Source organism: Ruditapes philippinarum, unplaced genomic scaffold (assembly GCF_026571515.1).
Source record: "Ruditapes philippinarum isolate M1 unplaced genomic scaffold, ASM2657151v2 ctg2272_1_1_1_1, whole genome shotgun sequence".
NCBI lineage: Eukaryota > Metazoa > Mollusca > Bivalvia > Venerida > Veneridae > Ruditapes > Ruditapes philippinarum.
Window position 1 is genome coordinate 115,100 of NW_026855679.1, and position 68,632 is coordinate 183,731.

The window sequence follows — 68,632 nt, forward strand, 5'->3', positions numbered from 1 at the left end:
GTTCTAAATTTGTGCACCCTTTTTTACAACAAACAAGGGTCTGAAAATGAAGAGGAAAAATATTAAAAATGATGAAAATTTAACCCATCAAAATCTACACGATCCCAGCTTGGATCTGAATTTCTGTGGAAAGAGCGTTGTTTCATTTGTGGTGGAAAATGTATGATTGATGAAGTGTTAAGCCAGAGATTTTTGTTTCAGTTCTACAGATGGGGGCAGCAGAAATCACAGCTAGTGCCAGTATCACTTTTGCAGAATTTTCAACAACTTGATGTGAAGTCAGCTGATACAAGTCTTCTCCAGGAGACTGTGACAGCACTTTTAGAAACCCACATGGGTTCCTCTCATGGAAGTATTTCGTCACCAAGGTAGGACTGAATCAGAACTCTTCCAATTCTGGGATGACTACTTGATGAAAGTCTCCAAACCTCTGAAAACTGTACCTAGCTGCTTCAAGGCATGGTCTTTGGGATACCTTTCATTACTCAAAGTCACTGCTACTACCATTCATGTTTGCAGCAAACAGAACAGTATATGCAAGATATATGCCTTATATGCTGTTGAAGATGAATCGACTGCCAGATGCCATACTCAAATCCTTCAAGAAAGGTAAATTTGTTGCCAAATTGACAAAAGGAGTATTCAACTCTGTATGGATTGACTATGTCCTGGAAGTGACGGAGAATAAGGCACTGAAGTCTTCAGGTGGCATAATTGGCCTCACACACAATGACAGTGCCCTGTCTCGGTGGTTCCTATCCAGACCAGTTACAGCTAAGTATGCTGTTGAATTTTTGTCTGCTGGAAAGACTCCAACAGTGAAACATCACACAGACACACCTTTCCACATGAGTGCATATAGCGTAACGAATCTGTCAGAAACATGCTGAGTCTGTTTGAAAACCAGGTCTTCGTAGATCCCTTTTGTCTGACTGATCCACCGGACCCTCTGGAAAACTTCGCTAAAGGTGTTGCAGCAGAACCTGAAGCTGCTAGTAGTCTTCTTAGCTGTCACTCTACTGGTATGTCGATGTTAACAGATTTCGTGCAAGACAGGTTTCAGGTTGACCAGCACCGAAGAAGAATTTCTTCGATCCAATCCAACGGGCAAACATAAAAACCATGAGCTCAAGAAAGACAAGGACCATTCGCATGAAAGCCAAAATATAACCATTAATGGCGAAGAAATGTACCTCCGGCTGCTGGCAATCAACGCCTATAAGAGAGTGCCACTAGAACGTGTCATGTCATTTGAGAATGGCTCCTGTCCCTCTTAGTTTATTTCATGATGATGGCTCAATGACTTCCACCAAAAAGTCTGACTTTCTGGAAAAACTTGAACAACTTGCAGAACCTGAAAAAACATTCCTAGAAATATGCAGAAGAGTAGATTGTATTGTTTTCGATGGAATGGCAATTATTCATGCAATTACTTCAGCCACCAACAGTTTCAAAAACCTACATACAAGCAAATGGCAGACAGCTTCTGGAAATATATAATTTCTGGATGTCAGCAAACAGCTCAAGTCCATGTAGTCTTCGATAGATATGAAGAAAAACAGTCTGAAAATGCAGACACGGCAAAAACGTGGAGAGAGTGCTTCAGCCTCAGCCATAACAATCCAACCTAATATGGTGATTGGCGACTGGAAAAAGGGTGCTGACCAGCAGCAAGGTAAAAGCGAGCTAACAAAAATGTATTCAAGGCATTTAACAGAAAATTGCCATACCCTGATTGCTGAGGGCATGCAACTGTTTGTCTCTGGTGGGTTACAGCAGAAGACTCTATTGGTTACAAACAAGGCAGTTTCATATGTTGGTGCCTTGAGTCAAACCAAGAGGAAGCTGATAGCAGAATGTTGTTCCACTTGGCACATGCAATCGGCATCATTAAGGATCAAGAGTGCAACAGTGGTAAGTCCAGACACAGATGTGTTTGTTCTACTGGTCCACCACTATGATAGTCTGGGAATAGAAGTCGTGTATTTCAAGACCGGCAGGAAGGGTTTGTACTGTAATCTTACAAGATACATACCAGTGCATTTGGTGTACAGAGCAGTGAATCCCAACGAAAGAGCCGTTCTACTTCCAGTTTATTGTATCACAGGGTGCGACACATGTTCCTCCTTCCATGGAATTGGAAGAAGAAAGCTTTCCATGTTCTGCGCGCAAACATTCACCACACAACTGACAAGCCTAGCAGACTTGGGTAAGCTGCCAGAAATATCTTCTGAAAACAAAAGCTGCAGCCATTCTCTTTGTTGGTTTGCTCTATGGGCAAACATGTTGCACATCTCTGAATATCCGACGCAAAGAACTTGTCTTGGGTAAGGTTAGAGTCAAGCCGAGAAGATTGCCACCAACAAATGAGAGCATGATGTTAGTTACACTTACTAAGATGTGCATACCAGCTGTTCATTTGGAGAAATGCTTTGAACCCTCAGCCTGAACCAGATCCACTAGAATGTGGGTATGTGACTGACAACAGGGGCTTGTACTCGCCTCAACTCATGTCACAACCGTGCGCACCACCAGAGCTTTGAGTGATATGGTATGTGCTTGTGATGACCATTGTAGTGAGGAATGTATCTGTCAGGAAAATGAACAACCATGTACAACAGCATGCAGCTGCAAGGGTACACTATAAAAGATTCTGATGACATTTGGTCAAAATTTGTTTACAATGCTGGCAAGTGTCCTCTGCAGATGATGAGATCGAAAACGACATCTAGACCTATACTACTATGATTTTTGCCTAAGCACATTGTTAATAGTTAGTAGAATATAGCTATTTGTGCTTTGTTGAAGTCTATAACTGTGAACTTTGCATAATTAAGTTGTGTCTAACAGTAAGGAGAAACATTGTTTTGTACTTATATTGTATGTTCTGCCAATCTGTAGCTTTTATCCTAGTTTTGTTTATATTCAATATGTTGATCAGGATGAAAATAACCACCGCAGCTTTTTAAAATGTCAAATGATGAAATCTCAGACTTGAACAATTGAGTGCAGTTGTTTTGATCACTTCATATACTAAAGTTTGGACATTGATGTGTTTTCTGCAAATATTTGTTTTATTTAAGAATAGCTTTAGCCTGATCTTAGCCAATGGCAAGCTGTGCAGAAAATTCTTGTCAACATGCTAGTTTTGTTATTATATCTCAGTACAATGTATTCATTCGGAAAAGGCCAAAATGCTGGCATTAACAGCCATGTTAAGCATAGTTTTGCTTAACAGTCATGATGATTTTATCATACAACAAGTTATGCTTAAATATGTGCTTATGTAAGCTTAACAGTGTAAAAATGAAATATGTTGCATTTATTTACTTTTTGTTCCGTTTGCGAATTTATATATATAATACTATACATTATAACAGTTTTTTGCAGATAAAATGCCCCAACCACATAAAGATCATAAATATTGTGAATGTTGATATTATTATGAATGTGTTACAAAATGTTTGAAATAGTAAGTATTATATACTACTGAAAGTGTTATAAGTAAAAATAAACTGCATGTATTGTCCACATCTTGAAATATTTACGAAAATATTACCCCTACCCCCTGATTTTCACGCAATTTTGGGTATTATTCACCAAAAAAAATCGCAAAGTATGATGTTAATCTCAGAAAAGCTTAAATATGTCTAGATTTATGTCTGTTCTTATAAAATAATCAATAAAAACAAAGTTAAATGCCATAAAGGCACCCTATAACCAGCATAAGTCTGATTGGGCATTTTTTATTATTTGGCAGCCATCTTGGCGGCCATCTTGGATTCTGGAAAACGCAGTGACTTATGCCAATTTATGCCGGCAGTTTCAAGAACTACAGACTATGCCGAACATTTTGGTATATAACAAGTTTTGTTAGTCTTCATGGTCGGGTCCCTTGTTTTTGAGGGCCAGATTGTCACCCTACTATTTCAAAATTCCATTTTAATTACCCATTGTTTTCTCGTTTAGGGCACAAACATTCTTTTACTTGGGGACCATACGCCGCTTTTCATGGAATGGCACTACTGTGTCACATTGAAGGTTCCATGATAACCGCCGTATGAACACATCTGCGGATGTTTCTAAATTCAAAATTTTACCAATTTTGTGTTTAAATGTTGAATTCTGCTTAAGCCGGTGCTAGGGGGCGTGGACGGTATCTTGCACTTTCCATTACCGTCCATGAACATGCTCAATCAAGCCGAGCCTGCAATATTTTCAGTTTTGTCGTGTTGGGCTTTCTTTAGGGATTCTGTATTTATCTATTTTATGACTAATTGATTTTGTAACAGAATGGCCAACAAAATGATTTTTAATTCAATTTATATAGAGGATATTTGTTTAGTTCAGTGTAAGATCGGAATATATTTCACCGAGTGAGCACCAAAAGGTATATTTCACGAGTGGCGCAGCCACGAGTGAAATATGAACTTTTGGTGTTCACAAGGTGAAATATATTTCAATGCTTACACAAATTAAAAAAATTTTCTTTTTTTTATAGCAAAAAACTTTTTAAAAAAAACTTTAAACCAAATACTGAATGAAAACGCCCCAAATAAAAAACAACTACTCATTAACGACTCATTATTTGGGTACCCAGACGTGCCGCTGGTTTTTCATTTGAAACAACTAAGGCTTAAAATTCAAAAATGAAATTACAAGGGGAAATTTTTCCTGTTTCAAAAAGTGAAATTCCCTTTTTATTCACTGTTATTTTCTAAAAAACCCAAAAAGCATTAATAAATAAGATCTTTTTTTCCCCTTTAAATAAATAAGCACGATTCAAGGGTGAGGACCTTTCAAATCAAAAATGAAGAAAAATTTACATTAATAGAAAAACAAAAAACCCGACAAATCAAAGGGAATAAAACAAAAAGTTCCCACAGGATTTCAAGAAGATAGATGAACAAAACCATTTTATAAAACTTCATTTTGTTAGAAATATATAACTGAATATTTCACAAAGTCTTTTTTGTCGGAAACAATAATTTAGAAAACTACTTAATTTGTGCTTGTTTAGGGCGTATAACAGTACAACTCTCTTATCAGATTTTTTACAAATAAACATAACTTGATTTTGTATTTCGTTAAATATCATGAAACAAATGCAATGCATAACATATTGTTTTATTCAAAAGTTTGTGAAAGTCCGACAGATTTTATCTTAAACTTCTGGTGCTTATGTTTTTTGTGTTACAGAGGTAAATGCGAGTTTCAAAAGAAATTGCATATTTTCTCTTTACATAAAAAACAACATAAGATCACCAACTAAGTTAAAGTATAAAATTTGTTTACTTCGAATCATAAGAAAGAATTAATCAGTTTTGAATAATGTCACATCTTGAAAATATTAACTGTCATGTTCCTTCTACGTATTCTGTAATATTTTGCAGCAAATAAAAAAACAATCTTCCCGTTTAAAATTATAAACAATCAAAACTTTCTTATTTGGATTGTTTTTTTAGTGGGTTTTAGCAGATATCAGTAAAAAAGGACTGATTAATAAATTTAAATTTCCTGACAATAAATTATTCTTTTTTATTTTATTCATTGCGGGCTTGCAACAAAAATATAAATTTTATTAAAAACAGTTTTAATTTTAAGTTTCAAAAATATTTCATTCATTTTGTCCTACCTATTTTAAACAATAAGTACATTTCCAAAAGATACACGGTCGACGAAAAACTGATAAACATGCAAAATCATGTTATTTCTTAGTTTTCAGTACAAACAAGAAATGTTAGCAATGCTTAAATAGCAATGGCAAAATATCTTGTAGTTAAGAAAATACGCATTTTGTAAACATTGAAATAAGATTATAACATATCGATATTGACGACTTCTATTTTAGGTGTCTCTTTTACTTGTTTTATGTTTGACTTTATCTATGAATTTTGTAATCAATTACAAATTAACTTAAACGTTTAAAAACCATCGCAATTCCTAAACATTTTATTTAAGAATTATCCCTTACATTTTATTATAGAGCTATCCTTAAAAGTTTATTTTAGAACAGTAAAAACTATCATTTACATTTTTATTTTTGAAACGTTTGAACTATCCTTTGCATTTTGTTTTAGAATGACCAATAAGATTCACCGATTTCAGTTTGTAATTTTAAAATGACCAACGAAAATTCCTCTTACATTCAGTCCTTCCCTGTTAATTATACAAGAAGGCAAATTGATAACAGACGAACTTCGTCCGAAAAATACCGAAAACCCTCTTTTCCATGACGGTTGAGTTTTTTTTGTTTAGTGTAACAATAGTCAATCTTCATTTGATTCTGTCAGTGAAATACCTATCATAAAATGGGCAAATAAAATAGATAAAATAAGAATCCCCAAAGAAAGCCCAAAACGACAAAATTGAAAATTTGCAGGGTCTTTTATGATCCTTTCATGGACGGGACGAAAGTGAAACACCCTCCCCCCCCCCCTACAAGCTTAAGCGAATGCAACAAAAAGGGAAAATTTTTAATTTAAAACTCCCCAATGTTTTTACCGGTTTTCAAAACCTTTAATGTACACTTCCCCGTTCCTAAAAGCGGGGAAAGGTCCCCCAAATAAAGAAACGTTGGGCCCCCAAAAGAGAAAACAAATTTGGGGGAACTAAAAAAAATGGAATTTAAAATTTTGGGAAAGGGTCAAAAGGGTTAGAAGCCTGCATAATCACAGAAATTTAACCCTCCCAAAAAACAAAGTTAAAAAAACACAACATAAACCCAAAAGGGGATTTTAACAAATTCCCAAGGGAGGAAAAATTTAAACCAACCCCAAAGAAAAAACTTAAATAAAAACTAAAAATACCACAAGCACAACAAGAATTACGTGCTGAACGATCTTTAAGGATCGGAACTATAACATCCCTGATTGATATCAGACATTTTGTTTCATGTAATCATCGCCATTTTCTTAAAAAATATGTCTTAAGAAACTTATATATTTCTGCTTTAGAACTATCATAAAAGTATCATTTTAATTAAACTGATGTTAAAGATCCTGCAACACATTTCTTTTATGGTTTTATATCATAAATATGATGCTCAAATTAAGATTTATCAATTTTGCAAGTTCCAAAAAGCATTATTTATAATGATATTACCGAACTTTACATTTCATGTAAATAAAGGAAGGTAATATTTTTTTTTTCTTTAAAGACTAATTCAATTTTTTTAATAAGAAATGAATGCTTATATTTAAATGATTACATATAATATGTACACATATCTGCAGTTCATATTTTACATATTCTTCGATGTTTGAAAATTGTTTTATAAGCGTAAAATTTATACAATTATATATATATAATATTATTATAATATTATATATATATATATATAATATATATATTAATATATTATATATATATAAATCAGTAAAATAAATTTCACTTAAGTTTGTGTCATGCAACCCAATTACAACATTACAAGATCTTTAAAAAATGTAAATATGATTTAGATTGTAAGATTTAATTCTTCATAAATCAATCATGGACATTTATGCCGGGTGTATGCTTAAGACCTAAAATTAATTTTCTCTGAGCAAGTCGCTGGACGTAGGAATCAAAACAAAAAAAACTTCAATGACTATTTCCAAAGTTAATACTCCTCTGTTTGGCTTCCAGGCGATGCAACTTTTAAAAAACTTACAATTTTTTTTTGTATACATTGACAAACTCGTTATTTTCAAATGTCCATTTTATGTTGAATACATTCAAAAGGGGGAATTTTTTGAAATCCCGATTTAGACGCTTGTTCAAAATTTTATCTTTGTTTCCCAAAATCTTGGGAAAAGGGGAAAATAGACGGTGAGATTTTTTTTTTTTTTTTTTTTTTAAGGGCCCGCAAAAAATTTTAAAAAAATATGCAAGGAAAAGGAAATGAATTTTACTTTCCCGGGTGTTACAAACTTAAAGCAATACAAAGGTCAACAACCCCTCCACCCGCCCGGGAAATAAAAAATTCAAAGACTTTAATCGATGTATTTTATCGCTATCATCAATGTTATGTGATATTTCCCCGAAAAAACCCTTTTGACCAGATGATAATATCCCCGCCCAAAAGTTTTCATAGTTTTAAAAATTAAATTTTTTTTAAAAATGCTATGGGAGGTGCTGACATAAGGGTGATGTAGATAAAAAAAAATAATTTCTCTTTTTTTCATTTGGGGTTAAAAAGGGTTTTTTAAATATTTAATTTTTTTAAACAATTTTTTAAAAGATTTAAAACAAAAAAATAAATACAAAATTTTCCTTTTTTAAAACAAAAATTTCATTAAGAAACTTAAAAAAAAAGTAGACTGACATTTATACTTTGTTAAAAAAATTGAATGTGCACGTCAAAAATTTTTTTTGCCCTTCCCCCAAATTTTAAAAATAATAATTCTTTTTAATTGGGGTTTTAAAGGCATTTTATAAATAAAAAAATCCCCGAAATTTATTTTAATTTTTTCATGGGATTTAAAATTTAAAAAAAGATTGGGGTTTTTTTTAAAAATATAGAAAATTTACATTTTAATATTTTTCAAAATTTTAATTTCGGAAGCCCGGGATAAACATTTTACGGAACCGGGATATAAAATTTTTTATTTTTTAAAAAGAAAATTTATGTATTACATTTTAAAAGTATAACTATTAATACGTATTTATTACTTCATTTTAATATTTAAAGTTTTGTAGTTATTTCACGCATGTGCTAGGTAGGCATTGCTTCTTTGGAACTTTGGGTGCCTTTATTAATACCAAAAGGGGCACTAATAAAATTGAAAAAAAAAAAAAAAAACATTAAAGAATTAATCAATGGCAACTATATTCTTTATTACATATGACCGTGGTATTGAAATATTGTTTAATGATATGAAGCTTTTAAAACATCAATAACTTTTAATTCAGGTAATGAAGTTATTTTTGGTAAAGTTTCACTTACCACGTATGGCGACTGTCCAGTTTTACTATTTGGCAATTTTCAACATTGGTGGTTCCAGTATTCCTACTTGAATAGTGTATAATCACCCTTAGGATATGTTGCCTGCTTTTAAATTTGTCTTTTGACGTTTTATCTGTGATATGCAGACTTCATAACCTCATATCCCTTTCAAAATTCCATTTTATCTAGTTCCGCCCATTGTTTTCTCGTTTAGGGCAAAATCATTCTTTTACTTCGGGACCACACGCCGCTTTTCATGGAATGGCACTCTTGTGTCAGATTGAAGGTCTCGCTGACTATATGCAAGTGTGAAAGCACTAACTTCGTGTGGTCTGAATGTGTTATTCAAAATGGAAGGTTTCTAATCAGGGACAGTACATCAACAACTATTCCATATATATTAAATTCAAGTTTAATCCTTTACATTTTTCATCAGCATAATCATCCTTAAAAATATATGTTGACTTGTTTCGAAAATATGGACAGTTTAACTTTGGTTATTAACTGGCATAGATCAAATCTATGTCCTGTGTACACATAGCCCCTGTCTGAAATAATGGGAAAAAAGATCATAAATAAATCTTTTTCACACAAATGCTTTCTGGGACTATTTTGAATGGCCTATATTGTCACAAATCATGAAATGTTGGTAAATAAGATGATTTCACCATTAACTTGGTCTTAACTTTTCACACTGCTTTAAAGTTGGAGATTTGTTTATACATTGTATAACAAAAAGATATGACAAAAAGGTTTTTATTAGATCATTATTTTAGCTTTAACAAAAACAAAGCAAGATTTTAAAATAAATTAGAAATACTTCAAAATAACATTCAACATTTTAATCATTAATCACTAAAACAAGAGGACCATAATGACCTTGATACGCTCAACTAAATAAACATGTAGCGTGATTTACACAATTTACATAAAGTAAGTCTATGTAAAATATGAGACCATTGGGTGGGGTCAGTTTTAACTCCAGGCATATAACTTGAAAAAAAATCATAGACAACCATAATGCAAATATCAAAGCTCTTGGCCTTTATTGAAGTAAATACGTGTCTTTGATATTTTTGGGGGGTTGTACATTAAATTTTTAAGATTTCTGTTATTTTAACAACTACAAAACATTTTTTCCCCATACAGTCTATACATGTACATTCTTAGAATAAGAAAACCCTGAGTTGAGCCAATTTTGACCCAAGGGGCACGATGCTAAATACAGAATATCTAGGCTCTTGACCTTGTGGTTTTAAAGATTTTTCTTTTGGTTGCCATGGTCTAAAAATCAAATTCAATATATCCATAAAGTATGGTAAAAAAGTATGTTCAGAATTGCAAGTTAATGCCGGATAAAGGGCAGCAACATTTATATTTTCAGGCTACATGCCATTATAATTTTTGCAAACAGAGGTCGCACAGCACCATCTTACATGACGTAGTAGTAAAATATTGCATGTTTCGTTGTTTGTCCTGTTAACAAATTATCATAATATGTAATTAATAATAATAATATATACTAGCAAAATTAAGTTCATTGTCGCTGAGTTCGGAATTTGTATCAAATTTAAACAGAGTTCGTTTAAGATATCTTAATGAAGTTTATTGATAGCATTAACAAAAAAGCTGCTGAAAATAATGTAACACTGGGAAATGAATGTGCATATTGAACGGAAACTATATATTTAATTGTGAAAACATAAGACATTTTACTGTTCTGAATGACTCACAATGTAAATTTTTTATGAATCGAATTGACACATGCTTGGACAAATATCTGTCAATTTTCTCTACAGATGTGTTACAAGTCAATGATATTGAGAAAATTGGAAATGTCACTGCGCACAATAACCTCAAAGTCGCCTTCTGTTTATTAACTGCAAGCGTTTAACTTGGCAAAATCACTTTGGATAATTATGGTGTTTTATGTATTTATATTGCGATGATTGAATAGTGTAATTTTTTCAATTGGATAGCATTGAAACAGGTAATTTATTATAAAGTATCTGATTCTGTCAGTATTTTTACAGATTTCAGGTAGTTTGTTCGTAAGTAATGTATGTACATTTAAAGTTTCAGATATTGCTTATTTCTCTTTTTGATTTTAAAGTTAAATGTGTCCGCCCATTTAGCTTAAGAAGGAGAGCCTCGGATAAATAATCTATGGCTCGCTGGTTCAATCCTCAGTGATATTTTTCGGAACAATTGATCTCGGACATTGAACCTAATGGTCAATTGCCACAAACAACTGATTAAAAAAAGTATTTGTATGGGGAACATTAGTCGAACACTGGCGGAGTAATACTGGTAATAACTGGCTAGTTATCCATGAAAACTGGTTAACAGGATACCCCCCACCAGATATGACCAAAAACCTGCGTTACAATCGGCGTAAAATCCAGACACAAACAAAGAGGTTAAATGTAAAGTTTTGAGTTTTTCATCGGCTTCATTTCTGCTATCTTTAAAAACGTTATTGAAATAATTATTCAAATATTAAGTACTTTTGGTTATGATCCTGCTACATTCAAAATATTTTAACGAAAGATTTATCAAACATTTAGTATCTGTACACGTATAATGGTTCTTAAATGAAACTAATGCAATATTTTAAGTCAGGGACACACAAAATATTTCCTTCTAAGATTTGCTTGTATTGTTACTTTCATACTGTGATTCATAATTTAACATATTACTGCTGCAAATACAGTCTATATGTTGAACGTTGATTTTTTTTTCTCGAGTATTTTCCTTTTGTGCGTGTAAAGTTTTAATTTATTTTGTTATGAGTAAGGTTAATATTTTAAAACTATCTATATGTAACTATCCCAATGCTTATGCCAATACAGAAACATATCAAAATACTGCGTCCCTTAAATGTATGCGGATATATTTGATTTAATGTGTAAAAAGCTATGTATCTGCTGAACAATACTGTTTAAATTTTGTAAAAAAATACTTTCAAAATAACTGTTTAGAATGAATTTGCCTATTTATTTTTATAGAATGTATGGTGCATGCACAGAATCATCAAAGATAAAAAATCCTACTAAAAAGCAGCCCCGGAACATTTTATTCTGTATACGTGCAATATTTCATATGTTCAATACAGCTGAGACATTTGATATTACAGCTGTTTCAATAATCGACCATATTATACATGTGCACGTTATCATCTAAACAGATTTTATGTAAATATTCCTTGCCATATAGTTTTATACCCTTCATAGTACGGCAGACTATGTTCACATTGTTTTGAGTCAGGGTACTCAGATGACACCAATACTTGTCTTGACATATTTATAATTTATTTACACGCATAGATCTGTTTTGTACTCAATTTTAGAAGTAAAAGTTTAAGTATTTAATTGTACAGTGCCACTTAAATAGAATGTATGCCCAACATATCATATAAGAGCTCGTTTTGCTAAATTGCGATAATTAGAAACAAACTTAAAATATGCAAGTAAAGACACTGTAAAAATTTAACCTTTTATTCAGAGTTGGTGTTGGTAAGACATAAGTATAGTGATAAAATAGTCCGTAAAGGAGATCAAATAACTTCCTAAAAGCTGTAGATGGGAATAACTCATGAACAAACTTTTTTTCTGTATAATCTTTTTCATTATAATGTTATGTTTAGCCATTTTGTTTTTCATATGCACATGAAAGATTAAAAAATCATATAATTATTTTCACCTTTGTAACAAAGATCTATCGATTTTGTAATTAATTTTACGTTATCGCGTCCATCTATCAATATTACAATTAATTTAATTGCAATGCCCCCATTAAATCATTCATGATGATATTTTAACTAAGTTATTTTTCTGCAGTCAAAGTCTACAAGGCAGGTTATAGATAATAAATTGCTGCCAACTTATTTCAGTTTATTCTTGAGTCTGGAAAGGAGCCATATATATCTATCGTCAATTTTAAGCCAAACATGTTTTGTAGTTGTTAGAATAACAGAAATCTTAAAAATCTAATATACAACCCTCCAAAAAGGACACGTGTTTACTTCAGTAAATAAGAAAATATGCCAATGTAATGAATGTCATTCTGCAATTCAGTATATAATGAATTCATATTGAGTTCATATACTTTTCAGTTGTACATATTACCATTTAAAACACAGAAACTGCATTTTCGTATGTTACATTTAATTTAGCTAAACAAACTATAAATCTCTGCTCATATTAATTATTACTAAATGAAACGCGTACTTAACGGAATACTGCACTTATTTCAAAGTAGACTTTTTATGTTGTTTAAAAACTCTTTGTTTATCCAGTTTAAGGCGTCTATCACAGTTGCATCTGGTATTTACCTGGAATATACCTTTTTAAAAGAAAAACAATAACAATAAATCCATTATATGATCTGCTTTAATATTACTCGTTTTTATTTTATTGTTTTGCTATTTTTTGTTACCTTGTATCTTATCTTATCAATATCAGGCCCAGAAACATTTAGGAAGATGCAAACAGGATTACCTCCTCATTGTTAAATGAGACAGGCGATCTTTGATTTTTTTATTGCATGTTTTTTTTGTAGTTTGAAAACAATTGTCTTTTAAGTAAACAATGCCATACCCATTTGTAATGATGGCTACTGGATCATTGATATGTTTTTGACCGATTTGATACTGAAGAGTGACATAATCTGAAATTTGATACAAATTTTATCTTATATAAATAAGCCATATTGTGACGTTGCTTCTAATAAAAGAAAAAGTGATTGATGGTTTTTTTTGGTTTTGTTTTTTGTAAATGAGTGGAAAATTTAAGATTAAGGTTAAAATTGTTTTAGCTGAATTAAGTTAAAACCTCCAAATGTAAGTCAATCTTGTGAATTACATCTTTATTTTCACAAAAATCTTAATAAATCATGATTTTTCTCAGGATATTTGCGTATTTATTTCAAAGTTATGTTATCTACCCATGGCAGACCGGCCTGATTTGTACAGCATATTATTTCGTAGGAAAATGGATTCATATTTTTAATTTTTAGAACAATTCATCATCTGAATTTTTTATTTTAGGCATTTACATATTTTAAATCCGAGAGGTATGATACTAAAATATCTTACTTGTTTTTTCCAATCATTTGTTTGTAATCATAGTGATTTTTTGTAAAATGGCTGTTTCACTGTGCTAGAGTAGTGAAATGTCGCAGTGCCTTCTATATTGTAAACATATTTTGATATAAAATTCAATCGGATGCTGATTTTTTAATGTGGTTTGACGATTGTTAATTATAAGATAGTTTGAGATAAGTCATACAATTCATCTTATAAACTTGAACTAACAATCAGGAAACTTTGACAAAAGTATAATTATAAAGACTGCCTCTACTTTTTACGTACATTTTACTTTATTGAATGAAATATCACAACAAAAATGATTATCTCTATTTATGACACGTATAAAGCTGAATTAACCGGTTTAAATTCTTTATCGTATTTTCTTCCTAATAATTGATAGTTATAATGTAAAGCAGAACACTTTATCTTGAAAGTAAGCTGTTATACAACGAATAACACACTCAACTTTTCCTGTCAGTCACGATCGCATCTGGCATTTCATTCAGATTAAGTTGAATAAACTCATTGATATAACCACATTTTGATACAAATTCTTTTCAGCATTATATTATACCGACCTATATCTATTATCATAGGGATTACTTATTAAAACGTCAGAAAATGAAAAGAATTATGTAACTTTTTATCTAGTGCTTTTTCTGACGATGAAGGTTGAATAACCACAAAACATATATCGGTAATTTATTGTACAGTTTTAAACAATTATATTCACTGATAAATGCCACATATCTTTCTGTGATATTTCCTTATTTCCTGATACGTTTTGTTGATATAATTCTTGATATTTTCTTCAATAAATGGTTAACATATTATAGAGTTAAATATATTATGTTTGATAGTATTACTCAGTATTAGTTGTTGAATTATAATGGTGCTTTTCCCTTTTTCCAATTAATTACGAGGGGTGTCCCAGAATTACGTGGACTTTTGCTGTAACTCAAAAACTACTGAAAATAAAAACAAACAAAATTAACATGAACAAAATGCAACTTTATCGCATTAGTACAAAGAATTTCAAAGTTGTCCGGCAACTGGATCAGTGTATGTGGGCAGGGTAATGAGACAAGGGGTAGCGGGTGCGTGGCAGTCCATTTCGACGTTAGGACGTCATTCCGGTGGCGTCGCTAGTTGTTAATAAATGCGTGGCGTCGAACACTCAAGATCTCGCCGTTACACCTGACAAATAGACAATTTATCTACTAAGTATGCGATATTGTACATATACTTAATCCGCAAATAATAATAATAATAATAATAATAATAATAAAGCATACTATTAACTTTTGGTACGATAATAGTGTTAAAGATGACGGTGATAATGCTGACGCCGTATTATTATTATTATTATTTATCATTATCATTTTTATTATTATTATTCTTTTTATTATTATTATTATTATTATTATTATTATTATTGTGGAGTTTATTTTGTACGCAAAGACAATGTGCGTTAACAAGGGAAATAACCTATCATGCGCACTGCTTACTATAGCAGTTTGAGTTCACTTTCTTAAAAGCTGAAGCGGATAAATTGCGTTTAAAATAATAAATTGCGATTAGCTTAATTTTCAAAATCATTTTTTTAAACACAAAATTATTGCTTACCCTAGAATAGTACTCAGCAGTGTAAAGCCTTTCCCGATCTATGACGTCCTTGACTTCCTTAATTGACGCCGCAGTCACGTTGACTTTCTCCCAAGACCGTTGTCGTCTTAAATGTCCTCTCGAAAACGCTTATGCCACTTGAAAACGAGTGATCGACAAACAGGAGGTCTCACTTTTGCAGTCTCCAACATTGCCTGCGTCTGTGTTGGCGTCTTCCCAAGATTAACACAAAACTTGATGATAGTCCGATGTTCCGCGTAATCCGTGGACGTCATAGCAACGGTTGTCAGTTGTCCGCTGGTAAACAATAACGGAAACAGCTATGAGGTCAAAATTTCAAACGAACGTTCATATGACGTCACTGCATATGCTTACGACGTCGCGCCATTTTTTACGTATAATTACGCAAGATATACGAAAGTAAATACAACTTATTAATACAAAATATTAGACTGCCCCGCCCTGCGCATACTGCGTTACTATAGCGACGTAAAATATAGAGAAGCAATGTTAGAAATTTAAAAATAATGGACAAATTCATTAAGGATATGTTAAAGGTATTGTGTACAAATTTGCTTAAAAATGCATTAAAAATAACTAGAACTATCACTAAATATGATTAACACCCCCACAAGACTGCTTCGGAAATGAGGATGTTACTAGTAACAGAATACCTTGTAAAAGAATTGAAATATAGAGTTATGGTTGTGGGCAATTAAAGATAGTTGTGGTTCTTGTATGTTGCATTTCCTTTCAATGTGGTTGGCCATTGATGAAGTTTAATTGAATTACTCTGTAATAAGTCCAGAAAGACAAAGAAAAGGAACAAAGGGCAATAACTCTATAAATACTGAAGATAGAGTTAAAGTTCTTGTGCACTGCACTTCCTCTTATTGTGCTTGACCATTGTATGAAGTTGTTTTGAATTCCAACCAGTACGTTTTATGTTATGCTCCTGACAAAGAAAATTATCAAAGGGCAGTAACTCTGTATTTTGTCAAAATGGAGTTATGGGTCTTGTGCACTGCACTTCCTTCTAATGTCCTTGACAACTGTATGAAGTTGTATTGAATTCCAAACAATAGTTTTCAAGTTATGCCCTGGACAAGGAAAAGTAACAAAGGGCAATAACTCTGTAATTAGTCAAGATGGAGTTATTGTTCTTGTGCACTGCTTTTCCCCTCAATGTGCTTGACCATTGTATGAAGTTATATTGAATTCCAACCATTAGTCTTCAAGTTATGGTTCGGACAAAAAAAAGCAATGGAAAAGTAACAAAGGGCAATAAATCTGTAATTAGTAAAGATAGAACTATGGTTCTTATGCACTGCACTTCCTCTCAATGTGCTTGACCATTGTATGTAGTTATTTTGAATTCCAACCATTAGTCTTCAAGTTATGGTCCGGACAAAAAAATCAGTGGAAAAGTAACAAAGGGCAATAACTCTGTAATTACTTTAGATAAAGCTATGGTTCTTGTGCACTGCAATTCCCCATTATTGTGTTTGACAATTGTATGAAGTTGTTTTGAATTCCAACCAGTTGTTTTCAAGTTATGCCCCGGACAAGGAAAAGTAACAAAGGGCAATAACTCTGTAATTAGTCAAGATAGAGTTATGGTTCTTATGCACTGCACTTCCTCTCAATATGCTTGACTTTTGTTTGTAGTAATATTGAATTCCAACCATTAGTCTTCAAGTTATGGTCCGGACCAAAAAAAAAGCAATGGAAAAGCAACAAAGGGCAATTACTCTGTAATTACTTTAGATAGAGTTATGGTTCTTGTGCACATCACTTCCCCTTATTGTGTTTGACAATTGTATGAAGTTGTTTTGAATTCCAACCAGTAGTTTTCAAGTTATGCCCCGGACAAGGAAAAGTAACAAATGGCAATAACTCTGTAATTAGTCAAGATAGAGTTATGGTTCTTGTGCACAGCACTTCCTCTCAATAAAAAAGTTATAGCAAAAGTCCACGTAATTCTGGTACACCCCTCGTATTCACAAAATACATTTTGATATGTAGAAAAGATTTCTTAGTTGTTAAAATGGATTTCTAAAATATACTTCTTTGCTTATATAAATTTTTTAGGTATTTTTCATGCACTATAATCATAACTTAGCAAAGTTCAGGTCAGATGTTTTATTTCATCCGAAAATTCCTACACAAAACTTAAACTTTAATCTCGCTAGCGTAAGAAGAAACAAAAACACAAACACACGTGTCAATGTTACTTACATTATGATCAATTACATCAACATAAGGATTTTGTCAAAACAAATAAAAATCTTTGTAATCGTGTTTCTTTAAAACGTCGCATTTGTGAATAATAAAAAAATTTGGAATATAATATTATTGTCTCTTATGCACTTCTTTTTCTTTTGATAACACCTGAGTGAAATAACTTTTTGGCAATATTTTAAAATGACTAAATGATTTTAACAATCATTTTTGCCAAGGAAAAGACTATCTTTCAATCAGGTTTTGATTTTTGAATCGTTTCCAAAGTGACGAATTCTGTTCAAAAGATACCGATGAATCTCATACAACTTATAAAAACTTAAAATACAAAAGATTTACGGTATATTAACTGCAGAAGCGTTTTGTGCATTGTAATAATGATTTGCTATTATAAATAAGTCAGATCTTAAACATTGCTATTATTTTTCTTACAAACGTTTATATGCGCATGCAATTGATATTTCTTTGGACAAATATCAATCAATTCACTCTACAGATGTGTTATCGTGGGTAAGATTCCAACTCGCACTAATTACTATGTTGTATTCTGTCAATGAGAGCTTGTTATTTTGACAGAAGTCTTGGCAATATTTATTTTAGATTCCCTGTTTTGTGTATCAATGATTAAATTATGTTATATGTCTCTTCCGAATAGTCTAAATTATTTGATTTTTCTCAGGTAACTCAGTATTGCTTATAGAATTCATGGTTTCTGATCGTAAACATCCTAAGATTAAATGTATGTTGCGGGTTTTAAAATTGCCTTCACTTATATCACACTTAAAACAATGATTGAAAAATGTTATATTTTTTTTTGTGACAGAAACCCTATTATACAAAATTTTCATATTATATATGATATATTGTTCAAGGATTTAGTGTCTATACAAACTTTTTGGTACTTTTAATATAAGTATGTAATAAATCAAGTCATGTGTATGGTCCATTGGTTTCCATGGCAATTTGTTTATAAAATATATAAAATATATCTATGCATTCCTGCTTTTTTTTGTGATTCACAATTTCACATTTTATTGCAGCACATTTTGTTTTTGAAGCTTAAACTTTATTCGATGATTTATTTGGAGAAATATGTTTATGGCAATTAACTTCAAATCAATACTAATATTGAACAACCTCTTTAAAATGTTCTGTTGTTTCCGTACAAAATTCTTCGCTACGGCTCAATTAAGTGGTCACAAGATTTACTCTATTGGTCGTGATGCTTCTTTTAATAAAGTTATATTAATATGCTCATTTTTTTCGATGTTAATGTTTGATAATATTTGATTTTGTAATACATTTCAAAAGTTTGAATATGATAATAACGATTGACAATTTATAAATAATAATGAAAAATGTCAATGACACGATATGAAAAATACTTAAATAATAAAAAATGCCTCATTCTTTTTAATATATACGTTACCGATATATTTAGAACGATATTTACAGCAATGTCCATTGGCCACGTTTGTTATTATTGTTTTCATAGAAAGCTATACAATTTGAACTTCTTTACGGCAAAATGTCAAGGACTATAAAAAAATAAAATGAAAAAGTTCTTAACATTTATCTTATTATTTACAAAAACACTATGTGCACTTAGAAGTTTTGGTGCCGGAAAGCAGCCTGTGTTAATCAATTATTTTTCCTTTTCAGAATAGGAAAAAGCAAATGTATTTGTTTCTCATACTTTAAGTAATGGATACTGCACGACGTTTTCTACAAAAGTGTCTGCTTACGGGCGTAATAAGACAGTTCTCTTGGATAAACAAGGATTTGTTTGATGCGAAGCCGAAGATAATTTGTTGATTGTCCTGACATATTGCCGTCTTCATGTCTGTAAGGAGACACTTTTAAAGAAAATACGAGTAATCGTACGTTACTTATACGACGAATTATTATAAAGTAAACATTAATAAATAAACACAATTTATGATAAATAGACATCGGTGCCTTATCATGCATTATTTCAGGCACTTCTTACATACTTTTAAGAGACACTTTTTGAAAAGCACTGCTTTAGATATAGCCGTATAATTTGAATTACTTGTAACAAGTAAAATTTAACAATATGTAAAAAACTTTCTATTACGGCAATAAAGAATTATCAAAATTATACAGCATTGAAAGGACTATAAGGATTTTTTAACTTTTGTTACGACTATATATTTGGAATCCTCGTAAAAACAAATATTCCAAATAAAACGACAAAATTATTTGCTTGAGCAACACAAATTATTTGATATTTGAAATAAATAAAGACAATACAATAAAAGTAAGATGAACTAAAGATAATCCTTCATTTATACGTAAGCATGTTACACAATTGCTGCAATCGCGTGTTTATAACTCATTCAAATACAATGCACTTTGTAACTTACTACCGAGAATAATCACAATGCATAAAACATGAAGTATTTTAGTCAAAATAATTCAGTAAAATAATCAGGTTTACATCATGAAAGAACTATCTTAAAATGAAGACATGAACTCGCTAAGCAATATTAATGTAATGAAAAAATTGTATTTCTGATAGTTGCTTCTATAGGAGTAATATGGGTGTTGCTCTCCATGATTTACAACCGTGTAATTTGTAAAGTGTGTCTATCGTAGAAAGTCCCCCGTACATTCTATCATTATTTTTATATTTCCATTTTAAAGGGAATAAATTCGATGTGTATAGCCAGTTGCCCCCTGTTATAAAACTTAAGTTCCTTTCGGATTAATGATGGGTCTCTCCTTTAATTACTCGCCTCGTTTTAATTGAACGTTTAGGCATGAAAAATTTTTGTATTTCGCACATGTAAGATAAAAGCGTTCCTAACCTTTACAACAGGTATATTTCTTTTAGATTGGTTTACTAGATGATCGGTGCACTTGTTTTTATTTATTTAACATAAAGCTAAATTCACTTCGAAAGTACTGTTTAATTTTGCCATGATATCCCAATTCTACGTCAGTTTATAAGTCTCTCCCCAATCTACCACATTGCATTTGCCACTTTGTTGCAATGATAATGTAGGAGAAAGCATATTTAACCCAAACAAAAATAATAGCCATATGTAAAACATGATTGGCTTCGATATACAAAAGCTCTGATTAAAATGTTTGATATGTTTTAATCTAATTTGTACGATTGTCTTATCTTCAGAATACAGGACGGGAGTATAAATTACAAAAAAGAATAGTTTAAAAATAAAATATACTTCCTGCGCTATATCAAAATTGTTTACAGATTCCTGCTTTCTAGATTTATTTTAAATTAATTAAAATTCTGAACACATATATGTGAAGAAATGAAGCCAAAATACCAGGAAAGAAAAATGTGTTTCTAATTAAGATGAAAACATACACCAATATGAAATATGGTAAAACTTTCGTCAAAGATAAGTTATATGATTTTCATCTCTTCTTAATTGTAATAAAGTTATTCGCAGTGTTATGATTTGTTTGAAAGTGTCATCATGGGACATACGCAGTTTTTTGTTTTATATTGAAATTATAGAAATGATGACACAAGTGATATCATCATAAGATTTTACTTTATTGTTTTCAATTGATAATCAATTGTACTGTAGTCAATATCTACAAAAAGATAAATCAAGAATGACCAAGTGATGTTTATGATGATCTGCATTGACAATAACAAATATACAGTATTTACAATCAGGCATAAAATTGAATTAAAGCATTGAAGATCGTGGCATTTTCAGTTTTTCTCCTATGACTTATTTTTCTATCTATCAATTTTTGTCTCTCAGTATATTTTGTTACATTTTATTATGGTATGCATGACGGTATTTTCTTTATTTAAAGTGATTTGAATTATTTGCTCTCTAATTTCTTAACTAAAATTGTATAATTACAATAAAGTTTAAGTATAATAAGTTATCCTCTCATTTATTTCCATTTATAACGCATTTAAAATCGTTTAGAATATTCAAATATAAGTTATGCTTTAAGTATCTTTCATCTGTTTATGTAGCCATAACATTAAAGTGCATTTAGTAATTTTCATTAGGACATTACGATGTACACTAATACACTTATGTTATATTAATTTGAAGTCAGCCGGAAATTGTTTACGTATAATTAAGTGGCTAATGAGACGGACGACGTAAAATGACAACTGAGTACATTTTATTAATTTAAAACACTTATGTTATCGCGCTTGTTACTTCCTTAACTGTAGCAAGCTGCATTATACTGAAGCACTTTCAGTAGACCGCAGATCTACAATCGGAAATAACTGGATATTAGGAATGACATTCACTTACAAAAGCAAATTCATCTCTTAAGGCCTCTGGACAAATTATTCGAGTTGTCGTACAACACATTAGAGATAAGGAATGCTTAAATAGAGGTAAGAAATTAAAGAATTGCTAATCTGATGTGTAAGAAGTGGTGAATTTCCATTTTTATAACCACCAAAACGTTCATATAAACATATGACTTTTGAATAATTTATAAATTCTACATGTTTATGTATTCACATTTTAAAAAAACCAACTATTAGATTAAGATATGGGTAGAATCTTAGACTGATGTGTTAGTTTTGAGCGCATATGTATTTGCAAGGTACATATAATTTTATCAGCAATTACGTTCCATCGCGTAAATCAGTGCTGGAGGATGTGTTTAAACCAAATTATAAGTCATACTATTAATGTAATGTATTTATTTTAGTTAAAGTATCGTTTTGCTGTCAAGATTGCCAATATCTTATATTACATAATCCGTAACTGCCAGACTATTTCAAGTGATTTTGAAACTGGCAAGGTGTCAACTAGAACTTAGGTTCGACAGCGTCTATATTTTAAATATTATTATAACTTTCAGTATTATCCTGCCACTGCGCATGAATTTAGAGCGTGCCTTTATCGGTGTGCATTTTGTTTTGACACGTCAAGACTAACATGAGACCGTGTAACGTGACATTGCCTTAATAAAATAAATATGCTCTTCAAGCATAAGTATATTACGTTAACATTCCCGGCAAAAAATGAACAACTAAATTATGAAATGTTAACTTTAAACATTTAAGTATATCAGTTAACTATATTAATTATTGTTAATTTTATATCACAGATAATTGGTAATTACCATCAAATGTTATAATTGGTAATAACCATCAAATGTTATAATTGGTAATAACCATCAAATGTTATGCTTATTAGTGTGACTTTGTAACTTGTTGTGGTAAATAATTTAGAACTTCAAACATTGAGGGTTTACTAGCATGTTGACAATAAATGTCAGATATCTTCATTAAAAAGTCACACAAAAATTTCTTTGAAACGTAAAACGTGAGAACATTAAATCGAAATGATGTTTCAGATTTGTTATATCTTTAAACCGCTTATTACAACGTATTATAATATGTATCATTAAACAAAAATTGCTTAATGCTGCAATGATTATTTGAAAAAAATGCTTACATGTTTTCTTTTGTTCATTTCGCTTGTGAAATGACAAGTGTACATAATAATTGTTAATTCAAGGTTATATGGATATTATTAAAAAAAGGTCAAGGGTCTGGTCTTATAGAACATTTGTTGCATGTTTGTTTAACATAATCATGACCTATTAAACATGTTTTCATTTTCATTTCTCATGCGGTACAAAGCACTTGTAGTGAACCTAATTGGATTGTGTCATTATCAGATATTGTTGTGGCAAGTGGGTGCAATTAATTAGAAACACACTTTTACAACCGCTTGTAATCCTACATTTGATGCAAAATTAATAAGACAAGACGATAAGAATTAGGGGGCAACCAAAGGTTATGAATCAATGTTCATGAACTGCTATTTCTTTCCTTATTTCTATTCACACATTTCATTGCTTTTCTTAGTTAATATTAATTTATTTTATTTCGATTGTGTTGGAAGCTATAAGCTTATTGAAACAACCTCGAATCCGTTCCTGGAACCAGTACTAAGCTTTCATTTAAAAGGATTTCGTATGGTAAGATTTAAACGTTTGAATGTTGGTTTATTACATGTTTGTAGTAAATGTAAATTGTATTGACATATCTTGTAATAAAAAAAGACACAATATCATGTATCTAAGAATACAGTAAAATTAATTATGTTATCCATACAAGTGATTTACATTAAAGCATTTCCAAAATATTATACATTTCAGTAACAATTCAGAAACATTTTTGTACTTAATTGTTATATAAATATTATAATAATACTTATATTTTGTGTAAATTATGTTAACAAAATGGTCTTTTCCTAAACTTCTAAGCATTTGATCTTGCTGCCAGCGGTTTAAAAATAGGCAAACTATTTTTGTAACCCTGTTGTTTAATTCTTCTGCAGTCGCGATCGCCAAGTTATATAGTATATATTAATCGTACAATTGCTAGATTGATGTAAGCTAGGTGTTTTTAAATTTAAACTGAAGTAGGAAAAAAAAAAGAAAAAGAAAAAGGAGGTATTTAAATAGATTTAATTACAATAGTACAGGTACTCCTGAAATTTCATCATTTTGTATGCGTGAGCTGCCGTAACTAGGCAGTTCTAACCATGTCGTTCGTGCCTGAAATAATGCTTATGGAAACCCGAGGGGTTAATCTGAAAAGTCGTGGTGTGATATGGATTGGAATGATTATATCAATTGTAGTCTGTTTGCATTTTGTTTTAAAGTAAGGGCATTTAAAACGAAGTGTATATCGCAGACACGGTTGCACTTTACGTTTAACTTAGTACTTCACCTTTAAATTTAGTTAGAACGTAAAATTATGTATCAAAATAAGGGTGGGTAACTTTAAACAATACTTTCAAAAGGCTCGGGAAGGAGCGTTTTTGTCTTTGTTGATAACGAATAAACTTAATTTCTACATATATGGGCCAGATGGAAGATAAGCCATAAATTCTGATTTGGGTATTGCCAGAAAGAATGACTTGTACATTTGTATAAATTAACATCTAATTCTAGTATTATGACAGCTATTGTCTAGATTTATTATAATGAACACAAAAAATCTTATCTATAAGATATGTTTGTCGTCACAGAAATTGAATGATCTAACAAGTTAGTTATATTAGACATTAAGTGATTGCCTGTCGAACACGCACATTGATCTGAAGTATACTATATAATATCCTGACAGGGAACGAACATGTTTGATATCTGTGTGTATCTAACTATATGCATTAAACGCAAACATTAAGTACCTATATATAAACATAGTAACTGTTATGATCATGTTGAGACTTTGGAACACTCATTTATCATTCCTTTATTAATAGATTTATCTATTTATTCTGTATAAGAAAAGTAATTGAAAACATCATTATATCCTTTGAAGGATAAGCTTTAGTAGGTTTTAATTAACTGCATTGATAAAACTTGATAGATTATAAGGTATCTGTTACTTTAATGAGCGTTAGCGTAAAAGATATCGGCTGTCAACAGCAAGCATTGTGGCGGCTGTCGAAATCTACATTCATATATTTCGACATTAAATTATCTTTGCACATTAAACAATAAATTGTTCATACAGTCGACGTATATTTAATTTCATACCAATACGTGCAAATAATATTTTCTTTTTATTTGACCTACAACTAACATTTGCATAAAACTTAGAAATAGTACCTTTTACTATTGGAAATAAACAATTTATTCAAAATTATTTAGATTAATAAAGTATTGGCTCAATGCGATGGTTACTGACCTCTGCTTGCCATTTTTTTTCTTGAACTATTGTACAACACAGACTGACTTTAAATAATCTAGTACTACGCCTTGAATGTTTTAAAAGTTTATTACATGCACGTTCAGTTAACATTTAACATGCGGAAAGAAGTATTTTACTCACATTTTCTAATAAGTATACAGGGATTTCCAACCATCAACTTAAAAGTTGTAATATCTGTCTCCTACTATTAAAAATACTGCATCATTTCTAATAGGTAATTTGTAGCCAAACAAGCCTCGGGATTTCCTTTGAATTGCCTCGGTTAATACATCGTTTCATTGTTTCATTTTTCGGATACATCTTTATACGGAAATGGCCGTCTTTGTTTTTTGTTCGACTGACACCAATTTTGACACAGATGACGTTATTTTGTCGGCTGTCAGATCACCTAACATTCTTTCCTCGATAACCAGCCGGTAGTATCATAATTTTCTACAAGTGACCGGCTAATTATCCCACAGACTTTAGCCGTCTTTATTTGCAGAAAACTTTTACTGCAGACATACCGGAGATTGATATTTTAGCCTAAGTTGTAAACTTGGGTATTGTTTAAATCTTCACTGCATCAAATTTGAAGAATAATCAAGTAGTTCTCGGAGCGTTTCACAAAGAGAGATGAACTAAAACTTTACACAATTTCATTTTTATTATAAATAGGCTACAATGTTAATCTTGTTTTTACCGATTTAAATTATTCAGGAAACCACTTACGCTTGTGGTGGGCGTATAACAGTGTACACCTTATCAGATTATTAGATAATTTGATTTTATTTCCGTTCGTGGAACAACTGTTGGGCATAACATATTGTTTTATACGAAACTTTTAGAAAATCTGAAACATTTTATTTGAAACATGAAATACATATCAATATACCATTATATTTTTCTTCAAGACATGAATACACGCTAAAAATGACATAATGAACTGATGAACTGAATATTGCAAATGTGCTCGTTACAAAGATTTTTATATTACCGTTTAAAATGACCAACTTATTTCAAGTATAAAATACATGTTTTTTAAAACACTTTTCAGCGCTCAATAATGTCACATTATGTAGCATAAAAACTCGACTAAGTATTATGATTAAACTGGGTATTCTGTAAAAATTTTCAATTTTTGAACAAATTTAATTTTCCCAAACCCAAAAATTAAATGTGTAAAATTTTTTTCTGGAAAATTAATTTGGGTTTGGGGCTTTTAAATTTGGGTAATTTTTCATCCGGCCCTAATTTTTGGGAAAACTCAAACATTAATTTTTTAAAAAAAGGAAAGAACAAACAAATTTTTTCCTTTAAAAAGATAAAGTGTTTTGGTTAAAAAGTAAACGTTTTGGGAATTGGGGTTTTTTTAAAAAATTATTTTTTATTTTTTCTCAAAAAACTTTATTACTGGTGTATATAGGGTTTTTAAAAGGGTTTCAAAAATTTATTAATAATCAGAAAACATTTTTGGGGTTCTGTTTTAAAAAACTGGGAAAATTTAATGCAGTTTAAAAGTGAACTCAAATTTTTTAAATAGGGAAAACGAAATTTAAAAATTGTTTTCATTTTACCACCCTTTTTTGAGAAATACTTGCAAGTTTGTGCGGTTTGTCTGGGGAATATTTCATTTAACCCCTTTATCTTATGTTCATAAATTTAAAATGTTAAAAAGAAAAAGTCTTTAATTTTAAAAAGGAAAAATTTTTTCGGTTTTGGAAAAAGTTTGCCCTATAAAAAAACAAAAAAAAATACAAAAAAATTAGTGAAGCATATAAAAATTCGGTTTTTTTTTACATGGGAAAAACAAAAACAAAAAAATTTAAATGGGGTAATAATATGCAGAAAATTCGTATACCTTTTCTTTACCCAAATTTCCCTGGTTTAAAAAAAAACGGTTTTCTTTTCCCCCGATAATAAAGGGTTTTGAATTTTATGATAAAAGTTTCTAATTCATTCATTTTTACAAAGAAAACGCAAAAACTATGTTTAAATCATTAATTTATCTAGAGGGTTCATTTTTGTAAATCAAATTTTTTTTTCTTTTTTTTTTTCTTATCTGTACGACATGGCAAAGAATCATTATTTTGCATTTGTAGTTCACAGGAATTCTTCTGAGAATTAGTTATAATTTTTTAAGACATGCAGTTACGATTAACACGATCATTAGGAAAAATAAACTTAAACAAATTCAAACTTGGTTTAACTTATTTACACTCTATAAAAACAAAACAAAATTACCCATACTTGTTTTATCAGTATGGAAATAAAAATTGTTGGGTTTTAATGACCCTAATAAAAATAAGACGCCAACTATTATCTTATGATGATTAGGAAATTACCGAGTCACCGGGCGTAAAATATTCTCGCATATACAACGTGTACATACATAAAAACTAAATGGCCTATTTTCATAATAAATGGTTTATCATGGTTAAAAGAAAAAGAAAAAAGAAAAAGTTAATACAAACCAGTTTTAAACCACGTGGGATCCTTTTTAAAAAATTTTTGTACTATGTAAAATTGGGAGCAGTTAAAAACAAAGTTAAACAAACGTGTTTTTAAGAAATTTGGAAATTTTTCCTTTTAAAAATATTTGGTTTTGTTTCTTTTGGGCTTAAAAACCCCTTTTGGGCAAAAATTTCTGTTGATACTTTTTGGGCTTAAAAAGATTTTTGTGCATTTCGTTAAAAATGAAATGGGAAAATTTTTTATATAATGGTAAGTGGGAAACTGAAAATTTTTGATAAAATTTCTTTTAGGTTTTTAAATTTTTTTCAAAAATCCCCTTGGTTTTTTTTTTTTTATTTTAGTCTGTTAAAAAAACACATCAAAAAATTCAAGTTTTTAAAAAATATTCAAAAGATATAAAAATTTAAAATGAAACTATATAAAGGTTTTAATGAAGATAAATATATGATTTGTAAATATTTTTCTTTTTGTTTAGAAAATCGGTAATAATTAAGTTCTGATTGTTAATCATGGTATTATACAATTTATCTTGACGAACTTTTAAAAGTATAGTATTCCTACTATAAGTTTGAGAATATATTCCTATTTAGACTGGTATAAGCTTATAGCATACTATTTACTGTATTCAAAATAAAATTTGTTTTTAATATTGCTTATACATACAAATCATTCAAAAAGACGATACACCCGTATTTAGACAATTATATTATATTTACTTATAATAAATAGTTCAATATTATTTTACAGGATAAAAAGTATTTAAAAGGTTATGTTTAGTCTTTGATATAAACAAGATTTGAACTCTTTTTTTTGAAGTCTGCTCGCTTGGTTAAATAGGGAGAGGATCGGTTTTCTATCTAGGAATCTCAGGCTTGATCCTCGGAAGAAATTTCCCCGTGACTATTGACCTTAGACTAATGGCAAGTTTGTCTCTGACAGTTGATACAGAAATCATGTGGGAATTCGAAGTCAGACACATGCAGAAAAATTATAATTATTTGCTAGTTATCTACGTCAACTGGTTACGTGTACCGATCGCGAGTCATGAACAAAACAAAATGTGTTAAATGGCGTTAAAACGAAACAAACAAACAAACAATATAGGCAATATATTCATTACTTGAGGACAATGAAGCTTATTATAAAATCTTTTGTGTCCGACGGTAGGTGAAGGTTATGTTAACAATCTTATTAATGCATGAATACAGGTAATCATAATGTCTATAAAGTGTCTAATATACTACCGCTTACTGACCTTACAAGTTTATGATTTTTGTTGTTGTTTTTGACATAGGAAAGAAAAGATCAATAATTGGTATATTGGTGTTATTAACTTTTCATTTGTTAATTAAGTTAACACTTGTCGTGCACTTGTAGAAAATTTGGATATTACTACTTAGTAATCCATGAAAGCCAGGTACGAGGCCCGATTGCCGGAATATGACCAAATGTGTTGAAATTCCATAATGTCTAGATAAAAAAATCTGTTCAGGTTTTTGACATAAAAATAAATATTCTCATTATATTTTGCCTCTTCAATGACGACAATATAATATACAAGTAGTTGTTTCAAAATTTATAAATCACAGTATAACTCTTAAGGGGAAGAAAAAGAATTTACACATGAGCGATTAAATTTAATATTATTGTCAAATTACTTGTTATCATACATCTTTTTAAGATTGTCTTCCTCGTTGTAAATATAATGTTTATACACGAGAATTGAGTTACTATTTATTGAGGAAAACATTTTATATGACGTAATATGACAACAAGCAGTTATGCATCCTTTATTTATATGAACGATGTTTATATTTATACAATAGACAAGAGATGTTCAACATTGAAATTCTTGTATCTGAATGCAGAGTTAAGCAGACTAATATTTTATTGCATATATGTTAATGACTATCATCATTAATAAAAATAAACGAAAAAACAGAAAATTTTAAAGAAAGTTATCAAATCTTAAAATTTAAAATTATGAAGATGAAACAGCGTGTTTAAACTACTTGTTAAATGTACAGAATGATATAAAAACAGATTTGTACATGTATTATACAAAATGATCTGAACATAAAATATTTTGTCATGCCGCATATATACGGAACATATTTCAAAATTGATGTTGTGGCACATTTTGCAGATCTAAAATAGGTAAATAGGCGTGGTGCTTTTCCTCCATTTTGGTAGCTTTCGAAAAACCGGAATAACGAGCGTACACTTAACAAAACTTATAACTGTGCAGTTTTTAAATGTGAATAACTTTTTTATTACTTGACAATTTTTTACCCAAATTTTGGAATTCATCGTTTGAATAGTTTATTTTTACAATTCTACAGTCAGAAATTACGGTTATTTTTGTTGTGTGCGTTCATACCCGTGACATGACATAAACAACAAAGTGCACGTGAGGATGACAGGTTGGCGCTAAATGAAGTTATTATTGACCATCAAGGATTCTATTAAAGTAAAGACATCCAAAAAACATAAACATAAATTTATTGCAGAATTTTTGCAATTGAAAGAAAAATGGCTGTCTAGAAAAATTACGCAAGGGAATGTGCATTTTGGGCGCCCATTTTGAAAATAAATTTGCATAATATTTTCTCAAATAAACATATTGACTAAGATTTTACTTTAAAACTAAAAAAAACTTGCTGGTACTTTCATATTAATGAAAATATCGTGTTTGCATTGCTTTTAGTAACTGGGTACAACGCGTTACGGAGATCGACATAAACCAGTCTTTACTAAAATTCAATAAAGCAAATATTAAAATTACAGTGACATAGTGCCCTGGAATTCATTGTAGTATTATACCATATCGGTGATTCTATGTTTTATGTTTGTATTTTAGTGAAATCAAGAGATTTAGACCTTTTTGCACCCATTATAAACACGCATTTTACAGAAATGTGAAATTCGGTTTTCGCGCAATCTTGCACACATCGCTATTTCTCAGTAAATACGAATCGCCCTGACATAAAAATCGATACCCATCATTTCACATATCTGAACTATACTTGGTAAAAATTTCAGAGACCTATATTTATTAGTATCTGAGAAAATTTGATTTTTATACGTGCACAGTTATAAGATTTGTTAAGTGTAATGATACACACATGTAGTCCGTCACTATTTTTGACATATTATACATGTATGTCGAGCGACACAAAGTGATTAATATACATCCGGATCTTTAAGTTTCCTTATTCGAAAATGCATGTAATTTTGTCACAAAAAATTTATAGATGTATAAAAGCAATAACACAGCATCAATTTTGGAATTTATGTCATGAGCCCTATTGGGAATTTCTTTTCTAAAGCTGCATGCCTCCAGATGTAACAAAACATTTCAAGAAAAAAGCTTTGAGAAAAATGAACTAAGATTTTACGACAAGTAAGATATTAACGATTTAAGTCAAGATTTACATGCTATATGCAATGAATGACTTATTTTGCAGTATTTATGACCTTATTTCATGTATTTCTTCTGAGTGACGACCTCAACAGATGGTAAGATTTAGTTGTACAACACTAATTAGAGATAAGATGTACAATTTTTAAAGCAATACAACACTTGCATTCAGAAGGTAATTCTGCATTGTAGGAACCATCTGAGGTTTCCCTGAAAAAAGGTCCCTCCCGGTTGATCCTTGACAAACTTTACTCAATATTTTTTTTCCATGAGTAATGATTGAAACACCTCCATTTAAAAAAATGACATTTTAATTTTTTTAATGTGCAGTCTGACAAAGACTCAAACCTGGGACCCTCGGAGTACCGCACTCCGGCTCTACTGATTTAGCTATCCGGCCGCCTACAAACTACCCCCCTCCCCTGATTAGAGAACAGTTCAATACCATGACATAATCATTTTCAGAATAATTTGGGATTCGAACATACCACAACTAAGGGTCTCCTGAAGAGTTTTTCAACATCATTTTTATCCCATATTAGTACTATGTTTACCTTTTAGCCCTTATTGTTCTGGAATTTCATTCATTACACCCATTATCAGGAGATAATTTGGCTATCTGTTCTTTGTCATTGTGGGAGGTCTGTACGACAAGAGTTTCAAAATAGAACATGTCATATCTCTTACACCTGGTATTAAGTTTTACAAATTCAAGAAATAGTATCCTTCACACATTTAGATTTGCGTGTACATCTTAGTTTTAATTGGTGTTATACTTCAAAATCCTACCTTACGGGCTATTTTGCACGTTATGACCTTTATTCGGCATATTCCTTGGATTGAATGTGCCGTTTGCAATGTGTAAATTACTCTTCCTTTGTTCAACTGACGATATATTCTTTTTCGATACATTTTCAAAATTTTCATGAAAATTAGCATGAATCTAGAGGCGTGCTGCTTTAAAAATTCTGATATCAAAAAGCTATTCAAAGGTTACTCATGACGCTTATGATAAATTTCAATGTCCTTAAACATAATAAATCACAATGATATTCATCTTCTTAATCGTTAAGCTTACACATAGTATATTTAATATAGATCTTCAAATGCTTCTATATAATCCATATATTTCTATGTAATATGTTTTAAAAACAATTTACTGTTAACAATCTAAGTATTTCTCATCTAGACGATGCAATATTTATATATTGCATGAAATGGTAAACTTTGAATGATGAAACAAAAAGTTTATAAAGTGTAGATCTACATGCTAAGTGTTTTGTAACTTTACTCTATTTCAATTAATTGTAAAGGTACTTTAATGAATATAACATATGTACATTTCAAATTTCTGCCTAAGATACAATATGAATGAAAACAGCACGCTTGTGTGTAAAAAGAAGTGTAAGTTAATCAAATTAAAACATATAAATAGCTATTTTATTTCGTTTTATTACAAAACCGCTACAAAGCAGTTTTAATGCAAACAAGATATACGATAGTGCAGTGTGCGATATGCCTCCAGGTTATTCTAAGAAATATAATTTTCGTTTATAAAAATTACACACGAACTTAATAGTTTTTGACATGTTTTATTTTAATCAAAAATAAAATCACAAAGAAACATTTTGGCTTAGTGTTATAAGTATGATTGCATTTTGTGCTTATGTCAAATAAGATTAAATTTTCTAATCTGTGTTTTCTACAGCATAACTGCAAGTGCAATAGGTTTATAGATTCGCCAGTTTTCTAAAGGCATCGCATCGAAATGGATTTACATTATGTGAATTCTCGGCAGTATTGAAAAGTGCATTTACATATGGACAGCATCTGTATTGAAGAAACAGATATAATAGTTATATATAATAAAGTTACAGAAGATATATTCTCATATAAAATAAAGTTGCACGATTTTTAAAATGGTATATTATATTGTGTTGCATATAGGATTAGCAAATGCATTTTGTAACTTGTTTTTCAAAGGATAACAATATTAAGGAAAATCAGGTATGACAATGTACATTGTTATGTTTATTAGAACTTACATAGTATAATGCTTGATCTCTACATGTTCATCTATAGTAGGGATCTCTCAAAATATGCACTTTGTTGGACAGAAAATGTTGAAAAGGTTTTATTATAATTGTCGTGACAGTCAATGGTTTTAGAAGCCTGAGTGTGTTATCTCTTATTAATAATTTTGTGTGTAAAAATGATATCTTTTACCTTATTCAATGATAATGTCGGAAGAAAAAAAAATCTAATTTATTAGTTTTGTAATATATGTTTGTCATGATTAAATAAGAGACAATGTTGTCTTGACGGTAAAAAATATTACAATTCAAGCATAAAACATTTTACAACACAGATGTCGTGGTATCTTTAATCATAGCAATTTTAACTTTATACCGTTTATAAAACAAATGCAACTTTCAAAAATCAAACAGATTCAACATCGTATTGGTTTGGAAAACATTACATCATGTTTTATTGGCGACGCCGGTGAGCGGCGTCGTCTTTTATGGAATGCTTTTTATTTTGCCTATGGAAGGAGCTGTTATTATTAGCAGTTAATTTCATGTTGTGTTAATTATATTTATTTTGATTCGTAAAAATCAAGTAAACAAATATGTTGTTATATTTGTATTTAATAACTTTATATAAAAAGCATGTGCATTGTGATATAATTTTCACGAAATTGCAGGCTCTGATTAACAGCTTGTCCCTTTGTTTTATTGACAATACTAAAACCCGGATTTTGAATATCGTTGTGGTCTACATTGATGCTTATTCATTTATATATTTTCAAAACTTTCCTACAAGAAGAAAGTTCACCTGCAAATGAGTATTAGGATAGGTAATGGACTGTTGTAAACGATTATCCTATTGATTTTATCCATATTACGTTTATCTGTTGAACAGAATGGTTGTTTTTACAAAGTGTACCAGTATACGGATGTTGACAGCTATCCGATTTTCTGCAATTACTGCTGTCACATGGCCATCTACTTTTTTATGAATTCTTAACCATTAATTTGCATGGCATAATTAAAATGAGCCTGCAACATTTCTTAATTTTGATGTTTAGGGTGTTCTTTTGGGTTTCATGTTTTCTTTATTTCAAGGGGAAGTAACTCATGTTTACTAAATTATTTGTTCTTTTCTGTCTATCTTAGGTATTACTTACAATTTTTGTTTTATAAAATTTACCTGTTGTAAGGTCATCAAAAGCATAGAGGCCCTGATGAGTGAATATTGATATATATATATATATATATATATATATATATATATATATATATATATATATATATATATATATATATATATATATATATATATATATATATATATATATATATATATATATATATATATATATATATATATATATATACTTTTACTGGCTTTATATACCCAATATATTTCATATTTATTTAATAGAAACTTGGAATTATTAATGTTATGTGCATACATTTATATCTTAGTATATTGGTATGATGAGACTTATAATATTTCTGAATTTAAAGAGTTGCAGTTATGTCATTATTATTAAAGGGATGAGACTTTCATTTAAAGTTATATATGATAATACATGTATTGATTGAAAATGTCCTGAAACTTGGATCAAGCAATATAATTGATAAAGCCTCAAAAAATCATGTTCTGAATAGTTATTCTAATTTCTTTCTAACATGTGCATAGTTTGAAAAGGACAGCTTCTGCCTTATCTATTTGTAATGGAGGGACACCGGTCTCAACCTCCAGGTCTCCTGAGTCAACCCGACAACAGACTTTACATTAGATAGTAGATTGTTACTTGTCCTTGACTAAATTTGTACACTAAATTTTATAGTGGGTGATTTGTGCCACATGAAAACCAACAAAGTACAATGCACATGCTTTTTATGTAAAGTTATTAAATACAAATATAACAACATATTTGTTTACTTGATTTTTACGAATCAAAATAAATATAATTAACACAACATGAAATTAACTGCTAATAATAACAGCTCCTTCCATAGGCAAAAATAAAAAGCATTCCATAAAAGACGACGCCGCTCACCGGCGTCGCAAACAAAAAGTAACCGGGCGCCAGATGAAAGCATGAAAATACAATCTACCACAAAGTGGTTCGTTTGTTGCATTTTCATGTTTTCACCCGGTGCCCTTGATGTAAAATACAAATCAGCCTTCATAAAATTTCTTATCTTAGATATTGTACATGTATGAATTAGCACAGTGATATTCACTTTCAAATTGACCTGTTATGAATAATGGCACTGTGAACCAATAACTCTGTCTTAGCCCTTTTTAGTAAAAATAATTATACAATAATAATTATATAAATTGTTATTTTAATTAAGACTATGAGTATGTAAGGTTTTTTTTTTCTTATTTATTAATTAAGAATTAATTATCTGTTAATTTAAAAATCTAAATATCTGTCACGGTTTAGAACTGTTCACTATTTAGGGGAGAAAATGTGTAAGCGGCCAGATAGCTCAATCGCTACAGCCGCGGTACATTATTCTGTGGGTCACAGGTTTGACTTCTGGTCAAGCTGAAAGTTTTTCTCATCCTGTTACTGCAAATAACCATTAGTTTAATTTACTATGCTCTGTAAACATCAGAAATTCAAGTACAGGAATCAATATAGTGGGGGAAAAGGTTTAGGTTTAGAACTGTTTCATTATTAAAGAGAAAATGTGTAGCCGGCCGGATAGCTCAGTTGGTCTTCTGAAAGTCATGGGTTCGAGTCATGGTCAGGCAGTTTCAGTCAGGGTTTAGAAGTGGTTTTTCAACTGACACATGTTTGATTCATTTAATAGATTGCATGTAATTTGAAATGGACAAAGGCAGTATTGTTGATACTTTTAAATCTACAAAAAGCATCTGGTACAGTTGATCACACTATACTGCACATGAAGTTCTTTTTTCTTCTTCTTCATGGAACTTCAAGCATCTGCCATATGTAATGACATTCTTGCATGGTTCAAGTCTTATCTCTGATAGCAGCTGGTGAATGTGGCTGGTACTCCTTCTCTCTGAATACCTACGGTGTCCCCCTGATGTTCATTTTAGGTCCTCTTTTATGTCTAATATATGTCAATGACATGTCTGCAACCCTAAGCAATAAGCTTTTATTATATGCACAGGTAGCCCAACAAATTGTGCGCTTAAGGGCATTTTTTTGTATATTCGTAGGTCGCCCTAAAGACAGACATCTATGAAATATCAGATTATAAAATCGGTCTGTCTTGCCGTCGAAATATTGAGACTAATGCACAGGCACAAGTATCAGACCTGGGAAGAAAAAATATTACCAGATTGATAAAAAAAACCTGTGTTCATCTTAAAAGTGTCACAAACCAAAAAAAAAATGTAAGTGATGACCCCCTTTAAAAATATACTTAAAGTTAATAGTATATTTTTAAAGGGGGTCATTATTTACATTTTTTTTTGGTTTTTGACACTTTTAAGATGAACACAGATTTTTTATTAATCTGGTCATATTTTTTCTTCCCAGGTGTGATACTTGTACCTGTCATTATATGATGATGACTCAGGTATCCTTGTATCTTGTAAAGTAAATCTTAAGATTGGTTTATTGACTATAAATTGTCTTTGCATCTTGGCAAGACAGAGTCTATTCTTTTTGGTTTAAGTTTCAACATAAACTGGGGCCAAGCCTCCAGGTCACATGAAATGGTACTGCTATAAAGTACACATCTTTTGTTAAGTATTTAGGTGCAAACCTGGATCAAATTCTTTTGGCGTCGCCCTTTGATGCTTTGCATCAATGCTTTTCTTGTTATTTCATTTCATCATAGTAAATGCCGCTGAAAACATTATAATTTTTTTTAGAATTGTATATTGTTTATTGCATAATCGCTACACAGCTGCACCAAATTAAAAAAATAATTCAATGTAGAAATTTGGAGATAAACAGCTAATACTTAAGTCAGTATACATAAATATTACCAATGAACTAATTTTACACTTAAACTAAACTTTTTTTAGCATATTGAAACAAATTATACTGCTGTTTATACCTTATTTTGCAAATTACTAATTCAAATATTTTAATCTTTTTCGTATTACATAAAATAAACAAATCGGCTAATAGATGAAAACTGAATGGCAATACGAATGTTTACATAAAGGTGTGTTAAACAGCGTTCTTGGCCAGATTATTTAAAATTTAAGACGTTGACCCCCATTTTTCATTCAATAACTCTTGTCAATTAAGATTCTCTTTAGTCATTTACAGTTGAGGAAAATCATCTTCCCTTTTCCTACTATGTCTTTGTATATAGTTGCACTACTCCCGGAAACGTCTTTGTACCCTTTCAGCTGGTGCTAGGGGCGTGAGGGATGTTGCAGTTTTTCATTTATCCTCATATTCAGGCTCAATTTAACTGCGTCTGCAATTTTCATGACATTTGGTTGTTTTTGATGCTTCCAAGGGATCACTTTTTCCAGTTTTTAACAATTATTTAAAGTAACATATCGCCGCTTGAGCCAAATTATTTCAAGACAATCGAACTGGTGAAAAATGTATAACGTAAAGAAGATTCAATATTCTAAATATGTTTTCATGTTACGTGTGATTAAAGGCTGATTTTGCAGTAATTAGGATCATGTGTCTACTGCGTTACTAACGTAGTAAGGCCTGTTTTTGCATATTTTGACCTTATTATGGAAAGTTGCGTGGATTGTAACTGTCGATTGCAATTTGTTAATTACTTTCTCTGATCACTTCACAATATTTTACTTTTAAATGCATTTAAAAAATGTTCATGAAAATTAGCATGAATCTGGAGGCGTGCTGCTTTACAAGTAACTACTTATCAATAATATAATATTATATCTTTCTCTAAATCTATATTATTCTGTTTTAGTCATTTTGTAAGATAAAATATACAATAAAATTTTCTTAGAGATGAAAACAGTAATATTAAAATTTGGTTATAGCTTCTCTGTTTTATGGCACAGCGACGTAATAAATGGAATTAAATAATGTTTGAAGCTTGTTTGAATCATTCTCGAATCGTCCTTCTTTTACTTACCAAAGCTCTGTCATTCGATGAAACAAGGCTTGATCCATAAATTACTAGAGCTTCTTTGTCCCGTTAACGCTTTTATTCAAGTATAGAGAGTAGTCCTAAATAATAAATCTAGTATGACGTTTAATATTTTAAAACTTTTCTGTTTTTGATAAACATCGATTGACAAAATTAGTGTGCGTTTATGTAAAAAAAAACATAACAAGGTTTTAATATTAAATGACCTGAATTGTTTATTTCGAATTGCCAATGTTATAAATAATATTTTATCTACATCACGTTTAAAGTTAAATTGGCAAAGTAAGATTATCACAGCAATGAACAGCAAAAACAACTACAAAATACCAAAACCATAGATTTTAATTACCGTAAAATATTACACTGTATATATTCATAAGTTTATTTCTGTAATTAATATGATAGGTACATGTAATTGTTATAGGATTTAAGTGGAAATTAAAGGTAAATATTGACCTTAAATAATGTCTCTACAACCTAGTAGTTGAAATGTCATGACATCTTAAAGTGTGTTATTTATACTAGTTTAAATGAACTAACGATAACAGTAATGTTAAGTATGGCTTGAAACGAATTTTTCTTTAGATGATAACAATGTTGTAGTATCAAAAGATTACTTATGTCTTAGTATATCTATTTTACAATTAGTATTTTCTTTTGAATGTGATATAAATAGACTCTATGTGATATTTTTAATCCTAGGATTTTAAAACTTTTATCCATTGAATAAATGTTATTCCTGTAAAGTTGGCACTCTCCTAGTAGGAAAACTTAAAATAATACAGCCCATTAACGGAAATATAAATTTATTACAGTCAGTTGTTGTCTGATTGGTTGTTGCCTCTACGTATGTCATTTTCGCTTTAATAATCATAGCCGAGATGTCTATTAACATCGTAGACATAATATTCTATATGCACTGAGCCTTGGAAAAATTGGAATAAGTCCATTGAAAATATTGGCATCTCATATTGAATAATGATTTTGAAAAAGATGTGAATTTTGGATATAATAAAGTTGAAACAAACAAATGGATAAGCAATGTATAGTACATTTATTTATTTATCTTAATGTTTAACATTATGTCTTTGCATGTAACAAAATGAAAACTCTAAGGTAAGATTTTAAGATAATGAATGTTCAAGATTTTCCTGAATTATTTCGGGTAAATCTATTATTCCTTTTTTCCTTTCTGGAAAATATGATAAGGTAAAGTGAGCAAAAAGAACATGTTGATGTGCTCAATTATCTTTTTGTCTTCTTTGCCTGAGTTTGTAATAATCGGAATAAGAAAAAATAATATCATTACTTTTATTGTGTCTATGTTTTAATGCCATTAAAACTGGCAAAAACTCAAGAGATTCATATTTTTGAATAATATTTCGTATTTTTTTAAAGTTAACATTTTTAAAATATAGAGTTACATTATAATCCTTTTTAATTCTGGAATAAATATCTAGATAAGGGCACTTTCACTTTTGAAATTTGATTGTTTGTGATGTTTTTTGGGTATTGTTTTTTTTTCGGTAAAAAATAAATCATGCGATTGTGCAAATTCCAAGTCAGATATTTCTAGGCATTGCTAATGAACATTTAAGAAACACAGTTGATTTGTTTACGTCTGACTGATTGTATCTTGCATACAATACGAAATGCCAATACAAGGAGGAACATGCTCGTAAACTTAATAATAGTAAACAATATTTATTTAATTACTCGTTAGATATCTGAATATTTAAATGTTCGGATTCGTATACATTATTTTTTATTCTCTGATGTTTTTTTCTATCATTTTCTTTGGTTTTTTAGGTATTGTTTTTTTTTCTTTTGTGACATTTTAACTGCGAACGCATAAATCATAATATTACATTATTATGCGCTCCTTAAAGAAAATTACCAAAAAGTGGTGAACATATGCAAAACAGTACTTACTGCTTTAGTAACGCAGTAAAAATTTGGTGATTGAATACTGCAAAAGCAGTGTTAAACCGCATATAACATGTAAAATATCACTTCAATCTTGAATGTTTTTACCTTTCTTAAAATTTTAGTACATTTTACTCAATGTTGATTTTCTTGAAATAATTTGGCTCATCTGGATGCGTGCAGCTTTAAGTTGCTCTTCAAACGTTTATATCGCCCATTATTTGTAAACATCAGTTCAGTTTCTCTCATTATACTAAAAAATGTCAACCATTTATTCCATGAGTGGGTGCATGTATAGGTTTAGGTATCGAAATTGCAGCCACCGTTTAATCCTGCATGATCGGTACTTACAATAAATACATACGATGTTTTGACTTTTACATGAACTTTGCAATTAGGACATTATAATACTAGTATACAAATTAAAAAAAATCATCAATCAAGGTATTACTGTTTAAGGATTTTTTGTACACCTGAGCGATCAAATTACTGTTATTGTTAAATTACTTTTTAACTTGTAAAGGTACTTCTGTTTTAAAGATTTTTTTCTCTTTGTTAAAAATTATATGTTATTTACGAGAATTGAGTTAATATTTATTGAGGAAGGCATTTTCTATAACTTGTTTTAAAAACTTTTTGTTAAGGATACAGATATAAAAAACAATTTGTGTTATACAATATGATTTGAACATACATGTATATAATTTTGTCATCTCGCATATTCATGTATACGGTATATATTACATAAATGTTCCTTTTCCTGTATTTTTGGCAGGTTTCGAAAAATCGGAAATACGAGCGTAATTTTACACCCGAGAAGTCTGTCTTTATATCTTGACATATTATACATGTATGTTAAGCAACTCGAGCAATACAAAGTGATTAATATGGATTCGGATCTTTGAGCTTCTTTAGTCAAAATGCCTGTAATTTCTTCACAAAATCTTAATATAGGTTAATTAAAGCAATAATTTCAACGAGAGTGAACATATTATTTTAGAATTTATGTCATTGCGGAATTTTGTTTTATTTTTAAATCTGCATGGCCTATTTTGAGTACAATGAACTGCGATTTTAAGAAAAGTAAAGATATTACCGAATCAAGTAAAGATATACATGTTACATGCAATGAATGACTTATTTTGCATTCTATATCACCATATTTCTACTGGGTGACTAACGCAGTGAGGGCTATTTTTGCATATTTTGACCATTATTCGGCAATTTACTTGGACCCAACTTGCCTTTGCAATGTATATTATGAAAATACTTTATTTTTCAATACATTTACAAAATTTTCATGAAAAATAGTATGAATCTAGAGGAATGCTGCTTTAAAATTTCTGAAATCAAATATCTAATATCAAGTGGCGTTTTACAAAAAGATTATTAAAGGCTACCAATTACGGTTATGATAATTTTTTGTTTTATACATGTAAAACTAACGCGGTATATAACATTTCTTATATCAAAGTAACCAGTACAAATTAAATTAATCGATAAGTTCGCAAAAAGCATATTTTTACAGCTCTTCAAATGTTTCTATATATCCCATATATTTCTATGTTACATGTTTAAAAAAAATTAATCTTAACAATCGTAGAATTTCTCAACTAGACGATGCAATATTTATATTTTGTATGAAATTATAAACTTATTGTTTTTCTCTAATAACCTTAATTATACTTAAAGTATATTTCAACTAATTGTATAAAGAACTTTAATAAATACAACACATCTACAACCCAATTTTCTGCCCAAAATACGCTGCTCAACATGAGTGAAAACAGCACTTTTGTGTTTTAAAACAGGTGTTTGTTAATCAGATTATAACATATAAATAGCTATTTTATTTCGTGTTATTACAAAGCCACCAGAAAGCAGTGTTACTGCAAACATGATGTAAATAAGATAGTGCAGTGTGAGATATGCCTCCAGGTTATTCTAAGAAATATAGTTTTCTTTTATAACAATTAGACTTGAACGTAATCGTTTTTGACATGTTTTATTTTAATCAAAAATAAAATCACAAAACACATTCCTGCTTAGTGTCATGAGTATGTTTCCATTTTGTGCTTATGTCAAATAAGATTCAATTTTCTAATCTGTGTTTCCTACAGCATAACTGCAAGTGCAATAGGTTTATAGATTCGCCAGTTTTCTGAAGGCATCGCATCGAAATGGATTTACATTATGTGAATTCTCGGCAGTATTGAAAAGTGAATTTACATATGAACAGTATCTGTATATATGCTACAGATATATATTATTTATATATAATAAAGTTACAGAAGATATTTTTCTCATATGAAATAAATTTGCACGATTTTTAAAATGGTATATTATATTGTGTTGCATATAGGATAAGCAAATGCATTTTGTAACTTGTTTTTCAAAGGATAACAATATTAAGGAAAATCAGGTATGACAATGTACATTATTATGTTTATTAGAACTTACATAGTATAATGCTTGATCTCTACATGTACATCTATTCTAGGGATCTCTCAAAATATGCACTAAGTCGGACAAATAATGTTGAAAAGTTTTTATTATAATTGTCGTATCAGTCAATTGTTTTAGAAGCCTTAGTGTGTTATCTCTTATTATAATTTTGTTAGTAAAAATTGATATCTTTAACCTTATTTCATGATAATTTAGGAAGATAAACAATTCTAATTGATTAGTTGTATAATATAAATTTCTCATTAGCTCGACTTTTTTTTACGCTAGTTCAGTGGCCCTGAATAATTAATTTAGTACGACATTTAATTTTTCAGTTATTGATAAACAACTATTGACAGAAGCTATGTGCGTTTATGTGAAAAATACAACAACAACAACAAAACAAAACAAATCAAAAACATAACGAGGTTTTAATATTACATGACATGTTATTTTTTATTTCGAATTACCAGTGTTAGAAATAATATGTTATTTACATTACTGTAGATGTTAAATTGTAGGACATTGGCAATGTCAGATTATCACGGCAATGAACAACAACAAAAATACCATAGATTTTAATTAACGTAAAATATTACAGTGTATATTTCTATAAGCTAAAAATACTTTTTTTGTAATTAATATGATAGGTACATGTAATTGTGATAGGGTTTAAGTGGTGATTAAAGTTAAATATTGACCTTAAATAATGTCTCTACAACCTAGTTGTTGAAATGTCATGACATCTTAAAGTGTGTTATTTATACTAGTTTTAATGAACTAACGATAACAGTAATCTTAAGTAAAGCTTTAAACAAATTTTCTTTAGATGATAACAATTTTGTAGTATCAAAGGATTACTAATGTCTTAGTATATCTATTTTACAATTAGTATTTTCTTTTGAAAGTGATATAAATAGACTCCGAGTGTGATAGTTTAAATCCTAGGATTTTAAAACTTTTATCCATTAAATAAATATTATTCCTGTAATGTTGGCACTCTCCGAGTTTCACTTAAAAGGTAAAATTAAACAAAATATAACCTATTAAAGGAAATATATACATACAATACGAAGTCAAATGATAGGTTGCTCCTACGTATGTCATGTTCGCTTTAATATTCATAGCCGAGATGTCTATTAACATCGTAGATATAATATTCTATATGCACTGAGCCTTGGAATAATTGGAATAAGTCCATTGGAAATATTGGCATCTCATATTGAATACTGTTCATTGTATTTGGAAAAGATGTGAATTGTGGATATAATGAAGTTGAAACAAATAAATGGATAAGCAAAGTATAGTAAATTTATTCATTTACCTTAATGTTTATCATTATTGCATATAACAAAATAAAAACTTTGAGGCAAAATTTTAAGGAAATGAATGTTCAAGATTTTCCTGAATTATTTCGGGTAAATCTAGTATTCCTTTTTCCTTTCTGGAATATATGATAAGATTAAGTGAGCAAAAAGAACATGTTGATGTGCTCAATTATCTTTTCGTCTTCTTTGCTTAAGTTTGTAATAATTGGAATAAGAAAAATAATATCATAACTTTTTATTGCGTCTATGTTAAATGTTATTTAAACTGGCAAAAAATCCAAGATTCATATTTTTGAATATTATTTCGTATGTATTTTACAGTTTAAAAAAATATAGAGTTACATTATAATCATTTTTTACTTCTGAAATAAATATCTAGGTAAGGGCACTTTTCACTTTTGAAATTTGATTTGTGTGTGATGTTTTTTGGTTATTTTTTCTGTAAAAAATAAATCATGGGCAAATTCCAAGTCAGATATTTCAAGGCATTGCTAATGATCATTTAAGAAGCACAGTTGCTTTGTTAACGTCTCATTTATTGTATATTGCAGACAATACGATATGCCAATACAAGAAAGAACATGCTCGTTAACTCAATCATAGTAAACAATATTCATTTTATTACTCGTTAGATATCTAAATATCTAAACGGTTCTTATACATTATTTTTTTATTTTCTGTTGTTTTTTTCTTTTATGTTGTTTGCCTTTTTATGTATTAGTTTTTCTTTTGTGACATTTTAACTGCGAACGCATAAAAGTATTATATTATATTATTATGCGCTGCTTAAGTTGTTCTCCAAATGCTTATATTGCCCATTAGCTATATTTGTTAATATCAGTGCAGTCATTATACTAAATAATTAAAACCATTTTATTCCCTGTGTGACTATGGGGTTACATGTATAGGTGTAGGCATCAGAAATGCAGCCACCGTTTCCCCCTGCATGATCGTAAGAGGCGACTAAATGGGTTGGAATAACTGGAGTCTATGCATTTCGTAGCTCCATCAGGTCAGGTTTTGATCCGTGAAAATGCTTTGTGTTTGCAGCACCCGTGGTTAGCCAAAATAATATTTTCTGTTTCTTTTCTGTTTCTCTTCTGTTTCGGTACATATGACCTAAGTTGTGTTGGTGCGCTTTAAAACCTACCGAAACGGCAAAAACTTCTCCCGGTTGACACATTTCAGATTTTGAACATAATATGCTTTCTAAACTAAGTTTTGTTACAAAAATATATTGGATGTTTGATAACTATTTTTGATCCTTAGGCTAGTACTCTTCTACCTAATTTCTCTAGTAATTTCCAAAGTATGATAATACTTAGTGCGTTTACACTGGTCTGAAATACATAAAGAGTATTTTTTTTAAAACCCAAACCAGTGACATAGATAAATTAGAATCGTGTTCTGAAGTTAAATCAATTATAGAAAAGGCTAGATTGTTTTAAAGAGAAAACATCGCAAGGTTATACAAAAATATATTGAACAGATCAGTGATGACCTGTTATGTTTCATAACACTTTTATCAGTGAAGCTTTGTACTTTTGAACACTAATGGAAAAGATCGTTTGTTGTGAAGATGTTAATCAAAACCACCTAAAGCGATTATTAAATTGTGTTTGCAGTCCAAGGGTTAAACCTTACTAAAATCTATGTAATATCCAGAGATATGTTTACAAAATTGTGTTACAAAACAAGATCAACACTATCTTTCTCACCTTTAGTTTATCTAATACCCTCTAAGTTAAGAGATAATTAAATATACTTGAACGATTATCTCGATGTATTGAAGAGTTAAAGCGTGACTCTTAAAGAAAAGTAAACACATTAAATGTTTCAAAATAACATTAAAAATAAATGAATAAAAATAATGGATAGTTTAAATATATAAATATAAATACAAGTAGTTAAAAAGTAAGTGATATTTTGCATATTAAATGCACACTGTGACAATCAATTATCAATTTAGATACTTGTACCAAATTTCTACTCCGTTTATAGCGGAAAAAGGGTTGTTTCTGTATGTTTCGATATGTAATCACTTATAACAAAATATAACAATTTCTAATTGTTCACTTAAATAATCACGAACCTAGAGGCGTGCTGCTTTAATGTCAAATATTTGTTGGGTAATCATTTTATCAGTATGTTCTTATGATGATGATATATTAATATTCTAAATTTTAAGAGAGCACTTAACATATGAATGTAAACATAATCTTAATGATTTAATGTTTGTTTCCTTTTCTATATTCAATTTTATCTTTTCGCATGTAAAGTTTATCGTGTTATCAGTTATTCTCATCTAACAGGATGTTACATGGTAACATTATGTTTTTTTATATTTATCCTTTGATATACGACATAGAGTGCAATAAAAATATAAAGACAATGTTTACGTATCCAACATGATAATACAAACATGTTAAAACATATCAAACAGTATTATCAATTACCAAATTATCATGTAACATACTATGTTAGATAATTAATAGATTAGTAATAGCATTCCGGAAAATTATAACCGGCTTTATTTAGCTTTATACTTTAATGCATAATTTTACGTACATAATTTAAATTTTCTCAGCCCCCGTCTTAATACATATACATGTACTTGTATCATTGTATGATTTATAATATACTTGATTGTTTTTTGATGTTTTGATAGATTTTGTACTCTACAATTTGTATTGCCTGAGTCATCTTGTCACGAATGAGAAGGCACATTATTTGCTAATTTAAATACGAATAATCATGAAAGAAAATATTTATTTCTGTTTTTGACATACATTTTGTACATATTTACAGATGGCAAACTATAAAAGAAAAATTGTTCTAAAAACTAGAGCATGCTATTGAGGTGAACTGTATCACTGCCTTTTGATTGTGTAAAGACTGGGACAATATAGGTCACCAAAATTGCAAACTTATGAAATAGTTCTTATATATTCAGCTTTGTTAACCTAAACACAAAATTTAAACACGTACTTATTAAGGGCAATGGAAACAAAACAGGAAAAGAACAAACAATATGTACTTGACTTTGTTTAACGAGATAATTTAGTTATACTATAAGTATAATAGAAAACCGACGAAAGAAGTGTAATGCCATCTTGAGAAATGTGCTATAGTATTTGTGAGATGAAAGAATGAAATGAAAATATTAATGATCGATGGTTGAAAATCTTCTATTATATATTGGTATATATTATTAGATATGTTTTGTAGGCAAAGTTTCAAGTTCAACAAATAATTGGAAGTAAGATTGATAAGATCTTGTCACCAGTCATTTAATTCTTGGAATGTCATGGTTAAAATGCTGCTTTTAAAACGTTTTGCATTGTTGATAAAATCGTTAACTTTTTCTGTTCAATTGCCGATAATAGTATGTTTGTCAATTAATTATTTGCTGCTTTTAAACATGTATTTATATATTTTCAGTGTCAAATGGGTCAACAGTCAATATTTTTTTGAGATTTGATAATATGATTTTAACGAGGAGAATCTGAATGCTGATTGGAAGTTACACCGGACACAACCTGCTAATAAGGAAATGTGTTTCCACTGATGTAGGAAATAAGTTCGAGAAGTTTGGAATATATTTCACAAGGACATCTTTGAATTGAATTTTTTTATAATAGATAGAAGCTGAATGTACGAAGAAGAACGAAGTGAAGAATGATAATGAATGATGACCTCACAAAGGTCACGGATATGACATCAGAATATTCTGACGAGAACACATCAAATTTGTATGATTATAACTTTGACTATGGGGATGAATATATGTATCCAGGTTACAAATTTGAGCGACCAGTGTACTTATATGTTTGGGAAATATTAGTAATTTTGACATTCCTCCAAAATTTATTAGTTTTATCAGTGTTTATGCAGAGGCGCATGCGCAAGCCAACTAATGTAGTGTTATCCGCAATCGCAATATCTGATTCCTTGACAGGTTTGGTTACGTTACCAACTTACATAATGGTGTTTCAAAGATACGATCCATATAACTACAATTATGATTATGATTACAGCCAATACCCAGAAATGAACAATGACATGGACCAAAATAAGACGACCGAGTTTGATCAAATCAACAACAGCTCTTCTACAACAATCCAAAACTCATATTTACAAAGTCTACCAACAACACAGAGTTCAGAAGGAGTTTTGGATTCATCCTTAAAGTTAACGACAGTATTTTACAATTCAGCTACCATTGCACCCATAGACGGATATACCCTCAGCAAAGATCTGTGTCGAAGTTTTATGATCTCGAAATATTTCTTGTCCAAATCGTTTCATACAATTTCAATATTTTTAACATTGTTTCTTGAAATTCAGAGATATGTTTCAATGGCATATCCGTACAGATATGAAACGTGTTTTAATCGATATAAAGTAGTTAATTTATACTGTGTATTTGCATTCCTATTTTGTCCTGTACTTCATTCCTTTCATTTGGTAAGAGAAAAGGCGGAAGGAGGCTTATGCCAATGGGAATATGCGGGAACAGGATGTGGCGAAGATTGTATATATTTATGGATAGCTTTTATACTGCGACATTTATTTCCATGTGTGACACTTGTGATATTTACTATTTTGTTTATTAGACAATTACGAAAAGGGGAGAAAAACTTTCGACGGGTTGACAGTTCGTCGTCCCAATACTCGAGAAGAGTTAGTGAAAATCGCCGTATATCTCTTGTTGTGACGACCATTGTTGTTGTTCGACTGATTCCAGAGATTCCATTTAGTATTTTTCTGCTATACAATAGCATTGACGGAACTATAAACAACGGTGATGAAATTAACCTCGAGACTAATAGAATTTTTCACATGTGTTACGAAATATGCCTAGTGTTTTCTTTTCTAGCTAATTTTTATATATACTTAATTTTCAATAGCTCTTTTAGAAAACGTTTGTATCGAACATATATACAACCCATCAGAAAACAAATTTCTAATTCCTTTGTATTGAATGAATTGACTACTACTTTAAGTCCTTCTAGAAAAACAACAGTAAAGAAAACAGTTACAATATCTCCTGGAGAGACTTTAGAAATGAAAACAATGCATTCAGATGTTTCAGAGAAAATGATAAAAATTGTGCAATAGTCAATTAACTGACCGCAAGAGGTGACTTTCAAATCCATTCTTTATATTAAAGATCTCTTTTTATATAATATGCTATTTTGGATTGCACTTACATACTGTGTTTGTTACATTGAGTCTCTGTTGAACTATTTGAAGACTATTTTAACATATAAGGTGGAGATGTCTTAGATAGAAACATGTGTAAAATTATTAGAATTGTAAAATATAATACATTTAGCTCATCATTTTCTTGATAATCTCTAAACAAAATTATTTTGTAAAGAATTGTATGTTTGAACTTTTTTAATTATAAAAGTATTGACACTTGTTGAAGTTTAAACCTGTATTACTTTCACATCATTCACTTTCATATATTCCATCGACTTACTGTAAATAAACGTTTCCTAGTATTTCATATGGGAATTATACTTTTTTTACCGAATACCGTGTCGTCTGTGATTCATAGAAAGACAAATCATTGAATAGTACATAATTATGAACATAGTCAGTTATCGACCAATTTCTAATGTAATTCCATGGTCAATCGAAGCATAAATTCAAGACATTAATTATTTAATTAAATTACTCTCTTATCGCGGTGTGTACCATCCGGAACCCATAATCGTAATGACTTCTGTTCATTGTATTAATGCAATTTGTATATTCGTATATAATTGCAAGTGATGATGAGTATATAAGAATACAGACATAAATATTTAACTATGATTGTGAAAGAGCATATCTTTGAATAGCAATAAACTGTTATAGTCAATTGCAATAAAAGTCAACAGCAAAATCATTCGTTTGCTAGAGTATATTAAAATATGATATTGGAAGGGAAGTAAGCTTTCCGATCCACTGGAATTTAAACAGTAATGGTAACCATGTCATCTTTTGTGGGAGTACTTCAACTTTGGCTCTTCAACATATATGCAGTCCATGTTCGTAAATAAATTTGCTTTTATCTCGTGCCATGTATGTGAAACGATTTTTTTAATTAAAATCTAGTTCGTGCATGATGCCACTGAAGTATGAGTGTCACTTATAAATAAGCGAGTAGTTTAGTAAAAACACATATTAAGTAAAGCTCGACAAATGTTATTTCTACTGACGCCAAGGCAATAGGACTATCAACATGTCTGTTTACAAGTCTTTCACACAGTTGCAATAAGACAACTTGTTCGTTTTCTTGTTTTACGTTATTTATTAATATATACGTATTGGGTTTATTTAACAGCAACATCATCATGTTTACGAATTAATGTTTTAATATCCCCGACGAAATTTTGTAAATTATTAGTTATCTATTAAATGCTCCACATGGTAAATAATGCTAAATTGTTAAAAAATAGCTTTAATTTCATCGATATATTTTAAAGGTTTTTTTAGTAAAACAATATCTTTTCACCAATTTTCTGTATTCCCATGAATTTTATATATTTAATCAAAATAAGATAAACCAATTTCATAATTGCATCTTGTTTCCTCCATTTTCCTGTCAAACAACATGCACTTGTAAAGATATATATCACTTTGTAATGCAATCATCATGTAATTATGATTTTCTCAGTTATGAAATTAATTTTGTCAATATTTATGAAATAATAATTACAACACACCATGCGGGATACATATTTTTAATGTCAGAATAGAAAATATTCATCAGTTATATGATTACTGATGCCATTCTTGATTGAAATTAATTTTCTTAATTGAAACACCAGAAAGCAAAAGCATGATATTTTCAAATGATAAGGGTTGTTGAAGCTAAAATACATCAACCTGATTACAATCTGATTTGATTTATTAATATGACTTGTGTGGAACGAAAATAAACAAAACAAAATCAAGTAGGACATTTGCCATCCTTCTTTTGTTTGATATTACAATGCGAAATAGAACGCACTTGCCATTTTGAAATAAGTCAATTATTCATTTGCTCGAAACAATATTTTTACTCGTTATTATTTATAATGTTAAACATAAAACTTCGTGAAAAACAGGAGACTAAGGAAAATATATAACAAAACATCTATTTCAACAATGTCTATACAATGGAAGAACAAATGCCAGAAAAAAATTGAAGAACAAGCAGGATTGGCTTGACTAACAACAGTGGTTAGTGAAAATTACCATCCGCTACACTGGTTACAGCAATGAGTTAAAATATGAAAAACAACATTAACAAGGAAGGTCGGTATTCAATTTACGCACCCCACACTGGACCGCCGACAAGAAGCCCAACATGATACCAAAAAAATGACAGGGCACACGAACACAAAGTATTATACATATTAAGTAAAGGTCTAGAATACTCAAATGAAGTTGTTAATAATGTCTGCATATTTCATTTTCTATTTGTTTAACGTTATGGTAAAATAAAAATAACAAGACGGAATATTTATTAATCAATAATTTATTATATATCGCGTTAAACATCTCGTGTATGACTTAAGATACATTTATCAGATATTGGTGTGTAATCCCTGCATAATTGATGCGTAATACACGTCTATTGCCTCACAAATAAGTCATATAAGTCTCTTTGTGTTGTAAAATTATTAAAGGAGTGGGGAGTAGCAAAAGGTTAAATAATTTGTAAATATGTGCGGCAAGCATTTAATACAGCGAAACTCTATTTACATTGCAGTACAAGAAGATATTACCCAATACTCATCTTCTTATACTAAGTAAACGTAACCTTTGGACTTTTATTATTATTGGTTTGAAACAAAACAGATATGATATGTATATGTTTACATACATATTTATTTTTACAATGATGCATATCTTTGCATTTACAATAATCTAGCGAAACTTTCTTCTTCTTTGTCGTCATTGCCTTCTTGATAAGATGTTCAAAACCACTAACATAGCTACTGTTAACGGTAAGATTATGGATTTTGAAGCCATTAGAATTTATTAATATGAGTTCAAGTACATCTTAAACTTAAGCGCATAAACGCTTTGGACGCCGTATGACATGTATTATCTGCCATATTTCTCTCCAAACGCAATTAATGTGCCGTTGTATGTTTTCATTTACTGGTAATAACATCTGTGTTCCCTGTTTTGTGTAACGGAAATCGTAGTATGACGATATGTTGTTGTTTTTTCTCTTCCTATTTATGGCACAAGAAGTAGACAAATTCATATTCCTGTCAAATCCAAAATTTCACCCTTGTCATGTTAAATGTTAAATTCTGCTTAATAAGCTGGTGTTAGTTGCGTGGACAGTAGATTGCACTTTCTATCACGCACAATAAAACGTACCTGCAACATTTTCGATTCTTTCGTTTTGTGCATTCTTTAGGGATTCTGTTTTTCTTTATTTTGCCCTTAAAATAAATGTGGTATTTAAGTATATAACGTGACAATTACAACGGATAATGAAGAGGTGTTCACATTTGTGTACTTTAAACATTTAGTAAATCACTTTAAACTATACTTTTGTACATTTTTATCACTTATAATTGGTAAGTCGTCATGGAATGTTATGCTTAACAGTATGACTTTGTACATAGTTGTGTTAAAATTATTTAAAAATTCAAACATTAAGTAGATAGTATATTGACAAAAAATGTCAGATATCTTTACTAAAAAATTACACAAATCTTTCTTTGAAACCTAAAACGCGAAAAATGTAAAAACATTGAAAAACGATGTATCATATATCTTTTATATCTTTAATACTCTTATAATATTACGGAGCCCCTAAGGTGACATTTTCGACACTTTTTCCCCGGCATTTAATTCGTTTTTACGAAATATTATTTCGTAATTACGAAATATTATTTCGTAATTACGAAATATTAATTCGTTTTTACGAAATATTATTTCGTAATTACGAAATATTAATTCGTAATTACGAAATAATAATTCGTTTTTACGAAATATTATTTCGTAATAACGAAATAGTAATTCGTAAAAACGAAATGTTATTTCGTAATATCGAAATAATAATTCGTTTTTACGAAATATTAATTCGTTTTTACGAAATATTAATTCGTAATTACGAAATATTAATTCGTTTTTACGAAATATTATTTCGTAATTACGAAATATTAATTCGTATTTACGAAATATTAATTCGTAATTACGAAATATTAATTCGTAAAAACGAAATGTTATTTCGTAATTACGAAATAATAATTCGTTTTTACGAAATATGTACTCTTTTTCCCCATTGTGAAATACATGTTCCCATCAGCAATGTTTTAATTTTTGAGGTTATTAATCTTTTCTGACATGTTTCTTTAAAAAGAAACATGCTATATTATTACTTTCTTTTATCATATACATTAGTTAAACTAAAAGGGGGGCTCCAGATTTTCACTCATCTAATCAATTTAAAAAAGTATATTTCTTTACAAGTTATGTGATCATAAAAAAGCATAATATTTGATTTTAAAACTCATCGACAGAACGATGGATTTGAAGCACAGGACCCCTATTTTAACAAAATTTTCATAGCGCTGTACAACCACGGCTGTGGCGGCAACGCTATTGACAGCCGATTATTTTAATTTAAGTGTACATAAGTGTTAAGTTGTAAAACTAGGGGAGAGAAAAAAGCACTATTTATATTGCTTTAACATGCCTTCTATTTAGTCAGGAACTTAGTGTTAAGTCCTTCTTTATAAATATTACCAAAACTCTTTTACACCCTAGAAAAAAAATCGTTTTTACGAATTATTATTTCGTATTTACGAATTATTATTTCGTAATTACGAAATAACATTTCGTTTTTACGAATTAATATTTCGTAATTACGAAATAATATTTCGTAAAAACGAATTAATATTTCGTAAAAACGAATTAATATTTCGTAAAAACGAATTAATATTTCGTTTTTACGAAATAATATTTCGTAATTACGAATTAATATTTCGTAAAAACGAATTAATATTTCGTAAAAACGAATTAATATTTCGTAATTACGAATTATTATTTCGTAAAAACGAATTAATATTTCGTAAAAACGAATTAATATTTCGTAAAAACGAATTAAGTTCCGGGAAAAAAAGTGTGGAAAATGTCACCTTAGGGGCTCCGTATAATATGTATCATGGCACAAAAATATTTAAATGCTGCAAAGATTATTTGTGAAATTTGTGATTTGTATGGTCCCCAAGTAAAAAAATGAGTGTGCCCTAAACGAGAAAACAATGGGCGGAACTAAATAAAATGGAATTTTGAAAGGGGATCTGAGGTTATGAAGCCTGCATATCACTGACAAGACGTCAAAGGACAAATTTTAAAAGCAGGCAACATACCCTAAGGTTGATTATACAGTATTGAAGTAGGAATACTGGAACCACCCAAATTGAAAAAGGCCATTTCTTTTCTCATTTTCTATCCGAACATTTCGATATTTTACTCAGTTAACACTTATTTATTTTATTTCGATTGTGTTGTAAGCTATAAAACCTGCATATCACTGACAAGACGTCAAAGGACAAATTTTAAAAGCAGGCAACATACCCTAAGGTTGATTATACAGTATTGAAGTAGGAATACTGGAACCACCCAAATTGAAAAAGGCCATTTCTTTTCTCATTTCCTATCCGAACATTTCGATATTTTACTCAGTTAACACTTATTTATTTTATTTCGATTGTGTTGTAAGCTATAAAGCCTGCATATCACTGACAAGACGTCAAAGGACAAATTTTAAAAGCAGGCAACATACCCTAAGGTTGATTATACAGTATTGAAGTAGGAATACTGGAACCACCCAAATTGAAAAAGACCATTTCTTTCCTCATTTTCTATCCGAACATTTCATTGCTTTTCTTAGTTAATATTAATTTATTTTATTTCGATTGTGTTGGAAGCTATAGGCTTATTGAAACAATCTCGAAACTGTTCCTGGAACCAACCAGTACCAAGTATTACGTGTATCATTTAAAATTATTCTTATGGTAAGATTCAAACGTTTGAATTTTGGTTTATTACACGTATATAGTAAAATGTAAATTGTTTTTAGATATCTTGTAATTAAAAAAGACATAATATCATATTTCTAATAATACAGTAAGATTAATCATGTAATCCATACAAGTGATTTACATTAAAGTAGTTCCAAAATAATATACATTTCAGTAACATTTCAGTACTTCATTGTTAGAAACAAGCTTTGTACATGTATATAAATATGATACTTTGTGTAAATTATATTCTCAAATTTGTTATTAAAATGGCCTTTTCCTAAACTTGTAAGCATTTAATCTTGCTTCCAGCGTTGCACAGTCATATAACATTTACTGAACTCGTTCTGAGTGAAAGCATTCACTTAATATTAGGCAGACTATTGTTGTAACGTCGTTGTTTACAATAATTTATAATTGTTCTGCAGGGGCGATCGACAAGTTATATAATATATAATCGTTGTTTGCTAGTTCAATGTAAACTTTTACATTTTCCAGTAGTTAATCATTTTTAATTGCAAGCGTACAAGTACTCCTGAAAGTTCATCATTTTGTATGCGCGAGATTCTGTGGCTGGGTGGTTCTAACCATGTCGTTCGTGCCTGAAATAATGCTCAGGGGAGCCCGAGGCTTTCCTTGCACAGTAAAAAAAATGATCATACCAATTGTTGTCTGTTTGCATTTGTTTTACACAAAAGTTAGGGCATTCAAAACAAAGTGTTAATCGCAGACTCGGTTGCACTTTACGTTTTACTTAGTACTTCAGCTTTAAATTTGTTTAGAACGTAAAATTATGTGTCAAAATAAGGGTGAGTAAAACATAGCATCACTGTAACCAGGGGATATCGTACTGGTGTCTTGCTTTAAACAACACTTTTAAAAGGCTCGGGAAGGAGCGTTTTTGTCTTTGTTGAAAAAACGAATAAAATATTAATTTCTACTCAGTACATATATGGGCCAAATGAAAGATAAGCCATAAATTCTGATTTGATTTTTGCCAGAAAGAATGACTTGTACATTTGAATAATTTAATCTAATACAAAAAATCTTAACTATAAGATATGCTCTGTGGTCATAGAAATTGAATTATGTAATGAATTAGTTATATAAGTCATTAAGTGATTGCCTGTCGAACACGCACGTTGATCTGAAAGTTCAAGTATAATGATATATGATTTTCCTGACAGGGAACGAACATGTTTGATATATTTGTGTATCAAACTATATGCATTAAACGCAAACATTAAGTACTTATATAAAGCATAGGATCATGTTGACACTCTGAAACACTCATTTATCATTCCTTTATTGTTAGATTTATTTATTCATTCTGCATAAGAAAAGATAATTGAAAACATCATTATATCCATTGAAGGAACTGCTTAAGTATATTTTAATTAACTGCATTTATAAAACTTGATAGATTATAAGGTACTAGTATCTGTAAATTTAATGAGCGTTAGCTTAAAAGATATCGGCTGTCAACCGCAAGCATTGTGGCGGCTGTCTGAAATCTACATTCATATTTATCGACATGAAATGATCTTTGCACATTAAACAATAAATTGTTCATACAGTCGACGTATATTTATTTTTATAACAATACGTGCAAATAATATTTTCTCTTTATTTGATCTACAAATAACATTTGCATAAAACTTAATAATAATATCTTTTAAATTTAAAACACTTTAAATATGATGTGTACTTACAACATGTACTATCGTCAATTTCATTTTTATCTAGAAATTAATTTGCTTCAGTATACAAAATACTGAACTTATAGAATAGAGAAAATAAGAATCGCTAAAAAAAAGGCCAAAACGGCAACAGGCTCGGTTTGATTGAGTCTTTTCATGGACGGTATTGTTAAATGCAAACTATCGTCCACGCCCCTAGCGAAAATTTAGGTTTAACCCATCTTAAGTACATTTTGAACAACACCTGTCTGCTTGTCAGTCAATATCAAATCTTGCATATTTATAGATATCTTCTCAGATATTTTAGATATAAAATGATATGATGCATTGATTAAACGAAATGTAGATGAACAAAAGCAATGTTTCGTTTTAATGTCCTTGTTATTGGTTTATTTCTCTTTGACTGTTAGATAGATTTATTTCAGACGTTCAAACAAAACATTATGCATACATGCATAAATTGATACAAACAATACAAACAAATTTTACGTATGCACATCAAAAGCAATAGAACTCAAAATGAAAAATGATTCTTCGTTATTTCCACTAACAATCCCCTTTTTCTCTATTCAACATACTTTTGTTGACAAAGGCATAAACGAATAATATTATAGTAAGTGCGTTAAAAGTATGGGGTGTTAAAAACTGACTTTACCTATTCAGGAACTGTAATCTTGCATTTGCTCTACTAATTACAGACCTTGTCATTGCGTCCCAAAATACTTAACTAATCTTACACCATTGTAGTTATTACCATTACATGATAAACTGCATTTATGAATTCATTAGTTTAGGTTCAGAACAAAATGAAATGGACTCTGTTTTACCTAAATGTAGAGATAACTTGTTGCAGACAAACATCACAACTTACTGACTGTTTCCAATAACTGGCTAGTACAATTTCAATTTGACTTAATATATTTTATCTGCAACCAAAGTACCAGAGTCATCAGCATATAAAACAACTTATTATCAACAATAGCTGACCTATCATTTACTTTGATTAAAAACCAGAATATTCATCCCCTGGAGAACACCATATATATACTAGCCAGGAAAACAGTGGTACCTGTTTAATCAACAAGTTGGTTTAGATCGCATAAATATGATCGAAACTTTGTTTTCTTTCACGCTGATTTTTTTACAGATGCTGTTCTTTTCTTGGCGGTCGGTTCACCTAAAAAACCGGCTTTTCTAAATAATAACGTAATTTTCTACAAGTGACACATGAATGTTTTATTAGCGGTGAAAGAAAATGAAAAATCATATTCAATGTCAGAGGGCAAATTTCAACTAGCTCGGTTTTCGAAAAAGCGACCCCTTGATTATAAATGTACAAATCCATGTAATTTGGCCGTGCCCTTTGACTTTATGGGTCTATTATTCAATCATTTATTTGTTTTCTTTTGTTCCTTATCGGTTACTGATTGTTTCTTCTTATGTGTGAATGTCCTGCCTTTTGCCCTGTCCTGTTTTTGTTTGGGGTCCATCCGGGCTCCTTGCCACTGACTCTTGCTGCTGGATCGTGTGGGGGTTGCGCCGCCTTTCCTTGTTGATCTTGTTTGTCATATTTTTTTAGTTTGAAAAAAATGAAGCAGTTTGTATTGATAATCGAAATTCTATAGATTTAACACAGTCGAAGTGAAGTGGCACCTTAATAGACAGAGTAAACTAAGTAAACTTGTGTTCTATTTTTATCTACACAACATCAAGTTTGAAGAATAAACAAGTAGTTCCCAAAGCATTTCGTAAAGAGAGATGAACAAAAACTTTATGAAACTTTCTTTATTTATAAATAGCCTAATAAAAATTTTACAAAGTAAATCTTGTTTTTGCCGATTGAAATTATTCAGGAAACTACTTATGCTTGTGGTGGGCGTATAACAGTGTACACCTTATCAGATTATTAGATAATTTAATTTTGTTTTCTGTTAAATTCGTGCAACAACTGTTGCGCATAACATATTGTTTTATACGAAACTTTTAGAAAATCTGAAACATTTTATTTGAAACATAGGATACATATCAACATACCATTTTTTCTTGTTCAAGACATGAATACATGCTTAAAAGGACATAATGATCTAATGAACTGAATATAACAAATGTGCTCGTTACATTGTTTTTATTTTAACCTGTAAAATGTAAAATGACAAACTCATTTGAATAACTTCAATAATAAAAGACATGTTTATTAAGAAACTTTTCATCGTTCAATAATGTCACATAAATAGCATAGAAACTAGACTAAGTATTATGACTCTACTGGGTATTTTGTTATATTTGCAATATTTACAACATTATTTTCACACAAAAAACGCAATGTCTAGATTCCACTGACTAAATTGGATAGACGTTATTATTCTGGATGATGTTTTTCATCTGACAGCATAATCTTTTGTATCTTTATCATTATTTATAGAGGATTTATCAAACAATTTATTCCTTGAATGATAAAGTGTTTTAGTATCAGTAGACGTGTTTGCAATTTAGGTTTAAGGCAACATTAAAGTTGTTTTTATTTCTCAAAAGCGTTTGATTGTTTGTGTCCTGTTATAGGCTCCAAAAAGTTACTTATTGGTCACTTATGAAAGTCATCTTTTTGCATCTGTTGCATGTTGGCAATTAGTACAATTATAGCGGTGCAGTATTTTGAATATATATTATTTTGTTTGTAAAATCGGTAACCAGCCAGTTCTCATTGTTGATCATAATATTTATTATACAATATTGACGAAACTTTAAAAGTTTTTCCAGTACACATTTCGAGTCAATTTGGTATAAGTTTATAGCAGTAAACTATTGAATGACTTTATTACATAATAAAATTAGCTTTCAATTTTGAGTATACATGATCATCATTTTAAATGACGATATACACGTATTTACATATATCATATACTTTTGAAATAAATAGTTAGGCATTAGTTTAAATGATAAAAAAGTATTTATAAGGTTTTGTTAAGTTTATGATATAAACAAGATTTAGACTCAGTCCGCTCGCTAAGCTAAATAGGGGGAGGATTGGATTTCTAATCAAGGGTTCGCATGCTCGATCCTCGGAGGAAATTTCTCTGAAACATTGAGACTAATGGTAAGTTACTTATTGGTCAATTATGAGAATTATCTTTTTTTTTGGCAATTAGTACAATTATAACGACGCAGATTTTGAATGGATGTTAAATCACTACTTTATTCGTATTTTGCTACTCTTATGTCAAATAGACTCAGTGATACTTTTTTCAGGTGATACACATCTTACATACTCAAAAAGTAATAAAACTGATGTAAGCTTTTATAAAAGAAGAAAAGTTGATTCGTTTCTAGGACCAAATGTGCCTTTAAAACAAAGTAGAAATGTTATAATACAGAATAAGTCAAGCGTATAAAAATTTGGTCTGTGTTACACGTACAAAACACAAAATTAAAGAGTGTAATAAATAGAATGCAGAAATTACCCTTACTCTGCTTTTAATGTTGAAGTTACGATGATAAAAGAAGTTAATTCAGTCAAATTCTTTTTAAAACAATTTATATAGAGGCTAAAATCATGTTTATCGTTTTTGTACGAAATGGCAAGGAAACATTATTTTGCATTTGTAGTTCATATGAAGTCTTTTGAGAATTAGTTATAATTTAAACATGTAGTTATAATTAGGAATAATAAACTTTAACAAATTTACTTGGTTTAACTCATTTACACTCTTTCAAAACAAAACAAAATTATCCTTACTTTTTTATCAGCATGGAAATAAAAATTGTTGGGTTTTAATGACCCTAATAAAAATAAGACGCCAACTATTATCTAATGATGATTAGGAAATTACCGAGTCACCGGGCGTAAGATATACTCGCATATACAACTTGTACATGCATAAAAACTAAATGACCTATTTTCATAATAAATGGTTTATCATGGTAATGAATGAATGAACAGTTAATACAACAGTGTTTAAACTCACGTGGGATCCTTCAAAACATTATGTATGTAATTGAGAAGTAACACAAAGTTATCTAAGCGTGTTATAAGAAGTGGATTTATCCTTAAATCATAATTGCTGTTGTACTTTTGGACTTAAACCACTTTTGTCATAATTTCTGTTGTACTTTTGGACTTAAACGATTTTTGTGCATTTCGTTAAAAAGTGAAATGGAAGTTATATATAATGGTAAGTGAATCTGATATTTTGATATTGCTTGTAAGGTTTAAATTTTCTTGATATCATTTGCTTTTCTTTTCTTTATTTGTTTAATTTTATGTCTGTTATAAACACATCATAAATTCAAGATGTAAAAATATAAACATGATATGAGTCAGTGAAACTATATAAAGTTTATGAAGATAAATATATGTTTGATAAATATATTTCTTTTTGTTTAGAAAATCGGTAACCATTAAGTTCTCATTGTTAATCATGGTATTATACAATTTATCTTGACGAACTTTTAAAAGTACAGTACTCCCACTATAAGTTTGAGTATACATTCCGAGTCAGACTGGTATAAGCTTATAGCATACTATTTACTGTATTCAAAATAAAATTAGTTTTTAATATTGCTTATACATGCAAATCATTCAAAAAGACGATACACACGTATTTAGACAATTATATTTACTTATAATAAATAGTTCAATATTATTTTACAAGATAAAAAGTATTTAAAAGGTTTTGTTTAGTCTATGATATAAACAAGATTTGAACTCAGTCTGCTCGCTTGGTTAAATAGGGAGAGGATCGGTTTTCTATCTAGGAATCTCAGGCTTGATCCTCGGAAGACATTTCCCGTGACTATTGACCTTAGACTAATGGCAAGTTTGTCTCTGACAGTTGATACAGAAATCATGTGGAATTCGAAGTCAGACACATGCAGAAAAATTATAATTACTAGCTAGTTATCTACGTCAACTAGTTACGTGTACCGATGGCCGAGTCATGAAAAACAAAATGTGTTAAATCGGCGTGAAACCAAACAAACATACAATATAGGCAAGATATTCATTACTTGAGGACCACGAAGCTATTAATATATCTATGTGTCCGACGATAGGTGAAGGTTATGTTAACAATCTAATATGAATACAGGTAAACATACATCATTATCATAATGTCTATAAAGTGTCTAATATACTACCGCTTACTGACCTTACAAGTTACGATACAAAATGTTTTTGTTGTTTTTGACATAGGAAAGAAAAGATCAATAATTGGTATATTGGTGTTATTAACTTTTAATTTGTTAATTAAGTAAACACTTGTCGTGCAGTTGCAGAAAATTTGGATATTACTACTTAGTAATCCATGAAAGCCAGGTACGAGGCCCGATTGCCGGAATATGACCAAATGTGTTGAAATTCCATAATGTCTAGATAAAAAAATCTGTTCATGTATTTGACATAAAAATAAATATTCTTATACATTTTGCGTCTTAAATCACAACTTATACATTAACAAAGCTTTTTCTACGATGTTTTGACTTTGACATAAACTTTTCAATGACGACAATATAATATACAAGTCGTTGTTTCAAAATTTATAAATCACGGTATAACTCTTAAGGGGAAGAAAAAGAATTTACACATGAGCGATTAAATTTAATATTATTGTCAAATTACTTTTGAACTTGTAATTATACATCTTTTTAAATTTAAAATTGTCTTCCTCGTTGTGAATATAATGTTTATACACGAGAATTAAGTTACTATTTATTGAGGAAAACATTTTATATGACTTAATATGACAACAAGCAGTTATTCATTCTACATTAATATAAACGATGTTTATATTTAAAACAGACAAGAGATGTTCAACATTGAAATTCTAGTATCTGAATGCACAGTTAAGCAGACTAATGTTTTATTGCATATATGTTAATGATTATCATCATTTATAAAAGTAAACCAAAAAAACCCAGAAAATTTTAAAGAAAGTAATCAAATCTTATAATTTTAAGTTATGAAGATGAAACAGCGTGTTTAAACTACTTGTTAAGTGTACAGAATGATATAAAACAGATTTGTACATGTATTATACAAAATGATCTGAACATAAAATATTTTGTCATGCCGCATATATACGGAACATATTACATAAGTGTGCTTTTTTTCAAAATTGATGTTGTGGCACTTTTTGCAGATATAAAATAGAAAAATAGGCGTGGTGCTTTTCCTCCATTTTGGTAGGTTTCGAAAAACCGGAATTACGAGCGTAATGATACACACAAGTAGTCCGTCACTATTTTTGACATATTATACATGTATGTCGAGCGACACAAAGTGATTAATATACATCCGGATCTTTAAGTTTCCTTATTCGAAAATGCATGTTATTTTGTCACAAAAAATTTAAAGATGTATAAAAGCAATAACACAGCATCAATTTTGGAATTTATGTCATGAGCCCTATTGGGAATTTTTTTCTAAAGCTGCATGCCTCCAGATGTAACAAAACATTTCAAGAAAATAAGCTTTGAGAAAAATGAACTAAGATTTTACGACAAGTAAGATATTAACGATTTAAGTCAAGATTTACATGCTATATGCAATGAATGACTTATTTTGCAGTATTTATGACCTTATTTCATGTATTTCTTCTGAGTGACGACCTCAACAGATGGTAAGATTTAGTTGTACAACACAAATTAGAGATAAGATGTACAATTTTCAAAGCAATACAACACTTGCATTCAGACGGTAATAATGCATTGTAGGAATTATCCGAGGTTTCCATAAAAAACGTCCCTCCCGGTTGATCCTTGACAAACTTTACTCAATATTTTTTTTCCATGAGTAATGATTGAAACACCTCCATTTAAAAAAATGACATTTTAATTTTTTTAATGTGCAGTCTGACAGAGACTCAAACCTGGGACCCTCGGAATACCGCACTCCGGCTCTACTGACTTAGCTATCCGGCCGCCTACAAACTACCTCCCCTCTACCCTGATTAGAGAACAGTTCAATACCATGACATAATCATTTTCAGAATAATTTGGGATTCGAACATACCACAACTAAGGGTCTCCTGAAGAGTTTTTAAACATCATTTTTATCCCATATTAGTACTATGTTTACCTTTTAGCCCTAATTGTTCTGGAATTTCGTTCATTACACCCATTATCAGGAGATAATTTGGCTATCTGTTCTTTGTCATTGTGGGAGGTCTGTACGACAAGAGTTTCAAAATATAACATGTCATATCTCTTACACCTGGTATTAAGTTTTACAAATTCAAGAAATAGTATCCTTCACACATTTAGATTTGCGTGTACATCTTAGTTTTAATTGGTCTTATACTTCAAAATCCTACCTTAAGGGCTATTTTTGCACATTATGACCTTTATTCGGCATATTCCCTAGATTGAAAGTGCCGTTTGCAATGTGTAAATTACTCTTCCTTTGTTCAACTGACAATATTTTGTTTCAATACATGTTCAAAATTTTCATGAAAATTAGCATGAATCTAGAGGTGTGCTGCTTTATAAATTCTGATAGCTATTCAAAGGTTACTCATGACGCTAATGATAAATTTCAAACTCCTTAAATATAATAGTTTACATGCAAAATAATGAAATAATATAAAGTTTCGTATGTCAAAGAAACCAGGACAAAATAAATCACAATGATATTCATCTTCTTAGTCGTTAAGCTTGTAAACACGAAGTATAGATCTTCAAATGTTTCTATATAATCCATATATTTCTTTGTACTAGAAATATGTTTTTAAAAAATTACTGTTAACAAACTAAGTATTTCTCGTCTAGACGATGCAATATTTATATTTTTATTTTGCTTGAAATGGAAAACTTGGAATGATGAAACAAAATGTTTATAAAGTGTACATGTTAGTGTTTTGTAACTTTACTGTATTTCAATTAATTGTTAAAGGTACTTTAATGAATATAACATATTTACATTTCATTTTTCTGTCTTAGATACAATATGAATGAAAACAGCACGCTTGTGTGTAAAAAGAGGTGTAAGTTAATCAGATTATAACATAATAATTGCCATTTTATTTCGTTTTATTACAAAGCTGCCAGAAAGCAGTGTTACTGCAAACAAGATATACGATAGTGCAGTCTGCGATATGCCTCCAAGTTATTCTAAGAAATATAATTTTCGTTTATAAAAATTACACACGAACTTAATCGTTTTTGACATGTTTTCTGTAATAAAATATAAAATCACATAAAACATTCTTGCTTAGTATTATAAATATGTGCTAATGTCAAATAAGATTAAATTTTCTTATCTGTGTTTCCCACAGCATAACTGCAAGTGCAATAGGTTTATAGATTCGCCCGTTTTCTAAAGGCATCGTATCGGAAGGAATTTACATTATGTGAATTCTCATCAGTATTGAAAAGTGAGTTTACATATGAACAGTATCTGTATTGAAGTAACAGATATAAAGATTACATATAATAAAGTTACAGAAGATATATTTATCATATATTATAACGTTGCAAGATTTTCAAAATGGTATATTATATTGTGTTGCATAAAGGATAAGCAAATGCATTTATTTAATTTGTTTTTCAAAGGATAACAATATTAAGGAAAATCAGGTATGGCGATGTACATTATAATGTTTATTAAACTTACATAGTATAATGCGTGATCTCTACATGTACATATATAGTAGGGATCTCTCAAAATATGCACTTTGTCGGACAGAAAATGTTGAAAAGTTTTTATTATAATTGTCGTATCAGTCAATTGTTTTAGAAGCCTTAGTGTGTTATCTCGTATTAATAATTTTGTTAATAAAAATTGATATCTTTTACCTTATTCCATGATAATTTCGGAAGATAAATAATTCTAATTTATTAGTTTTATAATATAAATTTCTCATTTTTTATAAGTGGCAATCTTGTCTGGACGGTAAAAATACAATTTTAGCATAAAGCATTTTTCAATACAGATGTCGTGGTATTTTTTAATCATAACAATTTCAACTTTATACCGTTTATAAAACAAAAACTTCCAAAATCCTACAAATTCAACATCGTATTTTTAGGTTTTTTTTGAAAACATAATCATGTTTTATTTTTTCATTTCAACAAAGAAAATGCTGCTGAAAACATTATGAATTATTTTTGCATTGTATATTGTTTATTGCATAATTCGCTACATAGCTGCACCAAATCAAAGAAATAATTCAATGTAGAAATTTGGAGATAAACAGCTAATACTTAAGTCGGTGTAAATAAATATTACCTATGAAATAATTTAATCTTTATCGAAACTTAATTTAGCATATGGAAACCAATTATACTGCTTAAGACATGTTGTTTACACTTTATTTTGCAAATTACTGATTCAAATATTTAAATCCTTTCGTATAACATAAAAATACAAATCAGCTAAAAGATGAAAATTGAAAGGCAATACGAAAGTTTACCTAAAATGTTAATAACAGCGTGAAAATCAACGTTCTGTGCTAGATAAAAAAATAAAGATGTTGACCCCCATTTTCTATTCACCAGTTCGTGTCAATTATGATTTTCTTTAAATCATTTACACTTGAAGGAAATTATCTGCGTGTCCTTCTTTGCCTTCGTAGATAGTTGCACTTCTCCCGGAAACGTCTTTAACAATTGTTTAAAGCTACATACTTCAACTTGATCAGAAAATAAACTGAAGGAAATGTTCTAAGGTAAAGAAATCAGTCCTCTTGTAATTGTAAACATGTTACGTGCGATTAAAGACTGATTTTGCAGTATTTATTATCATATTTCTACTGCGTTACTAACGTAGTAAGGGTTGTTTCTGCATATTTTGACCTTATTCTGGTAATTTGCGTCGCATGTAGGTGCCGATTCAATATGTAAATTACTGTTTTGTTCACCTCACAATATTTTTCTTTTAAATACAGTTAAAAAGTTTCATGAAAATTAACATGAATCTGGAGACGTGCTGCTTTAAAAGTAACTACAGAATAAACTCATTAAATAATAATATAATGTTATTTCTTTTTCTAAATCTATATTATTCTCATTTTGGAAAGAAAAATATTCAATAAAATTTTACTAGAGATTAAAACAGTAATATTAGAATTGCGTTATAGGTAATCTGTTTTGTGGCACAACAATGTAATAAATGGAATCAAAATAAAGTTTGAAGTCTGTTGGAATCATTCTCGAATTTAACTTACCATAGCTACTGTCATTCGATGAAATAAGGCTCGATACATGACATACTAGAGCTTCTTTGTCCAATTTACGCTTTTTTATTCAAATATAGAAAGTAGTCCTCAACAATTAATCATATAATGACGTTTAATGTTTTAAAACGTTTCTGCCTATTGACAAAACCAGTGTGTGTTCATGTGAAAAAGCATGACGAGGTTAACATATCAAATTTCCTGAATTGTTTATTTCGAATTGCCAGTGTTATAAATAATATTTTATTTACATCAAGGTTGATGTTAAATTGTAGGACATTGGCAAAGTCAGATTATCACAGCAATGAACAACAACAACAAAATTCCATATAGTTTAATCAACGTAAAATATTAGACATTGGAAACTTTTATAAGCTTACAAATAGTATTTTGTAATTAATATAATAGGTAATTGTAAGAAGGTTTAAGTAGAGATTACAGGTAAATATTTACCTTAAATAATGTCTTTACAACCTAGTTGCTGAAATCTCAAGACATATAAATGTGTTTATTTATACTTGTTTTAATGAACTAACGATAACAGTAATCTTAAGTAAAGCTTTAAACAAAATTTCTTCAGATGATAAAAATGTTGTAGTATCAAAAGATTACTTATGTCTTAGTATAACTATTTTACAATTAGTATTTTCTTTTGAAAGTGATATAAATAGACTCTGAGTGTGATATTTTTAGTCCTAGGATTTTAAAACTTTTATCCATTAAATAAATGTTTTTAGGATTAAAAAAAACTTGTATCCATTAAATAAATATTATTCCTGTAAAGATAGCACTCCTAGTTGCACTCAAAAGGAAAACTTAAAAAATATATAACCCATTAATGGAAATATAAATTTATTACAAAGTCAGTTGTTGTCTGATTGGTTGCTCCTACGTATGTCATGTTCGCTTTAATATTCATAGTCGAGATGTCTATTGACATCGTAGACATAAAATTCTATATGCAATGAGCCTTGGAATGATTTGAATACGTCCATTGGAAATATTGGCATCTCATATTGAATAATGTTCATTGTATTTGAAAAAGATGTGAATTGTGGATATAATGAAGTTGAAACAAATAAATGTATAAACAAAGTATAGTAAATTTAATTATTTATCTTAATGTTTTACATTATTTCTCTGCATATAACAAAAGGTCAGATTTTAAGGAAATGGATGTTCAAGATTTTCCTGAATAATTTCGGATAAATCCACCATTCTTTTTTCTCTTTCTGGAATATATGATAAGATTAAGTGAGTAAAAAGAATACTTTGATGTGCTCAATTTTCTTTTTTCCTTCTTTTCTTAAGTTTGTAATAATCGGGATAAGAAAAAAAAAATTAATATCATTACTTTTTTTTTGTGTCTATGTTAAATTTTTAATTAAAAACCTTTCCCCATGAGATATTTGAAAAAAATTTTCCCCCAAAAATTTTTAAAAATTTAACTTAACTTAAAATTTTCTTCA

The 68,632-nt window shown here is 29.8% G+C and overlaps 1 protein-coding gene across 1 annotated transcript; it reads left to right on the top strand.

Annotated features, from left to right (window-relative positions):
* The first annotated feature begins 21,992 nt into the window (after positions 1 to 21,992).
* On the top strand, positions 21,993 to 50,636 carry LOC132744085 (uncharacterized). Its single transcript, XM_060732693.1, has 2 exons — positions 21,993 to 22,251; positions 47,709 to 50,636. Exon 2 carries the CDS (start codon positions 47,946 to 47,948, stop codon positions 49,386 to 49,388), a length of 1,443 nt encoding a protein of 480 aa, XP_060588676.1. The 5' UTR covers positions 21,993 to 22,251; positions 47,709 to 47,945; the 3' UTR covers positions 49,389 to 50,636.
* The last annotated feature ends 17,996 nt before the right edge of the window (positions 50,637 to 68,632 follow it).

Coding starts and splice junctions, on each gene's coding strand:
- LOC132744085 (XM_060732693.1), top strand. CDS start 47,946: ATGATAATGAATGATGACCTCACAAAGGTCACGGATATGACATCAGAA.